Genomic DNA, 72,089 nt, shown 5'->3' on the forward strand with positions numbered 1-72,089 from the left:
GATTAGCTCAGGTAATATTAATTATGGACAAATTATTTGATAGAATAGCATGTCATATCACTTAATCCGGCATAGCCAAAGACACGACACCGTGGTTAGATTCACAAGAAGTTAATCTTTAAACCAATGTAAAATATGTTTTGTTTTCTGAATTTTTATAATGAGTATTTCTGTATTTGAATTTGGCGCTCTGCAATCTCACTGGATGTTGGCCAGATGGGACGCTAGCGTCCCACATACCCTAGAGAGGCTAATGATGGTGTTGGAGTCGTGTTTGGCCACGCAGTTGTGGTGAATGGAGTACAGGAGGGGACTAAGTACACACCGCTGAGGGGCCCCAGTGTTGAGGATCAGCATGGCAGACGTGTTGTTGCCAACCCTTACCAGCTGGGGCTGGCCCATCAGGAAGTCCAGGATCCAGTTGCAGAGGGAGGTGTTTAGTCCCAGGGTCCTTAGCTTAGTGATGAGCTATGTGGTGTAGTCAATGAACAGTATTCTCACATAGGTGTTCCTTATGTCCAGTGAGATTGCGTCATCTGTGGATCAGTTGGGGCGGTATGGGAATTGGAGTGGGTCTAGGGTATCCGGGAGGATGCTTTTATCAGCCTTTCAAAACACTTCATGGCTACCAACGTAAGTGCTATGGGGCTGTAATAATTTAGGCAGGTTACATTTGCTTCCTTGGCCACAGGGATTATGGTGGTCTGCTTGAAACATGTAGATTTTACAGACTCTGTCAGGGAGAGATTGAAAATGTCAGTGAAGACATTTGCCAGTTGGTCCGCATGTTTTGAGTACACGTCCTGGTAATCCGGCTTTGTGCTTGTTGACTTTTTAATTTTTTTTTAAGGTCTTGCTCACATCGGCTAGAGCATTATCAGTCATCCACAACAGCTGATGCTCTCGTGCATGCTTTGGTGTTGCTTGTCACTGGACAGCTCACGTCTGGGTTTCCCTTTGTAGTCCGTAATAGTTTTCAAGCCCTGCCACATGAAAAGGACTCAATTTTAATACTGTCTTGACGCTTTGCTTGTTTGATGGTTCGTCTGAGGGCATAGTGGGATTTCTTATAAGCGTCCGGATTAGTGTCCGGCTCCTTGAAAGTGGCAGCTTTTGCCTTTAGCTCGATGCGGATGTTACCTGTAATCCATGGCTTCTGGTTGGAATATGTACGTAGAGTCACTGTGGGGACGATGTCATTGATGCATTTATTGATGAAGTCGATGACTGAGGTGGTACTCAACCAACTCGATAAGGCCATAAGCAAACAAGAAAAGTGGCACTCCTATGCAGGCATACTTAAATCAGTTACCAGCATGTCACATATGCAACCAGAGGGGGAAAAAACAACCATCTTTTCTCCACACATGCATACATACAAAGCTCTCCCCTGCAAATCGGACTATAATTCTATCCTCCTGATTCCTGCTTACAAGCGAAAACTAAAGTAGGAAGTACCAGTGACACTGAATACGTAAGTGGTCAGATGACGCAGATGCAACCGGACTGTTTTGCTAGCTTAGACTGGAGTAAGTTGCGGAATTCATCCAATGGCGTTGAGGTACTCCTTATGACCTTATCGAGTTGGTTGAGTGCGGTCTTAGTGCCAGCATCGGGCTGTGGTGGTAAATAGACGGCTACGAATAATATAGATAGTGTCGTCTACAGCTTACCATAATGTACTCTACTTCAAGCGAGCAATACCCTGAGACTTCTTTAATATTAGACATCGCGCACCAGCTGTTATTGACAAACCCCCACCCCTCGGTTTACCAGACGTAGCTTCTCTGTTCTGCCGGTGCATGGAAAATCGCGCCAGCTCTATATTATCTGTGTTGTCGTTCAGCAACGACTCGGTGAAACATAAGATATTACAGTTTTTAATGCCCCCTTGGTAGGATAATTGTAATACATTTTATTTTCCAATGATTGCTTGTTAGCCATTTAGAACGGATGGCAGTGGGAGTTTACTCGCTCTCCTACGGATTCTTAGGCAAATGATGGATTTGGACCTGTTCCCGGGAAGGCAGTATATCCTTCTCGTTGGATTTGTTAAAGGAAAAAGCATATTCCAGTTTGTGGTGAGTAATCGCTGTTCTGATGTCCAGAGGTTATTTACGGTCATAAGAGACGGTAGCAGCAACATTATGTTCAAAATAAGTTACAAATAACGCAAAAAAAACAACCAACAAAATAGTAGTTGGTTAGGAGCATGTAAAACATCAGCCAACCTATTCGGCACCATCTTAAAACCAGCATATCAAGATTCGGATATGGACCTCTGCCAAGAGAAGCATATCTGGAATCAATATAGCTTAATCTATTGAATGTGCTGAGAACACATGCAATGTATTTGTCACCATGCAACATCCTATTTTCTCCATATCTCAGGATATTGAACAAGTCCATATCCTGCCATAGGAAATGTCCATGTGTGATATTCGGAGTAATCCCAATATCATGTGTGTAAAGGAGAAAGGAGGTGTGGTGGGGAGGAGGAGAGGGAATCGGAGGCTAAAAGTGGAGTCTGAGTCTTGTGACCATTTCAGTGTTATGACAATATCATGTGACTTGTTCACTGATACAAAGCGTTCGTGTGGAAAGTTAAGATCGCTGGTCTAATCCCTTACTGTGTAGATTTCCAGACTAATTCTGGGTCTTCTCTCTTCTTGAGAGAAGGCATGTACATAGTCAATGGTAGGCTTCGACGGGGCCTCCTATGGTAGGTACACCTATAGCTCATCTACTTTATCACTGACCTCAACCCAGAGTCTCTTAGTGGTGTCAGTGGACTGACTGAATTGAATGCTCTATCAGAACATAGCAAAATCACACTACTACTTGAACAGAGCTCTGCTCAATCATGCAGCATCAACGCCAAATGAACTGAATAATATTAAGAAATGCTATAGATGGAAGAAAAGTAATGTGGAAATCTACCAAACAACATTCAATCCATTCAAGACCATTTCCTGAGCAAAATATTTCACTGTAATAGGCAAGGTAGAAACTTGGCAGTAGAAAACCTAAACAGTATATTTGACCTCTCAGCTTCCATATCAAATCTAAAAATCTCAAATAGAAAACTGAAGAAAATTAACAATGATGAAGAATGGAAAAACCTAAGAAAGCAATTGAGAAACCTATCCAACCAAAAACAGGGAGCCAGAACCTGAGCCTACTTCTTAACTATGGTCAATCAATAAAACAATACAGAAATACAGTACGGAACAGAAGGAACCGCACGTCAGAAATCAGCTCAATGTAAATGAAGAATTCATAGACTTTAACCACTTCTGGGAAAATTGGAAAACATTTATCTATCCAAAATGGAGGTGTATGGATAAACCTCTTCTCCAGTCTTTGTGGCTCTATAACCAAAGAACAGCAAAAACATATACATGATCAAATACAAATCTTAGAATCAACTACAGTTGAAGTCAGAAGTTTATATACACCTTTGCCAAATACATTTAACTTTTTATGGCTGCAGGGGCAGTCTTGAGTAGCTTGGATGAGAAGTGCCCATATCAAATGGCCTGCTCCTCAGTCATAGTTGCTAATATTTGCATATTAGTATTGGATAGAAAACACTCTGAAGTTTCTAAAACTGTTTGAATGATGTCTGTGAGCATAACATAACTCATATTGGCAGGCATAATCCTGAGTTGAAATCAAAACAGGAATTCAGAAATCTGAGCTTGTATGTATTCACCAGAGTCCCCAATGAAATCCCCTTGATATGAATGATGTTGCACTCCCTAGGGGTTCCACTAGATGTCAACCATAAATATAAATTAATATGAGGCTTGTATGTTGTGGGAGTGAATGAGAGCAGAATATATCAGATGTCCATCAAGCAGCCATTTTGTGATTGCATTTTTTCTTCATGGTAGTCACTTGCGTTCCATTGCTCACGGAGACAAGAAGGAATACTCCGGGTGGAACTTTTATTGAAGCTATATGTTAACATCCTCATGATTGATTCTGTACTTAGTTTGAAATATTTATTTGACCGGTAATAACACTTTTTTAGAGGTTTTTGTCCAATATAACGCTGAACAGAAGGTATTTGGACATAAATAATGGACATTTTCGAACAAAATAAACATTTCTTGTGGACCTGGGATTCCTGGAGTGCTTTCTGATATAGATCATCAAAGGTAAGGGAATATTTAACATGTCATTTCTTGTTTATGTTGACGCCATCTTTGCGGCTGTGGTGTTTTTACTTTTGAGTGCGGTCTCAGATTATTGCATGCGTTTCTTTTTCCGTAAAGTATTTTTGAAATCTGACACAGCGGTTGCATTAAGGAGAGGTATAGCTATAATTCCATGTGTATAACTATATTATCATCTACATTTATGATGAGTATTTCTGTTGAATGATGTGGCTATGCAAAATTACTTGATGTTTTTGGAACTAGTGAATCTAACACGCCAATGTAAACTCTGATTGTTTTATATAAATATTAACTTTATCAAACAACATGCATGTATATGGTAACATGAAGTCCTATGAGTGTCATCTGATGAAGAGAAATTCAACGTTAGTGATTAATTAATCTTTATTTCTGGTTTTTGTGAATGCTATATTTTGCTGGAAAATGGCTGTGCTTATTGTGGTTTGGAGACCTAACATGATCGTTTGTAGTGCTTTCGCTGAAAAGCCTATATGAAATCGGACACTTTGTTGGGCTTAACAATGAGAATAGCTTTAAAATGATATAAAACACATGTATGTTTTAGGAATTGTAATTATGAGATTTCTGTGGTTTGAATTTGGCGCCCTCTATTTTCACTGGTAGTTGTCATATCGATCACGGTATCGGGATTGCAGCCATAACAGGTTAAACTCAGTTTTTCACAATTCCTGACATTTAATCCTAGTAAACATTACCTGTCTTAGGTCAGTTAGGATCACCACTTTTATTTTAAGATGTGAAATGTCAGAATAATTTATTTTATTTCTTTAATCACATTCCCAGTAGGTCAGAAGTTTACATGCACTCAAATAGTATTTGGTAGCATTGCCTTTAAATTGTTTAATTTGGGTCAAATGTTTCAGGTAGCCTTCCACAAGCTTCCCATAATAAGTTGGGAATTTTGGCCCATTCCTCCTGACCGAGCTGGTGTAACTGAGTCAGGTCTGTAGGTCTCCTTGCTTGCACATGCTTTTTCAGTTCTGTCCACAGATTTTCTATATGGTTGAGGTCAGGGCTTTGTGATGCCCACTCCAATACCTTGACTTTGTTGTCCTTAAGCCATTTTGCCACAATTTAGGAAGTATGCTTGGGGGTCATTGTCCATTTGGAAGACCCATTTGCGACCAAGCTTTAACTTCCTGACTGATGTCATGAGATGTTGCTTCAATATATCCATATAATTTTCCTCCCTCATGATGCCATCAATTCTGCGCAGTGCACCAGTCCCTCCTGCAGCAAAGCACCCCCACAACATGATGCTGCCACCCACGTGATCACGGTTGGGATGGGCTTCTTTGGCTTGCAATCCTCCCCCTTTTTCCTCCAAACATAATGGCCAAACAGTCACTATGGCCAAACAGTTTTATTTTTGTTTCATCAGACCAGAGGACATTTCTCCAAAAAGTATGGTCTTTATCCCCAAGTGTAGTTGCAAACCGTAGTCTGGCTTTTTTATGGTGGTTTTGGAACAGAGGCTTCATCCTTGCTGAGCGGCCTTTCAGGTTGTCTATATAGGACTCGTTTTACTGTGGATATAGATACTTTTGTACCCGTTTCCTCCAGCATCTTCACAGGGTCTTTTTGCTGTTCTGGGATTGATTTGCTCCTTTCGCACCAAAGTACGTTCATCTCTAGGTGACAATGTGTCTCCTTGCTGAGCGGTATAACGTCTGCGTGGTCTCATGGTGTTTAAATTTGCGTACTATTGTTTGTACAAATGAACGTGGTACCTTCAGGCGTTTGGAAATTGCTCCCAAGGATGAACCAGACTTGTGGAGGTCTACTTTTTTTGTGGCAGTCTACGTCAAAAGATTTTTGAGGTCTTGGCTGATTTCTTTTGAATTTCCGATGATGTCAAGCAAAGAGGCACTGAGTTTGAAGGTAGGCCTTGAAATACATCCACAGGTACACCTCCAATTGACTCAGGCTAATTGACATCATTTATCAGAAGCTTCTGATATGACAATTTTCTGGAATTTTCCAAGCGGTTTATAGGCACAGTCAACTCTGTGTGTGTGTGTAAACTTCTGACCCACTGGAATTGTGATACAGTGAAATAATCTGTCTGTAAACAATTGTTGGAAATATTACTTGTCATGCACGAAGTAGATGTCCTTAACCGACTTGCCAAAACTATAGTTTGTTAACTTCTTATGGCTACCATCCCGTTAACGGGATAATGTCATCAACAACCGCTGAATTGCGTAGCGCCACATTCAAATAATATTACTAGAAATATTTTTATTCATGAAATCACAAGTGCAATATAGCAAAACACAGCTTAGCCTTTTGTTAATCCACCTGTCGTGTCAGATTTTGAAAAGATGCTTTACAGCGAAAGCAATCCAAGCGTTTGTGTAAATGTATCGATCGCTCGACAAAACATTATGTACACCTAGCATCAAGTAGCTTGGTCACAAATCAGAAAAGCAATCAAATTAATCGTTACCCTTTGATCTTCGGATGTTTTCACTCATGAGACTCCCAGTTACACAAATGTTCCAAAAATATTATTTTTCATATCCAAAATACCTCTATTTGTTTGGCGCGTTATGTTCAGAAATCCACAGGAAAGAGCGGCCACAACACAGACAAATTCCAAATGGTATGTATCCGTAATGTCCACATTTTTAATAATCAATCCCCAGGTTGTTTTTAAAATGATATAATCGATAATATATCAATCGCAACTGTCTTTTTCAGTCGGAGAGGGAATGGCCATGGCTGCCCAAACTCTGTTACGCAAACAAAAGGCTGCTGGGACCCGGACATACAATGACGCGATGTTATCTTTCTCGCTCATTTTACAAAATAAAAGCCTGAAACTGTCTAAAGACTGACACCTTGAGGAAGCGATAGGAAAAGGAATCTGGTTGATATCCATTTAAATGGAGCAAAGGCGGCTATGGAACATGAAGTTTTCAAAATAGAAGCCACTTCCTGTTTTGATTTTCCTCAGGGTTTCGCCTGCAATATCAGTTCTGTTATACTCACAGACAATATTTTGACTGTTTTGGAAACTTTAGTGTTTTCTATCCAATAATAATATGCATATATTCGCAACTGAGACTGGGGAGCAGACTGTTTTATAGTTTGGGCAACTTATTCATCCAAGCTACTCAATACTGCCCCCCCAGCCATAAGAAGTTAAGAAATGTGTGGAGTGGTTGAAACACTTCGGTTGGTGTCATTAAAACTAGTTTATGTAAACTTCTGATTTCAACTGTATTAGGCTCCCAGAACCCACTGGATTCTGCAATTACATTGAATGAACTACAGGACAAAAATGCAAACCCTCCAATCCAAAAATGCCTGTGGTGTTGATGGGATCCTAAATTTAAATGATAAAATAGACAGACTACAAATTCCACTTGGCTATATTTAAACTCTTAATATCCTCAGCTCTGGCATATTCCTCTATCTGGAACCAAGGACTGATCACCCAATCCACGAAAGTGGAGACAAATTTGACCCCAATAACTACCATGGGATATACGTCAACAGCAACCTTGGAAAAATCCCCTGCATTATCATTAACAGCTGACTCGTACATTTCCTCAGTGAAAACAACCTCGGCCAACAGCTCCGCCCCCCCCGCAGCTCCTCGCCCAAGCCTCTCCAGGTTCTCCTTTACCCAAATCCAGATAGCAGATGTTCTGAAAGAGCTGCAAAACCTGGACCCGTACAAATCAGCTGGGCTTGACAATCTGGACCCTCTATTTCTGAAACTATCTGCCACCATTGTCGCAACCCCTATTACCAGCCTGTTCAACCTCTCTTTCATATCGTCTGAGATCCCCAAGGATTGGAAAGCTGCCGCAGTCATCCCCCCTCTTCAAAGGGGGAGACACCCTGGACCCAAACTGTTACAGACCTATATCCATCCTGCCCTGCCTATCTAAGGTCTTCGAAAGCCAAGTCAACAAACAGGTCACTGACCATCTCGAATCCCACCGTACCTTCTCCGCTGTGCAGTCTGGTTTCCGAGCCGGTCAAGGGTGCACCTCAGCCACACTCAAGGTACTCAACGATATCATAACCGCCATCGATAAAAGACAGTACTGTGCAGCCGTCTTCATCGACCTTGCCAAGGCTTTCGACTCTGTCAATCACCATATTCTTATCGGCAGACTCAGGAGCCTCGGTTTTTCGGATGACTGCCTTGCCTGGTTCACCAATTACTTTGCAGACAGAGTTCAGTGTGTCAAATCGGAGGGCATGCTGTCCGGTCCTCTGGCAGTCTCTATGGGGGTGCCACAGGGTTCAATTCTCGGGCCGACTCTTTTCTCTGTGTATATCAATGATGTTGCTCTTGCTGCGGGCGATTCCCTGATCCACCTCTACGCAGACGACACCATTCTATATACTTTCGGCCCGTCTTTGGACACTGTGCTATCTAACCTCCAAACAAGCTTCAATGCCATACAACACTCCTTCCGTGGCCTCCAACTGCTCTTAAACGCTAGTAAAACCAAATGCATGCTTTTCAACCGGTCGCTGCCTGCACCTGCATGCCCGACTAGCATCACCACCCTGGATGGTTCCGACCTAGAATATGTGGACGTCTATAAGTACCTAGGTGTCTGGCTAGACTGCAAACTCTCCTTCCAGACTCATATCAAACATCTCCAATCGAAAATCAAATCAAGAGTCGGCTTTCTATTCCGCAACAAAGCCTCCTTCACTCAAGCCGCCAAGCTTACCCTAGTAAAACTGACTATCCTACCGATCCTCGACTTCGGCGATGTCATCTACAAAATGGCTTCCAACACTCTACTCAGCAAACTGGATGCAGTCTATCACAGTGCCATCCGTTTTGTCACTAAAGCACCTTATACTACCCACCACTGCGACTTGTATGCTCTAGTCGGCTGGCCCTCGCTACATATTCGTCGCCAGACCCACTGGCTCCAGGTCATCTACAAGTCTATGCTAGGTAAAGCTCCGCCTTATCTCAGCTCACTGGTCACGATGGCAACACCCATCCGTAGCACGCGCTCCAGCAGGTGTATCTCACTGATCATCCCTAAAGCCAACACCTCATTTGGCCGCCTTTCGTTCCAGTACTCTGCTGCCTGTGACTGGAACGAATTGCAAAAATCGCTGAAGTTGGAGACTTTTATCTCCCTCACCAACTTCAAACATCAGCTATCTGAGCAGCTAACCGATCGCTGCAGCTGTACATAGTCTATTGGTAAATAGCCCACCCTTTTCACCTACCTCATCCCCTTACTGTTTTTATTTATTTACTTTTCTGCTCTTCTGCACACCAATATCTCTACCTGTACATGACCATCTGATCTTTTATCACTCCAGTGTTAATCTGCAAAATTGTAATTATTTGCCTACCTCCTCATGCCTTTTGCACACATTGTATATAGACCCCCCCTTCGTTTTCTACTGTGTTATTGACTTGTTAATTGTTTACTCCATGTGTAACTCTTTGTTGTATGCTCACACTGCTATGCTTTATCTTGGCCAGGTCGCAGTTGCAAATGAGAACTTGTTCTCAACTAGCCTACCTGGTTAAATAAAGGTGAAATAAAAAAATAAAAATGTACTGAGCAAATGTCAAATTGGCTTTTTACCAAATTACTGTACAACAGACCACGTATTCACCTTGCACACCATAATTGACAAACAAACCAAAGGCAAAGTTTTCTTATGCTTTGTTGATTTCAAAAAAGCTTTCGACTCAATTTGGCATTAGGGCCTGCTATACAAATTGATGGAACGTGGTGTTGGGGGGGGTAAAAACATAAGACATTATAAAATCCATGTACACAATTTATTTTATTTAGCTAGGCCAGTCAGTTAAGTACAAATTCTTATTTACAATGACTGCCTAGCCCGGACGACGTGGGGTCAATTGTGCACCCTCATATGGGACTCCCAATCACAGTCGGTTGTGATACAGCCTTGAATCAAACCAGGGTCTGTAGTGACGTCTCTAGAACTGAAATGGAGTGCCTTAGACCACTGTGCCACTCGGGAGCCCACAAACAACAAGTATGCGGTTAAAATTGTCATTTTTTCCCCATAGGGACAGGGGGTGAGACAGGGATGCAACTTAACACCCACCCTCTTCAATATATATAGATATATACGCCAATTCGTTGATATATATATATATATATATATATATATATATATATATATATATATATATATATATATATATCAACGAATTGGCGAGGGAACTAGAACAATCTGCAACACCCGGCCTTACCGTATTAGAATCTGAAGTCAAATGTCTACTATTTGCTGATGGTCCTGTCTCCAACCAAGGACGGTGTACAGCAGCACCTAGATCTTCTGTGCAGATCTTGTCAGACCTGGGCCCTGACAGTAAATCTCAGTAAGAGAAAAACAGCAGTGTTCCAAAAAAGGTCCAGTTGCCAGGACCACGAATACCAATTACATCTAGACACCATTGTCCTAAGAGCACACAAATGATACATACGTAAACATTTACCAGATTGACCTTCTCCTGTAACATACAGGATATATATGTAACACAGGTAAGCTCCTTACTACACAGCTACCTTCCACCAAGCTGTGAAATATCTGAGCGACAATGCAAGAAGGGGTTTCTATGCCATCAAAAGAAACATCAAATTCGACATACCGTTTAGAATCTGGCTAAAAATACCTGAATCAGTTATGGAACCCATTGCCCTTTATGGTTGAGGTCTGGGGTCTGCTCATCAAATTCACAAAATGGGACAAACGCCAAATTGAGACTGCAATTTTCAGCAAAAATATCCTCTGCGTTCAATGTAGAACACCAAATAATGCATTCAGAGCAGAATTAGGCCGTTACCCGCTAATGATAAAAATCCAGAAAAAAAGCGGTTAAATTCTACAATCACCTAAAAGAAAGCGATTCCCAAACCTTCCATAACCTACAGAGAAATTAACCTGGAGAAGAGCCCCCTAAGCAAGCTGGTCCTGGGGCTCTGTTCACAAACAGAGGACAGCAACACAATTAGACCCAACCAAATCATGAGAGAACCGAAAGGTAATTACTTGACACATTGGAAAGAATTTACAAAAAAACTGCGCAAACTAGAATGCTATTTGGCCCTAAACGGAGTACAGTGGCAGAATGCCTAACCACTGTGACTGACCCAAAATTTAGGAAATCCTTTGTGTACAGACTCCGTGAGCATAGCCTTGTTATTGAGAGAGGCTGCTGAAGACAGACCTGGCTCTCAAGGGAAGACAGCCTATGTGCACACTGCCCACAAAATGAGGTGGAAATTGAGTTGCACTTCCTAAAATCCTGCCAAATGTATGACCATATTAGAAAAACACACTTCCCTCAGATTACACAGACCTACAAAGAATTTGAAAACAACTCCAGCTCAAATAACCTCTCATATCTATTGGGTGAAATACCACAGTGTGCAATCACAGCAGGATGTGACCTGTTGTCACAAGAAAAGGGCAACCAGTGAAGAACAAACACCATTGTAAATACAACCTATATTTGTTTGTTTTCTAACTATTTGCACATCATTACAACACTGTATATAGATAGACATTTACATTTGAATTGTCTTTTATTCTTTTGGAACTTTTGTGTAATGTTTACTGTAAAACAAAATGTTATCTATTTCACTTGCTTTGGCAATGTAAACATATGCTTCCCATGCCAAGAGAGACCCTTAAATTGAGAGGGAGATTTCCCTCCTCCTTTTTGGGTGTTTTAATAGCACAAAGTTCATTTAATTTAGTTTTTACATGATAATCTTAGTGAGTGATGTGTTCTATTTTTATTTTTTAATTAAAAATCTTTTTAAAAATTGTATTGACATGTGGGCCTACATTTAGTGTCATGGCCTCTCTCCTGTGTTATCATGTTTGTCTGTGTACCTACCTCTCTACTATATCAAATCTAATTTTATTTGTCACATACACATGGTTAGCAGATGTTAATGCGAGTGTAGAGAAATGCTTGTGCTTCTAGTTCCGACAATGCAGTAATAACCAATGAGTAATCTAGCTAACAATTCCGAAACTACTACCTTATACACACAAGTGTAAAGGGATAAAGAATATGTACATAAAGATATATGAATGAGTGATGGTACAGAGCAGCATAGGCAAGATGCAGTAGATGGTATTGAGTACAGTATATACATGTGAGATGAGTATGTAAACAAAGTGGCATAGTTAGTGGCTAGTGATACATGTATTACATAAAGATGCAGTAGATGATATAGAGTACAGTATATACGTATACATATGAGATGAATAATGTAGGGTATGTAAACATTATATTAGGTAGCATTGTTTAAAGTGGCTAGTGATATATTTTACATTTCCCATCAATTCCCATTATTAAAGTGGCTGGAGTTGAGTCAGTGTGTTGGCAGCAGCCACTCAATGTTAGTGGTGGCTGTTTAACAGTCTGATGGCCTTGAGATAGAAGCTGTTTTTCAGTCTCTCGGTCCCAGCTTTGATGCACCTGTACTGACCTCGCCTTCTGGATGATAGCGGGGTGAACAGGCAGTGGCTCGGGTGGTTGTTGTCCTGGAGGGCAGGTAGTTTGCCCCCGGTGATGCGTTGTGCAGACCTCACTACCCTCTGGAGAGCCTTACGGTTGTGGGCGGAGCAGTTGCCGTACCAGGCGGTGATACAGCCCGACAGGATGCTCTCGATTGTGCATCTGTAGAAGTTTGAGTGCTTTTGGTGACAAGCCGAATTTCTTCAGCCTCCTATATAGAAACCAGGCAGCGAATAATCCTAATCATAACCCATGTCAAGTATTTACATTGGGGTTACCAATGATGAAAGGACCAAAGTGGGGGCTGGATGTACCTAGATAAAACATTTTTATATATATATATATAAAAAAAAATGTTTTATGGCAATGACTTCACAGAACTGACCTGCCATTGTGGGAAGAAGTAGATTTTGTTGGGTTCTTCCTCCTGTATCTTGAATCACAACTTTAATTGATGATTATCCATAATGGTAGCATCCACGATTGTGACTCAAATTACACAACATTATTCAACATTCAGTTCCTATTGAGCAAAGCACAAACTGGAAATGCATCCAACAAGTTTGTAGAGTCACAAGCTTGATGTAGTCATTGCATGCTATGAATATGGGACCAAATACTAAGGTTTTGACTTTAAATTTGTCCAAATACTTCTCTTCAAATGGGGGGAGAACTAAGTACTAATTTTCAAATGACTACCATCTCTTTTAAAGTAAAGATGCAGCAAATGTGACTACATGGTTACCTCAATGTATTTTCTCGTTTGTGACCTTGATCCATATTAGTTCATTTGAATGCTAATTTAGGACCCAGTAACCTGACTGGTTCCAGCATTCCTGAGTGACAAGGGGTTACTAGAAGTTGCTCTGGGTCTGAATGCTATTCTGAACTCATTACAGGACCTGAAACATCTTTTGATTGAGACTGGGTTAAGCCAGGATCTGATGTACATTAATCTTACATACACTTTAGTACTTTCTTGCCATTTTAAAATTATGGCCTCTTACAATAACAAATGTATAATTCAGTTGTACAGATTATGAAATTGTCTTCACATGCTTTGGTTTAGACTAGGATTCTATTCACATATTTCAAAACGTTTGAATATCTTATGTTGTACAATGGTTGTAGAAAACCGTGTGTGAAAATGTAAATTTGTGACTTCTAATCATGTACTCATCTCTCCGTTTCTTTCTCTCTAGCTGTGTGGTCTGACTCTAATAGTTCTGGGAGTCTTGGTTCAGGTGGCTGTCCACAACACCGTAGTGATCAATAATGTCTCAGCCTCGTCAGCCCCCATTGTCCTCATTGTGGTGGGGGTCGTTGTCTTCTTCATCGCCTTTTTCGGCTGCTGTGGAGCCTGGAAGGAGAGCTACTGCATGGTCACCATGGTATGTTCACGTGTAACATGACACGCATGATATAACCTCTATGCAGTAGAACTGCTGCATAGTGGTCACCATGATATTCCAAACAAAGTGTTGTATACACGTTTGATCTTGTGTCCACATAGGGCTGTGGCGGTCATTCAATTATGTCGGCTGGTGGTTTATCAAGCAAATAACTGCCGGTCTCACAGTAATTGACTGTTAACTAACATAAACACATTTAGCATCTCCTGGCTTCTCCACACAGCCTGCAGACCATAGGAACATCTACATTTTTTAAGTCTAATAAATCCATGTAATATAGCCTACACCTTCACAATAAATCCATTTATTTCAGACGGGTCTAAACTTTATATGAAGAAAATGTAGTCTATTTCAGAAGAACAGAATAGCGTACTCTGATTTGTCCTTATGTTAGGCCCTGATCTGGCTATGCCATTTGGCTGTGGGCTACACTAGTTAATTTAGCAGATGAGATTTGCTTATAATTCTGTGGCATTTTATAGTATGAAGAATATAATTGAACATAGCTGAATAAAATAGGAAGCATACTTTCTCCAAACGATTTGAGGGGTTAACAAAGCGACAGGTCCTCGTATGCTTAATTTAGAGATTTATTTCACTTTAGTTGTGATAAAAACGCTGGGCTATATGTTTTAGATTTTCAAATCATTGTCAGGCTGCATGATGTGACTGATTTGAAAAAAGGTGCATGAAAAGTTGCTCTGCTTAGTTTTTTTGTGTGCAGGCTGTACACATTTCATCACTCTCATTGACAGTTTTGACAAGCACTTGATAATGCCTCAAATTTCACGGCGGCATCCCCTTTGTGAGGATGTAACGACCCGCCGCCTTTTGCGGCCTGTGGCTGTTGTACCCTTGGGCTGAATATAATCATAATTCCCTTCTCCCGTCTGCGTGTTCCGAAGCACCTCACTCGCATGGTTCTCTCAGATTTTTCAATACTTATTAGCCAATGCCCGTCACGTGATCGGGTCTTTCTCACAGGCTACAAGTGATACAAACCTTGACGCAGTCAACTCTTTCTCACGCAATTGCATAGCCTATAGAGATGTTGCGCAACATGAGCTCATGGGCTTTCATGATTTTCAAATACCTTTGCATTAATGTCCGAGTGATTAGGGACAGCAGGGTAGCCTAGTGGTTAGAGTGTTGAGCCAGTAACCCGAAAGGTTGCTAGATCGAATCCCCGAGCTGACAAGGTAAAAATCTGTCATTCTGCCCCTGAACAAGGCAGTTGACCTACCAGGGAAAAGTGGGTTGTCACTGTAAATAAGAATTTGTTCTTAACTGTCTTGCCTCGTTAAATAATAAAATTAGAGGGACCGTAGAGTGCTAAAGTACCAAGCAGTACATTTGCTTGGAAAAGCCTAATTACCTTGACTAAACCGTCACATGGAATTTGACTGCCATCATGACTTGTGAACGCCGGTGTGGCGGTAATACGGTCACCGTAACAACCCTATGTCCACATACGTTTGATCTTGTTTTGGAAAAGTAGTCTGAACCAACTGGTTTGACAATGCATCTAGGCAACATTTAGTCTAGTGAATATAATTTGTTCCATAAAGACGATAAAATGGATTTTGTACATGAAAAGTACATGACGTGGACACCCCTTCAAACTAGTGGATTCTGCTACTTCAGCCACACCCCTTGCTGACGGGTGTAAAAAAATCGAGGACACCGCCATGCAATCTCCATAGACAAACATTGGCAGTAGAATGGCCCTACTCAAGAGCTCAGTGACTTTCAATGTGACACCTTTTTATAGGACGCCACCTTTCCATCAAGTCAGTTTGTCAAATTTCTGCCCTGGCCAACTGTTAGTTCATGTCCTCGGTTACAGCTGTCCTCCATTGCAACACTCACTACAGAGTTCCAAACTGCCTCTGGAAGCAATGTCAGCACAATAACTGGAAGCCATTTAATGTGTTTCCATGACCGAGCAGCTGCACACAAGCCTAAGATGACCATGCACAATGCCAAGCATCGGCTGGAGAGGTGTAAAGCTCAAAGCCATTGGACTCCGGAGCAGTGGAATCGTGTTCTCTGGAGTGATAAATCACACTTCACCATCTGGCAGTCCGACAGACAAATCTGGGTTTGGCGGAAGGCAGGAAAACGCTACAATGCATAGTGCCAAATGTAAAATTTTGTGGAGGAGGAATAATGGTCTGGGGCTGTTTCATGGTTCGGGCTAGGCCCCTTAGTTCCAGTGAAGGGAAATCAACGATACAGCATAAAATGACATCCTAGACAATTCTGTGCTTCTAACCTTTTGGCAACAGTTCGGGGAATGCCCGTTCCTGTTTCAGCATGACAATACCCCCGTGCACAAAGAGCGGTCCGTACAGAAATGGTTTGTTGAGATTTGGTGTGGAATAATTTGACTGGCCTGAACAGAGCACTGACCTCAACACCATCGAACGAACACCTTTGGGATGAATTGGAACACCGACTGCAAGCCAGGCCTAATCGCTCAACATCCGTGCCCGACGCTCTTGTGGTTGAATGCTGCAGGGCCTTGCTTCCAATGTTCCAACATCTAGTGGAAAGCCTTACCAGACGAGTGGAGGATATCGCAGCAAAGGGAGGACCAACTCCATTAATGCCCATGATTTTGGAATGTTCAAGAGCATGAGTCTACATACTTTTGGCCATGTAATATATTTTACAATAGCTCAATCTAAATCCTTATGCATTTTTTGCTTATTTGTTTAAATCCTTTAATCTTCCAAAAATAGCTAATATTTTTCATTTGTATGTTTTCTCCCAAGTTCTCTCTCCTTCTGGGTCTGATCATTATCACGGAGATTGGTGCGGCCATCGCTGGATATGTCTTCAGAGGCAACGTGAGTATACTCGTATTTCAGGCAGCTTTTTTATTTTTTACATGTCTAATAATCTATACTGTAACGTATGTACAGTCTACACCTATCAACTTAATTTTGTAATTACACAAGTTAACCATGTTTTTATTTATTTAGCTGACAGTCATTGTCCATGAGAGTCTCAATGACATGGTCACCAAATACAGCAACGGCACCGACGAATTCCAGAAGGCCCTGGATAACCTGCAGATTGATGTTGGTATCAACCATTAAGTATTGGTAGATGCTAGATCTATATACTTTGGAACAAAAGAAACAATTGACATACACTAGCTAGTTTTCCATCCAATTGGAGATTGGTTTTCATACGAATATTCAAAAATCTGCATAATGACAATGTACACACTTTTATACCAAATTGACTTGTTGCAGATAAAAGGCTGTGCGTGAGGACGTAGTGCACATAAATACATTTTGCGGTTAAATTCCCCAAAGTAAAAAGGTTAAATGGGTTTCCATCACATTTTCAACTCTACTGATATTTTCTTCACAATTTTTGTGCCCAATCTGGTATTGGCACCTGTGCTCTAGCCAACAGCTGGCATGTAGTGCGGTTATAGCCTACATGAGATTATTACGCACAAGTTTATTTGTTTGTCAAATGACAGCCAAGCATCAACGATCACCAGAATAAGACCCTCAATATTTATTGGAAAGGAGCATCAAGCTCATCACATTGCACATTCACTAGCCTGTGAAGTTCATCATAATTAATTTCATCTGTAGCTGAATAAACTGCATGCTTTCCCAACGAGTCATAGTTGGAGGACCACAAATGCCATCGCATGACTCCAAGTTTACTTCGAATTGATGGTTATATAAATATTTCCGCATTAAAGCATTTCCACTGACATTTCATGCTAATTCATTTTACCGTTTTTGTCGAAGTTTGGAAAGTTTACCGACAAATGTTATGTTTCCATCAGGACTGTCATTACATTTTTGTTGAGCCAACGTACTTTACTCACATAAAAAGTTGGATGGAAACCTGCTTACTGACACTTGGGACGCCACCTTCAGGGGAGTTGCAACATACTACTGCAAATCTAGACATTTTACTGCACTCGATCCTGCATCTTACATTTGTCGTAATGTGAAGAGTTTGCATTCTGTGTGTCTTTATTTGCTTAATTTGGCACCTTGTGTAACATGACTATCTTGTTAGTGTCTACTATGCCACGATGTTTATCTTGTCTTTATCTTCTGTTGACATTGAGGAATATCCTGGCCTGATCCGGTCTGTTTCCCCCGTTGAACTTACTAACCTTACTACCTAATTTTGCTGTTGTCTCTTCCTCTATCTGGCTTTCCCTGTGTACCTTTCATGTTTAAACTCATTCTCAACCTTCTTGCTGTTCTTCATCCAGCTGAAATGCTGTGGAGTGATCAATGCCACTGATTGGAGAGGCAACTTTGGGCCTGGCACAAACTCTGTGCCAGACTCCTGCTGTGTCAATGACACCGCTGGCTGTGGTCAGGGGGCCATGGAGGATTCAAGTAAGGTGCACCAGATGGTAAGGTTCAACCCAGTGGTTGATTTGTTTGTTTTTTGCGTGAAATGAAAACACCAATTCATCCAAGCAAAAAGACCTCCAGAACAGTGTATTGGAGTCGGGAAATACATTTCTCTGATTGCTATCTAGGGGTGTCAGACTGTTGTGGAGGAGCTGTTGAAGAAGAACATCATGTGGGTCATTGTAGCGGCACTGGTGATCGCTTTCTTGCAGGTAGGAACAAACAAAACATATACATTTGCACAAATCCTGGGCTCAGAAGACTCATAGATTGTAGATGCTAGTTCAACACACACACAGTGCCTTTGGAACATATTCAGACCCCATGACTTTTTCAACATTTTGTTAGGGTACAGCCTTATTCCTCAATCTACACACAATACCCCATAATGACAAAGCAAAAACTTATTTTTTCATGTTTTAAATATATAGCAAATACAAAATTGATCCCATTTACATAAGTATTCAGACCCTTTACTCAGTACTTTGTTGAAGCACCTTTGGCAGTGATTACAGTCTTGGATGTGACTGTACAAGCTTGGCACACGTGTATTTGGGCAGTTTCTCCCATTCTTCTCTGCTGATCCTCTCAAGCTCTGTCAGGTTGGATGGGGAGTGTTGCTGCACAACAATTTTCTTGTCTCTAGTAGATGTTTGATTGGGTTCAAGTCCGTGCTCTGGCTGGGCCACTCAAGGACATTCAGAGACTTGTCCCAAAGCCACTCCTACGTTTTGGCTGTGTGCTTAGGGTAAGTTGTCCTGTTAGGTGACCCTTTGCCCCAAGTCTGCTCTGGAGCAGGTTTTCATCAAGGATCTCTCTGTACTTTGCTCTGTTCATCTTTCCCTCGATCCTGACTAGTCTCCCAGTCCCTGCTGCTGAAAAACATCCCCACAGCGTGATGATCCACCACCATGCTTCACCGTAGGGATGGTGCCAGGTTTCCTCCAGACGTGACGCTTTGCATTCAGGCCAAAGAGTTCAATCTTGGTTTCATTAGACCAGATAATCTTGTTTCTCATGGTCAGTCTTTTTAGGGGCCTTTTGGCAAACTTCAAGTGGGCTGTCATGTGCCTTTTCAGTGAGGAGTCTCTTCCGTCTGGCCCCTCTATCATAAAGACTTGATTGGTGGAGTGCTGCAGAGATGGTTGTCCTTCTGGTAGGTTCTCCCATCTCCACAGAAGAACTCAAAAGCTCTGTCAGAGTGACCATCGGGTTCTTGGTCACCTCCCTGACCAAGGCCTTTCTCCTCCGATTGCGCAGTTTCGCCGGGCGGCCAGGTCTAGGAAGAGTTGGTGGTTCCAAACTTCTTCCATTTAAGAATGATGGATGCCACTGTTCTTGGGACCCATGCCGCAGAATTATTTTGGTACCCGTCCCCAGATCTGTGCCTCGACACAAACCAGTCTCTGAACTCTATGGACAATTCCAAGGCTGCAACACATAGCTGCAGCCTTGGCAGCAGCTAATGGGGATCCATAATAAATATAATCAAGTTGTAAAAACATCTCAAAGTTGATCAATGGAAACAGGATGAAATTTTGAGTTTCATAGCAAAGGGTCTGAATACATATGTAAATATGGTATGTTTTTTGTTTTGAGTAAATTTGCAAACATTTCTATACCCGTTTTAACTTTGTCATTCTGGTGTATTGTCGATTTGCTGAGGAAATGGTTATATTTAAATTCATTTTCGAAAAAGGCTAATGTAACAAAGTGGGAAAAGTCAAGGTGTCTGAATACTTTCCGAAGGCACTTTATTTATTTAATATATATTATACTAACTGATTTTGTGTGTTTTCAGATCATGGGCATCATATTCGCCTGTATGTTGATGAGGGGCATTCGCAGTGGCTACGAAGTCATGTGATCATTCTGCCAATGAGGGGAGTGGCTCAGTCCGCTGCTCTCTTATGTCAAATTATGTTCCAATATTTGTGATTGAGAGTAACATCTCTCATTTCTTTACAAATGTCTTATTCTCAATGTAAACACATAACAGGTGACTTTGCATTGAGGCCAAAATGTAACTTGCCAAGAATATCAATGTTGAGTCATTTTGAGAAAATTATGTATTTAAATAGAGCAGCATTCTGAAATTGGAGTTTGCACTTGTTTTTGTTGACTCACATTTTTAACTTTGATTTTATCAACATTTTTCTACTCAATATTTTTTCCTGATAAATACATTCTAGTCTAATGTTCTTGCTGATTCACATTAAAGATTTCACTTAATGTTTCACCTTTGTTGATTGACTCCAATGTGCTCTAGTGTTGTCGAAGTGGAACATTCTTTGTGGCTCCTCACTGAGTCTACACTGAACAAAAATAAACGCAACATGTAAAGTGTTTTCATGAGCTGAAATAAAAGATCCCAGTAATGTTTCTTTGGCACAAAAAGCTAATTTCTCAATGTTGTGCATACATTTGTTTACATCCCTGTTAGTGAGCATTTCTCCTTCACAAAATAATCAATTCAACTGACAGGTGTGGCATTTCAAGAAGCTGATTAAACAGCATGGTCATTACATGTGCGTGCACCTTGTGCTGGAGACCATAAGGCCACTTTTTAAAATGTGCAGTTTTGTCAGTTTTGACTTGTGGGCAAATGCTCACCTTAGGTGGCCACCTGGAGAAATGTGATCTTCAGATTCCCGGTTTCAACTGTACTGGGAAAATTGCAGACAATATGTATGGGCGACTGGTTTGCGGATAACATTGTGAACAGAGTGCCCCATGGTGGTATGGGCAGGCATAAGCTACAGACAACACAATTGCATTTTATCCATGGCAATTTGAATGCAGAGACACCGATCCTCAGTGTCATTCATCCGCTGCCGTCACCATGTTTCAACAATGCACAGCCTCATGTTGCAAGGATCTGTACACAATTCCTGGAGGCTGAACATGTCCCAGTTCTTCCTTGGCCTGCATACTCACCAGACATGTCACCCATTTGAGATGTTCTGGATCAACGTGTACGACAGTGTGTTCCAGTTCCCGCCAATATTCAGCATACAGCCATTGATGAAGAGTGGGACAACATTGCACAGGCCACAATCAACAGCCAGATCAACTATATGCAAAGGAGATGCTGCATGAGGCAAATGGTCACACCAGACAGTAATTGATTTCTGATCCACGCCCAAACCTCTGAGGTATGTGACCAAGCAAATCCATAGATAGTGACTGATTTCCTTATGAACTGTAACTCAGTGAAATTGTTGCATTGATATTTAAGTATGTTCAGTAAATTTGCATTCAAGGACAAGGCTGTAGGTTTATTTAAATAATTGGTGATGACAATGCTTGTAAACATGCAATGTGCAGGTCAACTGGTTCTTACTGTAAATAAGAGCATTTCTCTACATTGACAAGTACTTTAGGTGGTACATTTTATTTCAGAAACATGACCTTAATACACCAGATAATGGATTCCAAAGCCCCAAAGGAGTTGAACAAGTAGATCAAATGCATTTTGTAAAAAATACAAAACAGTTTGCATATTTATCTGAGAATCTTATTGGCAACTTCAAAATGACTGACTGGCAATCTCATACATTTTTAAATGGATTGCACCCATCCACCAGCAAGGCACATTGATTGAGGGCATTTACCATTTACTGTAGCTGTGCAGTTTGTCACTGGTTGGTGAATAAAGTTCTAACAATTTTTCCAAAATGAAATGCATTTCCTATCAACTAAACAATGCTTGAACAAGTAAAGTGCCATCATAGCTGAAACATTTTTAAATGTGTCTAATGGCCTGTTGAATTGCAGTGATTATTCGCCAGTATCACCTTATTACAGCATTGGCAAGCAACATTAGGTGCTAATGTAAAGCAACATTCTATAAAACATTGCACTTACTACTCTACTATCAGTAGTTGCTCTTTGCTTTTCCCCAATGTCAAAAGCATCCTTATTACAACCCACTGTACAGGGTTGGGTAGGTTACTTTCTAAATGTAATCTGTTCGTTACTGGTTACCTGTCCAATTGTAATCAGATTACTCCCCTCAAACTATTTTGGTATTTTTTTTCTTCATTAGTCCACTGATACAGTTAATGTTTTTCATGTCAGCAGTCAAATTAAAGATTTGACTTAAGCGCTTCATCTTGCTAATTTGACTGCAGACATGCAAAACATTTTGGAACTGTATCAACATTGGACTAATGAAAAAAGTAAAATGGGTTTCCATCGCATTTAACTCTGACAGTTTTCTCAAACAAAATGTTGGGGTATAGCGTGCACGTGACAGAAGATTTGATTTGGAGCCTGAAATTATCGACCAGTTTGAGACGTTGCAATGTTATCACATTTCTGTCACAATCACCACAGAAATGAAATGTATCAAGTAATCACTTTGCCCTAAAAGTGAGATGAGTTGTAAAGCTTGGTGTTTATTCCATTGCGTTGGTAGACTGCAGATGTTGACGGCCTATAGGAAAGTTGCCCTGCCCAGCATGGTGAGAGATGGCTGAATTAATGGAAGTGGCAGATCACTCCTTGTTCCTTCCTGTTAATGTTGGTAGGGCTTTGGGTAGTTGGTAGAGATTTAAGACCATGATATGCACAAGCAGAGAGACCTCTGACTCTGGGACATAGTCATGAGGACAATAAGCCATATTTACATCGGTCTCCCCACAAAGAAAGAAAAACACTGTCGGGAGAGAGACACAGAGAGAGAGAATGGATCCCTTTCAGACGAGAGGAGAACTGGAGCCACAAAGCCATTCCAGGCACTGGTTGATGCTGAGACTGCCAGAGTCAAGCCCCTTGACAGCAGGCCTGACAAGACCAGGGTTGAGTTATCAATTTAACTAGTGGCAAATTACTAGTATTTGATCCATTTGGGTTTTTGCTGACAGGGTGCATTCTGAAAGTATTCAGACCCTTTGACTAGGGCTTGGAACCGTAATACCAGTGACCGTTTAGTGACGATAATTAGGCTTCTCCAAGCTCTGATGCTGCTGATGGTCATTAGTACCCTAACAAACTTGCTAACTGCCTGGTACTCAGCACTCTATTGTCCCTGGAATCACTTGACATCAATGCAAAATTAATCGAAAATCTAAAACACTTAGAGCTCATGTTGCGCAACATTTCTATAGGCTATGCAATTGCTGAGAAAACAGAGTGATGGCCTCTACTAAAAAGAGGATCCCATCAGCTTTTTATAGGCTAGACATACTATTTATTTCTCAACTTCTCTAATATTAAGCACATTGCTTATCTTTACAACAGGTGTATAGCTTACCTACCTGGCTGGCATGAAAATGAACCATGGGAAAAGCTTCCTCCTGCATAGATGACAGGTATTTTTTTTCCCATGCCCCTGTTTCGAGACGGGTGCATGATAATGGTCCATTCTAATATCAAAACAATTTCACATTATTTAGTATATGTAAAGACAAGATTAAATCAAGAACAGTCTGATGGGTGACAATATTAGCCTACACTTGTGATTGACGCTCAGCATAAGAAACAATGCCTTTTTGCAACTTTAAAAAAAATCAGTCACACATTTCATATAACCTAGCCCATAGGCCTGGCCTATATGTTTTGATAAGGTTATCAAAACTAAAGTGGCCAAAATTACTTTAAAATTAGGCACATTTAATCTGCTTTACGCGGGGCATAGAGCCTGACTGGCATACATAAGCAGTGGGTGAGTTTCTAGTTTGGGGAAGATTATTTTCACCATAAATGTACCTTTTTTATAATAAAAGCATTACATGCATAATTGCATTTATGGTGTTTTCCAATGGAACATTCAGCTTATAGCCTAGTGCCATGTGTGCATTGCTGTGCTTATAAAGTGAAGAAATAGCCTCAGTTTAAACGTTCTGATCTGTTGCGTCAGCCACATTGCTTAAAAAGTTTGATGCTAGTGGTTGTATTAATTTGGGATTGATCGCATCCCACAACTGTCCCAGACGGTTTGGAATATTTATCTCGCACAGATATGAATAGATAGACTTTTGTACTATGGAGGATAGATTCATATTGGCTAGTGCTTTTGCTGTTCGTTAGGCCTACTTATCTTGTTGGCTGACAAAGTAAATGTGGACAGTTCTTCCAATATCTTCACTACGCTCCTTGGAATTGGATAAGGATGCGTGCAGTGGCGTCCCCGATCTGTCTGTCTTCACCTGTAGCCTGTGAGAGAGGCCTGATCACGTGATGGAGAGCCATGTGAGTGAGCGGCGCTTCGAGGCGCGCACCACTCCGGAATAAGAGCACAAAGCAGCACTCTGGGCCAAGGGCACAACGGCCACTGGCTGCAAAAGGCATGGATTTTTGGGGGGTGCATTACGGCCACACAAAGGGGATGCCTCCATCATTTAAGGCATTATCAAGTGCTTGTCAAATTGGGAATGAGAGACGTATGACGTGTGTGTATAGTCTGCTCTAAAAAGAAAGCAGAGCTCATGCAATTCAAGCGACTTTTTTCAAATCATCATTAGTCACATCATGCAGCCTTACAATGTATTAAAAATCAAAACCTATAGCCCAACGTTTGTATAACTAAAGTTACATTAACTCTAAATTAAGCATCTAGGAATACCTGTTTTTGTTAATTGAAATTTCCACCACACCATTCAACATAATAGCCACACTCCCTCAAATCGTTTGGAGAAAATATCCTTTATTTTATTCTGCTTTGTTCAATTGTATTCTTCATAATATAAAATGCTACGGAATTCTAAGCAAATCTTGTCTGCTAAGTGAACTAGTGTAGCCCACAGTCATTTGGTATAGCCAGATCAGGACCAAACATAAAGACAACTCCGAGTATGCTATTCTGAAATGGACTACATTCTTTATATCATGCTACTTTAGACCTGTAAAATAAATGACAGATTTATTGTGAAGGTGTAGGCTATATTACATGGATTTATTAGACTTTTTAAATATAGATGTTCCAAAGGTCTGCATCAGAGGCTTGTAGGCTCTGTGTGGAAGCCAGGACATGCTAAATGTGTTTGATAATTACTGTGAGACCGACAGACTGACTTGAACCTCACAGGTGACATTGTGACCGCCACCCTTGACTTTTTCCACATTTTATTACGTTACAGCCGTATTCTAAAATTGTTTACATGTTTTTTTCCCCCCTTCAATCTACACACAATACCCCATAATTACCTTTTTCATTTGTGCTTTTCTACAGATCCTCAAGCTCTGTCAGGTTGAACGGGGAGCGTTGCTGCACAGCTATTTTCAGGTCCCTCCAGAGATGTTCGATCGGGTTCAAGTCCAGGCTCTGGCTGGGCCACTCAAGGACATCCATAGACTTGTCCCAAAGCCACTTCTGCATTGTCTTGGCTGTGTGCTTAGGGTCGTTGTCCTGTTGGAAGGTGAACCTTTGCCCCAGTCTGAGGTCCTGAGTGCTCTGGAGCAGGTTTTCATCAAGGATCACGCTGTACTTTGCGCCATTCATCTTTCCTTCGAGCTTGACTGGTCTCTGTCCATGCCGCTGAAAAACATCCCCACAGCATGATGCTGCCACCACCATGCTTCACCGTAGGGATGGTGCCAGGTTTCCTCCAGATGTGACGCTTGGCATTCAGGCCAAAGAGTTCAATCTTGGTTTCATCAGACCAGAGACTCTTGTTTCTTATGGTCTGAGAGTCCTTTAGGTGCCTTTTGCCTAACTCCAAGCGAGCTGCCATGTGCCTTTTACTCTGGAGTGGCTTCCGGCTGGCCACTACCATAAAGGCCTGATTTGGTGAAGTGCTCCAGAGATAGTTGCCCTTCTGGAAGGTTCTCCCATCTCCACAGAGGAACTCTGGAGCTCTGTCAGTGGCCATCAGGTTATTGGTCACCTCCCTGACCAAGGCCCTTCTCCCCCGATTGGTCAGTTTGGCCTGGGCGGCCAGCTCTAGGAAGAGTCTTGGTTGTTCCAAACTTCTTCCATTTAAGAATGATGGCGGTCACTGTGTTCTTGGGGACCTTCGCTGCAGACATTTTTTGGTTCCCTTCCACCAATTCCTTCAACTTCATTGCTTGGTTTTTGCTCTGTCAACTGTGGGACCTTTTTATATAGACAGAGATGTGCCTTTCCAAATAATGTCCAATCAATTGAATTTACCACAGGTAGACTCCAATCAAGTTGTAGAAACATCAAGGATGATCAATGGAAACAGGATGTACCTGATCTCAAATTGGAGTCTCATAGCATAGGGTCTGAATACTTAATAAAACACCTTATTTACATGTTTTAATAAATATGCAAAAATGTATACAAACCTGTTTTGCTTTGTAATTATGGTGTATTGTGTGTAGATTTGATGAAAAATGAATAATCCTTTTTAGAATAAGGCTGTAACATAACAAAATGTGGAAAAAGGGAAGGGGTCTCAATACTATCTGAATGCACTGTATGAATCCGATTACATGTAGATCTTAAGAATGAGGTCCAGTGATGTGCACTGACCTGTCTCAGCTCTGAGTCATCCAACTGGTGCAGGCCATGTCTGCTGAGAGCACAGTCCAGCTGTAGTAGCTCTATGCCGTGGCTGTTCAGTCGAGTGGCAATCCTGGGAGTTGGGAAGCGGGGAGTCAGGAAGAACAGGGGACAGAGTTGCCTCTGGAGACAAAGAGGCTTACAGTGAGCTCAAAGTATTGGGACAGTGTTATATTATTTGTTGTTTTGGCTCTGTACTCCAGCACTTTTTGGATTTGAAATGATACAATGACTGAGATTAAAGTGCAGACTGTTAGCTTTAACTAGAGGGTATTTTCATCCACATGAGTGAATTGTTTAGAAATTCCAGCACTTTTTGTACATAGTCCCCCCCCCCATTTATTGGTACCAACAGTATTGTGACAAATTCACTTGTAGTAAAAAGTGAAATGTAGAAGTGTTTAGAAACATTCTATTCTTATTTACAGTGACTTTTAAATGACTTACCATGATGTAGTCCTTGTGTGCTATGAATATGGGACCAAATACTAAATGTTTTACTACTTTAAACACAGAAGTGAATTTTCCCCAATAATTTTGGTCTCCTACAATGGGGGGACTTAGTATGTTCCAAAAGGGTTGTAATTTCTAAAACGTTTCACCCGGTATGGATGAAAATACCTTCAAATTAAATCTGACAGTCGAAACTTTAACCTCAGTCATTGTATTATTTCAAATCCAAAGTATTAGAGTATAGAGCCCCAACAACAAAAGTGTCACTGTCCTAATACTTTGAGCTCACTGTATGTTGTGTATTTCTGACGAGGCAAATCCAGTAGGGTCTGATATCCATTCCGTAATCCCATGACTCGTTTTTCAGGAAATTTCTGAATAAAAGGAAGCACTGACCATCTGATCTGCGTTCATTCTCTTGATACCCAGGGGAGGTCCAGAAAACAAGTATCGAATTGCCTGGATGTCAGATATGTACCCCAATTTGCACCTAAAAACACAAGGACCGGTCAGACATCAGTGTCTAGAGGCCCTTATTAGCTGCATTACAGTCACCCATGGAAAAACATATCCATATTTGCCCAACAATATGTTGGACAGTGAACACATTGGAACATGGGAGTAACACACACACACACATATATATATATATATATATATATATATATATATATATATATATATATATACATACACACTGCTCAAAAAAATTAAGGGGAAACTAAAATAACACATTCTAGATCTGAATGAATGAAATATTCTTATTAAATACTTTTTTCTTTACATAGTTGAATGTGCTGACAACAAAATCACACAAAAATGATCAATGGAAATCAAATTTATCAACCCATGGAGGTCTGGATTTGGAGTCACACTCAAAATTAAAGTGGAAAACCACACTACAGGCTAATCCAACTTTGATGTAATGTCCTTAAAACAAGTCAAAATGAGGCTCAGTAGTGTGTGTGGACTCCACGTGCCTGTATGACCTCCCTACAACGCTTGGGCATGCTCCTGATGAGGTGGCGGATGGTCTCCTGAGGGATCTCCTCCCAGACCTGGACTAAAGCATCTGCCAACTCCTGGACAGTCTGTGGTGCAAAGTGGCATTGGTGGATGGAGCGAGACATGATGTCCCAGATGCGCTCAATTGGATTCATGTCTGGGGAACGGGCGGGCCAGTCCATAGCATCAATGCCTTCCTCTTGCAGGAACTGCTGACACACTCCAGCCACATGAGGTCTAGCATTGTCTTGCATTAGGAGGAACTCATGGCCAACCGCACCAGCATATGGTCTCACAAGGGGTCTAAGGATCTCATCTCGGGAACCTAATGGCAGTCAGGCTACCTCTGGCGAGCACATGGAGGGCTGTGCGGCCCCCCAAAGAAATGCCACCCCACACCATGACTGACCCACCGCCAAACCGGTCATGCTGGAGGATGTTGCAGGCAGCAGAACGTTCTCCACGGCGTCTCCAGACTCTGTCACGTCTGTCACGTGCTCAGTGTGAACCTCCTCCACGTCTCCTGATGTACTGGCCTGTCTCCTGGTAGCGCCTCCATGCTCTGGACACTACGCTGACAGACACAGCAAACCTTCTTGCCACAGCTCAGGATGTGCCATCCTGGATGAGCTGCACTACCTGAGCCACTTGTGTGGGTTGTAGACTCCGTCTCATGCTACCACTAGAGTGAAAGCACCGCCAGACGTGACCAAAACATCAGCAAGGAAGCATAGGAACTGAGAAGTGGACTGTGGTCACCACCTGCAGAACCACTCCTTTATTGGGGGTGTCTTGCTAATTGCCTATAATTTCTACCTGTTGTCTATTCCATTTGCACAACAGCATGTGAAATTTATTGTCAATCAGTGTTGCTTCCTAAGTGGACAGTTTGATTTCACAGAAGTGTGATTGACTTGGAGTTATTTTGTGTTGTTTAAGTGTTCCCTTTATTTTTTTGAGCAGTGTATATATATATATGCAAGGGAGTGGTTTAATTGTTCTGTGTCATTCACCCACCTTGTGGCAGAGGTCTAGTAGGCGGCTGTCTTTGACATGTGAACCTGCACTCTCAAAGCCCCTTCACCACTGCCCAGTGGTGTTGGACCCTGTGGGAATGGTTCACTTCCTGAAACTCTGTCTGCTGCTGGCGGGTCCAGAAGTGGCGGATCAGGAGCTGGCGGGGGAAAAGGTACCTGGTCGTAAAAAGGAGAGTGAAGCAGAGAGGAGAAACATGACACATGAACAAAGAGGGTTTCAATACATTGTAGGGGGGGCACAATGTATTATCATTGAGGGCATATATGCACAATTATTTGACCTTTTTAACTGCCATTTAATTGATCATTAAGATATTTTCTAACTGAATATGAGTCAAGAGGAGGATGCTGATGACTTAAGTGAACTCATATTAGGACAAACACCAGATAGTTGGCAAATGGAGGAATAGAAATTAACAGCAGCGAATGGCTTTAATCATGTCTCTGCGAAACTGAGAAAAACAAACATCGAAAAAGTTACCATTTACATGCTAAGGAGAACTTTTCAGACAATACTATTAATACTACTACTACTACTAGGCAGATTATAAAGAAAGACTGCTAACCATATAAGAACTTGTTATTCAAGTGTATGCCCTAGCCTCCACCGACCTGCCCGAGTTTCTCCATATCACGATAGGTTAAGTCCTGGACTTTGACACTGTTGGTGAGCATCCTTGTTTTTAGCACCTTCACCTCTTTGGTATCTTGGAAAAAGAGCCGAAATCCTGAAGAATGGTAATACAAAAGATGGCTTCATTGTAATGGCAGCACAGAAGCTGCCAGAAGCCAAATTAACTAGGCTACCTCTTTGTGTTTCTTTTGCCTTCAAATGTGAAATCTTATTGGTTGACCGAATCCAAATAATTTTGCTACAGTATGGTAGATCTGTATAAATAGAGATGCCAAACAAAGGCTTGATGACGAAACACAATTTATGTACCCACTTATGAGAGTTTAACATGGTGCTGTGGCAAGCTGAGTTTTTACCTTTCGTAAAAGTGCTATAGAGAACATAAAAGCGAGGAACGTCTTTGGAGGAAGTGCTCATATTTGGCATTGACCCTTTGAAGCCTGGACACAACTTGCTGGCCATTCCCTAGCCTGGATTTGGAGGATGAGCAGTGTCTATACAGCCGCAGTCTAAAAGACACAAAAAAAATGGTAATTAAAGTACATTACATAACCAAACGTATGTGGACAACGGCTTGTCGAACATCTCATTCCAAAATGATGGGCATTAATATGGAGTTGGTCCCTCCTTTGCTGCTATAACAGCCTCCTCTTCTGTGAAGGCTTTCCACTAGATGTTGGAACCTTGCTGTGGGGACTTGCTTCCCTTCAGCCACAAGAGCATTAGTGAGGTCGTGCAATTAGGCCTGGTTCGCAATCGGTGTTCCAATTTATCCCAAAGGTGTTTGATAGGGTGAGGTCAAGGCTCTGTGCAGGCAGGCCAGTCAAGTTATTCCACACCGATCTCGTCAAACCATTTCTGAATGGACCCCGCTTTGTGCACAGGGGCAATGTCATGCTGAAACAGGAAAGGGCCTTCCCCAAACTGTTGCCACAAAGTTGGAAGCACAGAATAGTCTAGAACAGGGGTTCTTAAACCTTTTCAGCCTGGGACCCAAATTAGAAATGTGTTTTCCTGGCACCCAAGCATAGGAAAATATGGCACCCAAGCTTAGGAAAATGACTATATGTAAATATCAGTACAGTTCATTGCCCTTACACCGAAAACAAATGCAATATAGACAAAAACAAATAATGAAATTTCTATTCATGTTTAATTTCCCCATTAAAAACACTTACACACCTGTCTCGGTTGGAACTGTTGCTGTTAAAATACAAGCAATTTCCATTCTGAACAGGAATAAACTGATTGATCACATCACACAGATGAATAACAGAACACACACACACACTTTTTGATAGGGTTGTACTAACAGTACAGTACTGTAGAAATTATTGTTGAAAGAGCTGGAACTGTTGCTGTAAAAATACAATACATATGTTTTTATTCTGAACTGAAATAAACTGATTGATCACATCACACAGATGTAGAACAAAACACACACACAGTCCTAATGTGAGGTGTGTGGCTGGTTGAAGTTTTCAACAAGCATGTCTATCCTGGGATCAGTTTTTGACAGTGCAACACTGAGGTGATGCTCAGCCTTGAAACGGTTTCTGTACTTGAGAACCCTGACTTTCATAGGTATGTGGTGCCAAACTGGATCTGAACATCTACTGCTTTCTCAGTCAGGCAGGAGACCGCTTCCTGCTGCAGATGAGCAACCCAGAACTGTGTTGGTCTCAAAAAACATCTTGCTTCAATCAGTTTATTCCAGTTCAGAATAAAAAGTAGTATTTTTTTTATTTTTAAAACAGCAACAGTTCAAACCTAGACTAGTTTAACCATTTCTACAGTAAAATGTACAGCAGGCCTCATTTTCCATCTGTACAGTTACCGGGGATTGCATCAGTTGCTAACTAGGTTGCTTTGGCTAATGCTAGCTATTAGCTGTGTACAAGGCCTGGGGACTGATGGAAAGAGAAACTCATATCTACTACTATGAGAGATAGCGCTCCCTTATTTCTGTTTATCATCACCTGTTATAAAATGACAATGCCTTGTTAGCTGACTTTGTTTTCCACTGTCAAAGCACTGTTAACTGAAGCATTCTGCCCTGTTCTGAAAGTATTCCCTGGGTTTAGCAATATGCTGTGGATATTAGGTCAGGACGTGTCGTTTTTATTAATTTGTTCGTTTTGAGATACTCATTACTAAACTCTTCCCCACCCACATTGTGGTCGCTCCTCGTTATTTCTCAAAGTTTGTATGAAAGAGAGAAACTCATCGTTGCGTTTCATTACAATCGAGCTCAGTCAGAATTCGTGGCTAACATAACTCCATTTGATTTATATTAAAATATATATATTTTTTAAATCCATTTGATGAGTGATGGAGAGTGGGAATGACAAGTCAGAGGCTGAAAGCGCATCATCTGCAGCTGAACGACAGCGCTGCAACGAGTGTGTCGCGGAGTGATCTTCAAGAAAACTGCAGAAAATGGATCCGGTAAACCTCGAAGCACAAGGGCATCTCCCACTCGCGCAGCTGCCAAACTGAGCTGAGACCGCTGCTAAGCAGAGAGCGCAGATGCCAAATCATTCCAGTAATTAATTAGGTAATTAAATGTATTCTGACACGTCGCGACAGACTTTGGGTCGCGACCGATACTTTAAGGTCTAGAATGTTATTGTATGCTGCAGCGTTAAGATTTCCCTTCATTGGAACTAAGGGGCCTAGGCCGAACCATGAAAAACAGACCCTACGCATAGGGGTAGTTCGCGTTCTCCTGGCATCCTCCAAACCCAGATTCGTCTGTCAACTATCATATAGTCACTTTAACAATGTTTACATACTGCTTTACTAATTTCATATGTATATACTGTATTTTAGTCAATGCCACTCCGACATTGCTCCTCGTAATATTTCTTAACTCCATTCTTTTACTTTAGATTTGTATGTATTGTTGTGAAGTGTTAGATATTACTGCACGATTGGCGCTAGGAACACAAGCATTTTACTACACCTGCAATAACATCTGCTAAATATGTGTATGTGACCAATAAAATGTGATTTGATGAAGCTTGATTCATCACTCCAGATAACCTGTTTCCACTGCTCCAGAGTCCAATGGCAGCGAACTTTACACCACTCCAGCCAGCCGACACTTGGCATTGCGCACTGTGATCTTAGGCTTTTGTGTGGACACTCGGCCATGAAACCCATTTCATGAAGCTCCTGACAAATAGTTATTGTGCTGACGTTGCTTCCAGAGGCAGTTTGGAACTCTGTAGTGAGTGTTGCAACCGAGAACAGATGATTTTTACGTGCTTCAGCACTCTGCGGTCCCGTTCTGTGAGCTTGTGTGGACTACCACATGGAGGGTGAGCCGTTGTTGCTCCTAGACATTTTCACTTCACAATAACAGCACTTGCACAGTTGACAGGAGCAGCTCTAACAGGGCAGACATTTGACGGACTGACTTGTTGGAAAGGTAGCATCCACCCCTCATCACTGTCAAACGCTCCCTAAAACACTTCAGCGAGCAGGCCTTTCTAATCGACCTGGCCCGGCTATCCTGGAATGATATTGACCTCATTCCGTCAGTAGAGGATGCCTGGTGCTTTCCTCACCATCTTAAATAAGCATGCCCCGTTCAAAAATGTTTAAACCAGGAACAGATATAGCCCATGGTTCACTCCAGACCTGACTGCCCTTGACCAGCACAAAAACATCCTGTGGCGTGCTGCATTAGTATCGAGAATAGCCCCCGCGATATGCAACTTTTCAGGGAAGTTAGGAACCAATATACACAGGCAGTTTGGAAAACAAAGGCTAGCTTTTTCAAAAAGAAATGTGCATCCCTTAGCACAAACTCCAGGAAGTTCTGGGACACTAAAGTCCATGGAGAATAAGAGCACCTCCTCCCAGCTGCCCACTGCAATGAGGCTAGGAAACACAGTCACCACCGATAAATCCACAATAATTGAGAATTTCAATAATAATTTTTCTACGGCTGGCCATGCTTTCCACCTGGCTACCACTACCTCGGTCATCAGCCCTGCACCCCCCACTGCAACTTGCCCAAGCCTCCCCATTTCTCCTTCACCCAAATCCAGATAGCTGATGTTCTGAAAGAGCTGCAAAATCTGGACCCCTACAAATCAGCAGGGCTAGACAATCTGGACCTTCTCTTCTTAAAATTATCCGCCGAAATTGTTGCAACCCCTATTACTAGCTTGTTCAACCTCTCATATCATCTGAGATCCACAAAGATTGGAAAGCTGCCGTGGTCATCCCCCTCTTCAAAGGGGGAGACACTAGACCCAAACTGCTACAGACCTACATCTAGCCTACCCTGCCTTTCTAAGGTCTTCGAAAGCCAAGTTAACAAACAGATCACCGATCATTTCAAATCCCACCGTACCTTCTCCGCTATGCAATCTGGTTTCTGAGCTGGTCATGTTTGCACCTCAGCCACGTTCAAGGTCCTAAACGACATCATAACCGCCGTCGATGAGACAATACGGTGCAGCTGTATTCATCGACTTGGCCAAGGCTTTCGACTCTGTCAATCACCACATTCTTATCGGCAGACTCAACAGCCTTGGTTTCTCAAATGACTGCCTCGCCTGGTTCACCAACTACTTCTCTGACAGAGTTCAGTGTGTCAAATTGGAGAGCCTGTTGTTCGGTCCTCTGGCAGTCTATGGGGGTGCCACAGGGTTCAATTCTCGGGCCGACTCTTTTCTCTGTATACATCAATGATGTCGCTCTTACTGCTAGTGATTCTCTGATCCACCTCTACGCAGACGACACCATTCTGTATACTTCTGGCCCTTTGGACACTGTGTTAATTAACTAACCTCCAGACAAGCTTCAATGCCATACAACTCTCCTTCCGTGGCATCCAACTGCTCTTAAATGCAAGTTAAACTAAATGTATGCTCTTCAACCGATCGCTGCCCACACCTGCCTGCCCGTCCAGCATCACTACTCTGGACGGTTCTGACTTAGAATATGTGGACAACTACAAATACCTAAGTGTCTGGTTAGTCTTTAAACTCTTCTTCCAGACTCACATTAAGCATCTCCAATCCAAAATTAAATCTAGAATCGGCTTCCTATTTCGCAACAAAGCATCCTTCACTCATGCTGCCAAACATACCCTAGTAAAACTGACTATCCTATCGATCCTTGACTTCGGCGATGTCATTTACAAAATAGCCTCCAACACTCTACTCAGCAAATTGGATGCAGTCTATCACAGTGCCATCCGTTTTGTCACTAAAGCCCCATACACTACCCACCACTGCGACCTGTATGCTCTTGCCTGCTGGCTCTCGCCTCATATCCGTCACCAAACCCACTGGCTCCAGGTCATCTATACGTCGTTGCTAGGTAAAGCCCCGCCTTATCTCAGCTCACTGGTCATCATAGCAGCACCCACCCGCAGCACGCGCTCCAGCAGGTATATTTCACTGGTCATCCCCAAAGCAAATTCCTCTTTTGGCTGCCTTTCCTTCCAGTACTCTGCTACCAATGACTGGAACGAACTGCAAAAATCACTGAAGCTGGAGACTCAGATCTCCCTCACTAGCTTTAAGCACCAGCTGTCAGAGCAGCTCACAGATCACTGCACCTGTACATAGCCAATCTGTAAATAGCCCATCCAACTACCTCATCACCATATTTATTTTGCTCCTTTGCACCCCAGTACCGCTACTTGCACACTCATCTATCACCCCAGTGTTTAATTTGCCATACTGTAATAATTTCGCCACTATGGCCTATTTATTGCCTCACCCCCCTTATCCTACCTCATTTTCACACACTGTATTTATTGTATTATTGACTGTATGTTTGTTTATTCCATGTGTAACTCTGTGTTGTTGTTTGTGTCGCACTGCTTTGCTTTATCTTGGCCAGGTCGCAGTTGTAAATGAGAACTTGTTCTCAACTAGCCTACCTGGTTAAATAAGAGGTGAAATAAAAATAAAATGATCAGAGAGTATTTATAGTGCATGGGACAAAACTTAACCACACATTCAAGTCCATTATAAAGTAGTATTGTCTATGACAACTCAAGACAGAAAAGTAGCCTATAATACTAGTCTGGTCAAACAACTGTTTGTGCAGTATTTTTTACCAACTGCTCCCATGATGGTTGTTGTGCCAAACATCTAGAAATGGCAAGTCAGCTGTGACAGCACTTGGACAGATCTGGAACCAGGCTAGTGCTTACTTGCCCTATGTTGTTGTCAGTATCTTTGGTTGGGCGTTACCAAAGATTTGCCAAGATAGGACTGTTAAGAGAAGTGCCACAAAACAGTGGCTCGACAATGACTACACAACATTAAGATACATTTATATAAAGTTTTGAATGAGTTGTCAATACCTTGCTCGAGAGGTGGCCTTGAAAGAGGAGCATATAACTGTAACCCCATTAGGTCGGATTCCGTAAAATGTCACAGCCAACCCACGGCACACCCAAACACAGAACAGCCCCATTTTTAGGAAGCGCAAACTACCCGTTGCGCTCTTCAGCAATTGGCTGTATGATTACCGTAATGTACCTACTACAATGCTACTTGTTCAGCAGACTGCAATTTGTTGCTACTTTTTTTCACAGTGTTGAGATAATTGATGATGAACATAGAGGAAAAGGCAGACCTTTTGTACTGAAGATACCCCGCTGTTATGTGGATGCTTTACATTTTGCATATTGTGATACACAGATGCATGTACCGTTGACAACGTTTCTCAGAAAATCTGTTCTGAGATCATTTTCTTGTTTCAACTAATCGATCTTTATCATCATAGATGTGTGCTATTGGCTCTGCAAATGAGTACTTTGTCAAACATATTCAGGGCACAATTTGTCAAATGAAAAGTTTTACCTTGAATTGTTGATATTTCATTAGAATGCCATTTTACTGATCAAGAATCACCAGAGCCAGATATATATATATATATATATATATTTTTTTTTTTTTTACATATACTGTATGTGGACACCCCTTCAAGTTATTGGATTCGGTTGGATTCGGATATTTCAGCCACACCCATTGCTGACACGTGTATAAAATTGAGCACACAGCCAACAAGTGAGTTCGTCAAATTTCTGCCCTGCTAGAGCTATCCACCCAGTCAACTGTAAGTGTTGTTATTGTGTAATGGAATCATTTAGGAGCAACAACGGCTCATCCGCAACATGGTAGGCCACACAAGCTCACAGAACGGGACCACTGAGTGCTAAAGTGCGTAAAAATCATCTGTCCTCGGTTGCAATACTCCAAACTGCCTCTGGAAGCAACGTCAGCAAAATAACTGTTAGTCGGGAGCTTCATGAAATAGCTTTCCATGGCTGAGCAGCCGCACACAAACCTAAGATCACCATGCGCAATGCCAAGCGTCGGCTGGAGGGGTGTAAAGCTCGCTGCATTGGCCTCTGGAACAGTGGAAACGGGTTCTCTGGAGTGATGAATCACGATTCACTATCTGGCAGTCCGACTGACGACTCTGGGTTTGGCGGAGTCCAGGAGAACGCTCCCTGCCCCAATGCATAGTGGCAACTGTAAAGTTTGGTGTAGTTGGAATAATGGTCTGGGGCTGTTTTTCATTTGGTTTGGGCTAGGCCCCTTAGTTCCAGTGAAAGGAAATCTTAACGCTACAGCATACAATGGCATTCTAGATGATTCTGTGCTTCTAACTTTGTGGCCACAATTTTGGGAATGTCCTTTCCTGTTTCAGCATGACAATGCCCTTGTGCACAGAGCGAGGTCCATACAGAAATGGTTTATCAAGATTCCATCGAACACCTTTGGGATGAATTGGAACGCTGACCGCGAGCTAGGCCTAATCATCCAACATCAGTGCTCGAGCTCACTAATGCTTGTGGCTGAATGGAAGCAAGTCGTTGCAGCAATGTTCCAACATCAAGTGGAAAGCCTTCCCAGAAGAGTGGAGGCGGTTATAGCAGCAAAGGTGGGACAATGACTTTGGAATGAGATGTTCGACGAGCAGGTGTCCACATACATTTAGTCATGTAGTGCATATACTGAACCAAAATATAAACGCAACATGTAAAGTATTGGTCCCATGTTTCATGAGCTGAAATAAAAGATCCCAGAAATGTTCCACACACTAAAAAGCTTATTTCTCTCATTCGTTTACATATTTTTTTGTCAGCATTGATCCTTTGCCAAGATAATCCAGGTGTGGCATATCAAGAAGCTGATTAAATGGCATGGTCATTACACAGGTTCACCTTGTGCTGGGTACAATAAAAGGTGCTCACTTCCCAAAATATACACATTTCTCGTCACATTTTTTATTTATTTTATTTTACCTTTATTTAACCAGGTAGGCAAGTTGAGAACAAGTTCTCATTTACAATTGCGACCTGGCCAAGATAAAGCAAAGCAGTTCGACAGATAAAACGACACAGAGTTACACATGGAGTAAAAACAAACATACAGTCAATAATGCAGTATAAACAAGTCTATATACAATGTGAGCAAATGAGGTGAGAAGGGAGGTAAAGGCAAAAAAGGCCATGATGGCAAAGTAAATACAATATAGCAAGTAAAATACTGGAATGGTAGTTTTGCAATGGAAGAATGTGCAAAGTAGAAATAAAAAATAATGGGGTGCAAAGGAGCAAAATAAATAAATTAATTAAAATTAAATACAGTTGGGAAAGAGGTAGTTGTTTGGGCTAAATTATAGGTGGGCTATGTACAGGTGCAGTAATCTGTGAGCTGCTCTGACAGTTGGTGCTTAAAGCTAGTGAGGGAGATAAGTGTTTCCAGTTTCAGAGATTTTTGTAGTTCGTTCCAGTCATTGGCAGCAGAGAACTGGAAGGAGAGGCAGCCAAAGAAAGCGGTTTTGGGGGTGACTAGAGAGATATACCTGCTGGAGCGTGTGCTACAGGTGGGAGATGCTATGGTGACCAGCGAGCTGAGATAAGGGGGGACTTTACCTAGCAGGGTCTTGTAGATGACATGGAGCCAGTGGGTTTGGCGACGAGTATGAAGCGAGGGCCAGCCAACGAGAGCGTACAGGTCGCAATGGTGGGTAGTATATGGGGCTTTGGTGATAAAACGGATTGCACTGTGATAGACTGCATCCAATTTGTTGAGTAGGGTATTGGAGGCTATTTTGTAAATGACATCGCCAAAGTCGAGGATTGGTAGGATGGTCAGTTTTACAAGGGTATGTTTGGCAGCATGAGTGAAGGATGCTTTGTTGCGAAATAGGAAGCCAATTCTAGATTTAACTTTGGATTGGAGATGTTTGATATGGGTCTGGAAGGAGAGTTTACAGTCTAACCAGACACCTAAGTATTTGTAGTTGTCCACGTATTCTAAGTCAGAGCCGTCCAGAGTAGTGATGTTGGACAGGCGGGTAGGTGCAGGTAGCGATCGGTTGAAGAGCATGCATTTAGTTTTACTTGTATTTAAGAGCAATTGGAGGCCACGGAAGGAGAGTTGTATGGCATTGAAGCTTGCCTGGAGGGTTGTTAACACAGTGTCCAAAGAAGGGCCGGAAGTATACAGAATGGTGTCGTCTGCGTAGAGGTGGATCAGGGACTCACCAGCAGCAAGAGCGACCTCATTGATGTATACAGAGAAGAGAGTCGGTCCAAGAATTGAACCCTGTGGCACCCCCATAGAGACTGCCAGAGGTCCGGACAGCAGACCCTCCGATTTGACACACTGAACTCTATCAGAGAAGTAGTTGGTGAACCAGGCGAGGCAATCATTTGAGAAACCAAGGCTGTCGAGTCTGCCGATGAGGATATGGTGATTGACAGAGTCGAAAGCCTTGGCCAGATCAATGAATACGGCTGCACAGTAATGTTTCTTATCGATGGCGGTTAAGATATCGTTTAGGACCTTGAGCGTGGCTGAGGTGCACCCATGACCAGCTCTGAAACCGGATTGCATAGCAGAGAAGGTATGGTGAGATTCGAAATGGTCGGTAATCTGTTTGTTGACTTGGCTTTCGAAGTCCTTAGAAAGGCACGGTAGGATAGATATAGGTCTGTAGCAGTTTGGGTCAAGAGTGTCCCCCCCTTTGAAGAGGGGGATGACCGCAGCTGCTTTCCAATCTTTGGGAATCTCAGACGACACGAAAGAGAGGTTGAACAGGCTAGTAATAGGGGTGGCAACAATTTCGGCAGATAATTTTAGAAAGAAAGGGTCCAGATTGTCTAGCCCGGCTGATTTGTAGGGGTCCAGAATTTGCAGCTCTTTCAGAACATCAGCTGAATGGATTTGGGAGAAGGAGAAATGGGGAAGGCTTGGGCGAGTTGCTGTTGGGGGTGCAGTGCTGTTGTCCGGGGTAGGAGTAGCCAGGTGGAAAGCATGGCCAGCCGTAGAAAAATGCTTATTGAAATTCTCAGTTATGGTGGATTTATCAGTGGTGACAGTGTTTCCTATCTTCAGTGCAGTGGGCAGCTGGGAGGAGGTGTTCTTATTCTCCATGGACTTTACAGTGTCCCAGAACTTTTTTGAGTTAGTGTTGCAGGAAGCAAATTTCTGCTTGAAAAAGCTAGCCTTGGCTTTTCTAACTGCCTGTGTATAATGATTTCTAGCTTCCCTGAACAGCTGCATATCACGGGGGCTGTTCGATGCTAATGCAGAACGCCATAGGATGTTTTTGTGTTGGTTAAGGGCAGTCAGGTCTGGGGAGAACCAAGGGCTATATCTGTTCCTGGTTCTAAATTTCTTAAATGGGGCATGTTTATTTAAGATGGTTAGGAAGGCATTTAAAAAAAATATCCAGGCATCCTCTACTGACGGGATGAGATCAATATCCTTCCAGGATACCCCGGCCAGGTCGATTAGAAAGGCCTGCTCGCAGAAGTGTTTCAGGGAGCGTTTTACAGTGATGAGTGGAGGTCGTTTGACCGCTGACCCATTACGGATGCAGGCAATGAGGCAGTGATCGCTGAGATCTTGGTTGAAGACAGCAGAGGTGTATTTAGAGGGGAAGTTGGTTAGGATGATATCTATGAGGGTGCCCGTGTTTAAGGTTTTGGGGAGGTACCTGGTAGGTTCATTGATTATTTGTGTGAGATTGAGGGCATCAAGTTTAGATTGTAGGATGGCTGGGGTGTTAAGCATGTTCCAGTTTAGGTCGCCTAGCAGCACGAACTCTGAAGATAGATGGGGGGCAATCAGTTCACATATGGTGTCCAGAGCACAGCTGGGGGCAGTGGGTGGTCTATAGCAGGCGGCAACGGTGAGAGACTTGTTTTTAGAGAGGTTAGAAAAGTAGAAGTTCAAATTGTTTGGGTACAGACCTGGATAGTAGGACAGAACTCTGCAGGCTATCTTTGCAGTAGATTGCAACACCGCCCCCTTTGGCAGTTCTATCTTGTCTGAAAATGTTGTAGTTTGGAATTAAAATGTCTGAGTTTTTGGTGGTCTTCCTAAGCCAGGATTCAGACACAGCTAGAACATCCGGGTTGGCAGAGTGTGCTAAAGCAGTGAATAGAACAAACTTAGGGAGGAGGCTTCTAATGTTAACATGCATGAAACCAAGGCTATTACGGTTACAGAAGTCGTCAAAAGAGAGCGCCTGGGGAATAGGAGTGGAGCTAGGCACTGCAGGGCCTGGATTCACCTCTACATCGCCAGAGGAACATAGGAGGAGTAGAATAAGGGTACGGCTAAAAGCTATGAGAATTGGTCGTCTAGAACGTCTGGAACATAGAGTAAAAGGAGGTTTCTGGGGGCGATAAAATAGCATCAAGGTATAATGTACAGACAAATGTATGGTAGGATGTGAATACAGTGGAGGTAAACCTAGGTATTGAGTGATGAAGAGAGAGATATTGTCTCTAGAAACATCGTTGAAACCAGGAGATGTCATTGCATGTGTGGGTGGTGGAACTAATAGGTTGGATAAGGTATAGTGAGCAGGACTAGAGGCTCTACAGTGAAATAAGCCAATAAACACTAACCAGAACAGAAATGGACAAGACATATTGACATTAAGGAGAGGCATGCTTAGTCGAGTGATCAAAAGGGTCCGGTGAGTGGAGAGGTTGGTTGGTGATTTAGACAGCTAGCCAGGGCATCGGTAGCAAGCTAGCATAGGATGGAGGTCTGTTGTTAGCCACCTCCTGCGCTCCGTCAGTAGATTAGTGGGGTTCCGTGTGGTAGAGGGGATCAATCCAAATCACACAACAACAATAAAAATAAAAACAATAGATATAGTTATAGAGGCCCAAGAAGAAAACATAATAATAAAAAAAATATATATATAAAAAAATAAATAACAATAATAATAAAGAAAATGGAAATAATTGAAAAAAATTATAATAATAAAAAATAAAAAAATTGTCCGAATGTCTATTCAGATAGCAGCCGGTAAAACAGCTAACGGTTAGCAGGCCGCAGATGGGCGTTCAGGTAACGTCGCGACGGAGGAGCCAGCCGAATAACTCCTTCGGGTAGATAACGTCGGCAGTCCAGTTGTGAAGGCCCGGTGGGGCTCCGCGAAGGCAGCAAAACCGGTCCGGATAGGCGACTGCAGCCCAGGTGCGATTGATGGAACTCAGGAGTGATTGACGGAGCTTGCTAGCTCCGGAACAATTGATGTTTGCTCCGGAATCGACGAAGGCCGATAGTCACACGGATAGCAGCTAGCTAGCTGTGAGATCCGGGCATGAATGTCCAGAGAGCAGTCGAAATCCAGGGACATTGAGAGAAAAATTGGTCCGGTATGCTCCGCTCCGAGCCGCGCTGCGCCGTACAGAACTGGCGATAGACTTTCGAGCCAAAGGATAGCCGATGACCACAAACCGTGGTTAGCTGAACACCAACGACTTGCCAGTAAAGGAGCCAACTAGCTTCTGAACTAGCTTCTGGATTAGCTTCTGGCTAGTTTCAGGCCAGCCTCCTGGAGTTTCTGGCTAGCTTCTTGGAGGATTACAGATCTGAGGTAAATAATACTTTTTTATAAATATACATTGGTGAGGCGGGTTGCAGGAGAGTGTTTTGAAGATGAGTTGATGGAAAATAAAAATAAAATGTATGTGAAAAAGTTGTAAATATATATATATACAGGACACGACAAGACGAGGACAAAAGACGTCTGAACTGCTATGCCACCTTGGAGACATGACCATTCCGCAAATGCAAAATCATGTGTGGAAACAATTTAATTCACTTTTGTGCACAATAAATCATAATTAATCACAGAGGTACATATGGTCATAAAGGATTACATGCAGTGCATTCGGAAAGTATTCAGACCCTACATTGTTATGTTAAAGCCTTATTCTAAAATGTATTTAAAAAAATAATCCTTTATCTACACACAATACTCCATAATGACAAAGCAAAAACAGGTTGACATTTTTGCAAATGTATTAAAAATAAAACATACCTTATTTACATACAGCGCCATGCGAAAGTATTCGGCCCCCTTGAACTTTGCGACCTTTTGCCACATTTCAGGCTTCAAACATAAAGATATAAAACTGTATTTTTTTGTGAAGAATCAACAACAAGTGGGACACAATGTTGAAGTGGAACGACATTTATTGGATATTTCAAACTTTTTTAACAAATCAAAAACTGAAAAATTGGGCGTGCAAAATTATTCAGCCCCTTTACTTTCAGTGCAGCAAACTCTCTCCAGAAGTTCAGTGAGGATCTCTGAATGATCCAATGTTGACCTAAATGACTAATGATGATAAATACAATCCACCTGTGTGTAATCAAGTCTCCGTATAAATGCACCTGCACTGTGATAGTCTCAGAGGTCCGTTAAAAGCGCAGAGAGCATCATGAAGAACAAGGAACACACCAGGCAGGTCCGAGATACAGTTGTGAATAAGTTTAAAGCCGGATTTGGATACAAAAAGATTTCCCAAGCTTTAAACATCCCAAGGAGCACTGTGCAAGCGATAATATTGAAATGGAAGGAGTATCAGACCACTGCAAATCTACCAAGACCTGGCCGTCCCTCTAAACTTTCAGCTCATACAAGGAGAAGACTGATCAGAGATGCAGCCAAGAGAACCATGATCACTCTGGATGAACTGCAGAGATCTACAGCTGAGGTGGGAGACTCTGTCCATAGGACAACAATCAGTCGTATATTGCACAAATCTGGCCTTTATGGAAGAGTGGCAAGAAGAAAGCCATTTCTTAAAGATATCCATAAAAAGTGTTGTTTAAAGTTTGCCACAAGCCACCTGGGAGACACACCAAACATGTGGAAGAAGGTGCTCTGGTCAGATGAAACCAAAATTGAACTTTTTGGCAACAATGCAAAACGTTATGTTTGGCGTAAAAGCAACACAGCTCATCAGCCTGAACACACCATCCCCACTGTCAAACATGGTGGTGGCAGCATCATGGTTTGGGCCTGCTTTTCTTCAGCAGGGACAGGGAAGATGGTTAAAATTGATGGGAAGATGGATGGAGCCAAATACAGGACCATTCTGGAAGAAAACCTGATGGAGTCTGTAAAAGACCTGAGACTGGGACGGAGATTTGTCTTCCAACAAAACAATGATCCAAAACATAAAGCAAAATCTACAATGGAATGGATCAAAAATAAACATATCCAGGTGTTAGAATGGCCAAGTCAAAGTCCAGACCTGAATCCAATCGAGAATCGATACCATCTACTGTATCTTGCCTATGCTGCCCTGTACCATCACTCATTCATATATCCTTATGTACATATTCTTTATCCCCTTACACTGTGTATAAGACAGTAGTTTTGGAATTGTTAGTTAGATTACTTGTTGGTTATTACTGCATTGTCGGAACTAGAAGCACAAGCATTTCGCTACACTCGCATTAACATCTGCTAACCATGTGTATGTGTGACAAATACATTTTGATTTGATTTGAATCTGTGGAAAGAACTGAAAACTGCTGTTCACAAATGCTCTCCATCCAACCTCACTGAGCTTGAGCTGTTTTGCAAGGAGGAATGGGAAAAAATGTCAGTCTCTCGATGTGCAAAACTGATAGAGACATACCCCAAGCGACTTACAGCTGTAATCGCAGCAAAAGGTGGCACTACAAAGTATTAACTTAAGGGGGCTGAATAATTTTGCACACCCAGTTTTTCAGTTTTGGATTTGTTAAAAAAGTTTGAAATATCCAATAAATGTTGTTCCACTTCATGATTGTGTCCCACTTGTTGTTGATTCTTCACAAAAAAATACAATTTTATATCTTTATGTTTGAAGCCTGAAATGTGGCAAAAGGTCGCAAAGTTCAAGGGGGCCGAATACTTTCGCAAGGCACTGTAAGTATTCAGACAATTTGATGAAAACCTGCTCCAGAGCACTCAGGACCTCAGACTGGGGCAAAGGTTCACCTTCCAACAGGACAACAACCCTAAACACATAGCCAAGACAATGCAGGAGTGGCTTCGGGACATGTCTCTGAATGTCCTTGAGTGGCCCGGACTTAAAAATCTCTGGAGAGACTAGAAAATAGCTGTGCTCCCCATCCAACCTGACAGAGCTTGAGAGAAGAATGGGAGAAACTCCCCAAATACATGTGTGCCAATTTTGTAGCGTCATACCCAAGAAGACTCGACGCTGTAATCGCTGCCAAAAATGCTTCAACAAAGTACTGACTAAAGGGTCTGAATACTTAAATAAACGTAAAATCACATTTACCAATTTTTTGGGTTGCAAAAATGTCTAAACCTGTTTTTGCTTTGTCATTATGGGGTATAGTGTGTAGACTGATAAGGGTGAAAAAAATGATTTAATCCATTTTAGAACAGGGCTGTAAACAAAATGTGGAAAAAGTCAAGGGGTCTGAATAGTTTCCAAATCCACTGTACATACAAATGGGACCTCCACATCCGGCTTATTCACCTGCTGGATTGTCCGAGACCAGCCTCCCGGACAGCTGATGAAACTGTGGTTCGTGCTCATTGTCCTCACCAGGGTCTTGACTTGACTGCAGTTCCGCATCATAACTGACTTCAGTGTGCAAATGCTCACCATCGATGGCCACTGGCACGTTGGAGAAGTGTGCGCTTCACTGATGAATCCCGGTTTCATCTGTACCGGGCAGATGGCAGACAGCGTGTATGGCGTCATGTGGGCGAGTGGTTTGCTAATGTCAACATTGTGAACAGAGTGCGCCATGATGGCGGTGGGGTTATGGTATAGGCAGACATAAGCTACAGACAACGAATACAATTTCATTTTATCGATGGCAATTTGAATGCACAAAGATACCATGACGAGATCCTGGAGGCCCATTGTCATGCCAGTTATCCGCCGCCATCACCTCATGTTTCATAATGATAATGCACAGCCCCATGTTGCAAGGATCTGTACAGAATTCCTGAAAACTGAAAATATCCCAGTTCTTCCATGGCCTGCATACTCACCAGACATGTCACACATTGAGCATGTTTGACATGTACTACCCGCCGGTTCCAGTTCCCGCCAATATTCAACAACTTCGCCATTGAAGAGGAGTGGGACAACGTTACACTGGCCACAATCAACACAGCCTGATCAACTATGGGAAGGAGATGTGTTTGCACTGCATGAAGCACATGGTGGTCACACCAAGTACTGACTGGTTCTCTGATCCACGTCCCTACCTGTTAAGAATTTGTTCTTAAATGACTTGCCTAGTTAAATAAAAGGTTAAATAAAACATTTTGCATATCTGTATTCCCAATGAAATACATAGATGAAGTCAAATGAATTTATTTAATTTCCTTATGAACTGTAACTAAGTAAAATCTTTTAAATTGTTGCGTTTATATTTTTGTTCAGTGTATATTCGCTGAGCGTCACATATGTTGTGGCAACGTGATTGACAGCCAATGACATGGCTGATTGACATTGTAGGACACACCCACTGGATCAAACCATGTTTTGCCGTATTTAAAAGTTGAAGTCAATTTCCACTACAACTGTCTACACGCGCTCTTCCAAGTTCAGTTTACTATAAAGGTGAATATTTGCTAAATCTGGTTATTTTTAAAGACGTTTTTTTTAAAGGTTTATTGCCAAGAGAAAGGCAAAGTTTAAGCTATCATTATTATGCAGAATCATTATTTAAACGTTCCTAGCTAGTGAGCTGGCCATGCCACATGTTATTAGCTAGTATCAGGAAAATAAACGTACAAATTAGAAACGCAAACTGTAGGCAGCGGTTGAACGCATGATCAAGCTACCTAACGTTACCTGAAAGATAATTTAAATCTTCACGTGCTACGAGCTTGTTGAGTAAATTAGCTCGGTAACCTGTCTTCAGCGACCACCAGGCCACACTTCGAGGAAAGATGTCTACCATCCGATTTGGATCAACTTGTAGTCCTTCGAAGACTACTCTAGCTGAGACATTGCCACGCTGGAACGATGAGGAAGGGGAGAAGGCTGGTAAGAGTAAAATATATTGCCTTTTTGTATTTCAATCAATTACTATTTTTGATTGTTGGCTCCTAGGGACTTCTCATACTTTAATTAACTTTCTCTGTCTGCAGTGACCTAATTGTCCCGCACGGATGTGATCAACTGACTGACAGAGGCTTGAATATGCACTAGCACCAAAGATTTGTATAACTAAACCAAGAGACCACAGGTTGTTGTTTCCAATGGGACAAATTAGTCATGGTGGGCAGAGCCAAGCACGCGCTAGCAATATCCCATTGGCGCGTTTTAGTATGCATATTTCTGTTAGGGAACGCCTACTGTGAATAGCGCGTTTACATTAACTCAATTTGCGTCTGTGCTCCTAAACAGCTTGCTTTTAAAAATTTTAAAAACTTTTGCAAATGGTAATGTCTATAAAACTTAGTCCACTCTGTTTAACAGATTATAGTTTTTTGGAACATAACTTTATTGAGATCAAATGTTTAATTGATGAGAATTTGCAGAATGTTGGCCAAAATCCACTGCCTGCCAGTGGGCTTCCTCTGAGTGAGTGGAACCACCACTGGATGCTTCATGTTTATACATCCAGTGAAATATGTCTCATTGTACAATCCGCCAAGGTTAACTATCCCTTTTTGATTGGATCCATTTGGGCAGAGTGCGAATTACGCAATGACATCCGGGGGGTCTCTATTTATGAATTCAATAATAGACGTCATTTAAACAGAAAATATTAAATTTTTAAAGTGGCATGAACACAGCCAGTCATGATATTTTCATTTGATTGTCAAATAAATCACTTCAAAAAGTAGGCTACCTGTGCATGTTCGTCCATTCCATCATCCAAACTGCTTGTATAGCCAGCCTACTCACGCCATTTGAAGAATGGAAATAGACCTCTCTTACAAAACACCGAAAAGTGTGCCCAATGACATTCAGCCATTGCCATTGATTAGGCCTACATTAATTGATGTCTTGCAGACAGTTGTAAAGGTCGTAGTTGTAAATGAGAACTTTTTCTCAACTGGCCTACCTGGTTAAATAAAGGTTAAATAAAAATTAAGTTGCATTTGCATCTCATTCAAGGTGGCTGAGCCCTGGCTCCCCTGTAATTCGCACCCTGCATTTGGGTAAACCATAATTCTATCCTGATTCCTGTTTATAAGCAAAAATTAAAGCAGGAAGCACCAGTGACTCGCTCAATTACAGGACTGTTTTGCTAGCACTGACTGGAATATGTTCCGGGAATCCTCCGATGGCGTTGAGGAGTACACATCAGTCATCGGCTTCATCAATAAGTGCATCGGCGACGTCGTCCCCACAGTGACCGTACGTACACACCCCAACCAGAAGCCATGGATTACAGGCAACATCCGCACTGAGCTAAAGGCTACAGCTGCCGCTTTCAAGGAGCGGGACTCTAACCCAGAAGCTTATGAGAAATTCCGCTATGCCCTCCGACGAACCATCAAACAGGCAAAGCGTCAATACAGGACTAAGATCGAATTGTACTACATCGGCTCTGACGCTCGTTCAGATGTGGCAAGGCTTGCAAACCATTAGACTACAAAGAGAAGCACAGTCGAGAGCGCCCAGTGACACCAACTGGCAAGTGTCTTCACTGACATTTTCAACCTCTCCCTGTCCAAGTCTAATACCAACAAACAGACCACCGTAGTCCCTGTGCCCAAGAACACCACTAAGGTAACCTGTCTAAATGACTACCGTCTGTAGCCATGAAGTGCTTTGAAAGGCTGGTCATGGCTCACATAAACAACATTATCCCAGAAACCCTAGACCCACTCCAATTTGCATACCGCTCCAACAGATTCACAGATGATGCAATTTCTATTGCACTCCACACTGCCCTTTCCCACCTGGACAAAAGGAACACCTATGTGAGAATGCTATTCATTGACTACAGCTCAGCATTCAACACCATAGTGCCCTCAAAAGCTCATCAATAAGCTAAGGACCCTGGGACTGAACACCTCCCTCTGCAACTGGATCCTGGACTTCCTAATGGGCCGCCCCCAGGTGGTAAGGGTAGGTAACGACACATCCGCCACACTGATCCTCAACACAGGGGCCCCTCAGGGGTGCGTGCTCAGTTCCCCTCCTGTACTCCTGTTCACTCATGACGGCACGGCCAGGCATGACTCCAACACCGTCATTACGTTTGCTGATGACACAACAGTGGTAGGTCTGATCACTGACAAGACCGCCTATATGGAGGTGGTCAGAGACCTGGCTGTGTGGTGCCAGGACAACAACCTCTTTCAATGTGATCAAGACAAAGGAGATGATTGTGGACGACAGGAAATAGAGAACCGCGCACTCCCCCATTCTCATCGACAGGGCTATAGTCGTGCAGGTTGAGTGTCCACTTGACCAACAAACTAACATAGTCCAAGACCGTTGTGAAGAGGGCACAACAAAACCTATTCCCCCTCAGGGGACTGAAAAGATTTGGCATGGGTCCTCGGATCCTCAAGATTTTACAGCTGCACCATCAAGAGCATCCTGAGTGGTTGCATCACTGCCTGGTATTGCAACTGCTCGGCCTCCGACCGTAAGGCAAAACAGAGGGTATTGCAAACGGCCCAGTACAACACTGGGGCCAAGCTTCCTGCCATCCAGGACCTCTATACCAGGAGATGTCAGAGGAAGGCCCTAAAAATTGCCTAAGACTCCAGCCACCCTAGTCGGACTGTTCTCTCTGCTACCGCACGCCAAGTCTTTGTCCAAGAGGCTTCTTAACAGCTTCTACCCCCCCAAGCCATAAGACTCCTGAATATCTAATCAAATGGCTACCGAGACTATTTGCATTGCCCCCACCCCCTCTTACACCCCTATTACTCTCTGTTGTTATCATCTATGCATAGTCACTTTAATAACTCTACCTACATGTACATATTCCCTCAACTAACTGTAGCTCCTGCACATTGACTCTGTACCGGTACCCCCCCTGTATATAGTCTCTCTATTGTTATTTCACTGCTGCTCTTTAATTACTTGTTGCTTTTATTTGTTTTTTTACCCATATTTTTTTCAACTGCATTGTTTAGGGGCTCGTAAGTAAGCATTTCACTGTAAGGTCTACACCTGTTGTATTCGGCGCATGTGACTAATAACGTTTGATTTTGATTTGACACCTTGCCTACATTAGTCTGCTTTTAGCTCATTCTAACTAAGTAATTTCCTTGGTGTTAACTTGGCTCCATGGCATTATTTTCTCTGTTGTCAATAGATCCAGAAGATGCCTGTGATCCAAATAAACTCCTTCAGTGTCCATACGACAAGAACCATCAGATCCGTGCCTGCCGCTTTCCATACCATCTGATCAAGTGCAGCAAAGTTAGTAGCTACAGGAAGGAATGTTGTTGAAGGCGCAATATGACGTTGTGCCATGTCATCTTAAATGTTGATAATATAGTCAGTTAGTACATGGGAAAACAAGTTATTCAGCTGTCCTCTTGTCCTTTCCTGTAGAACCACCCTAAACTGGCCAGTGAATTAAAAACGTGCCCTTTCAACGCCCGCCACCTGATGCCCAAGCATGAGCTTTCACACCACATTGCTAACTGTGTTGACAGAATATCTGTGAATGCAGAAGACTGTAAGCGTTTTTTGTTTTACCCTTTCTGTATTTGCATTATTTAATGATAAGCCTATTTGCACCCTTTAGTGAGTCTAACCAGGTTCTGTGATTTCCAGTGGGCAGCGCTGAGGTGCAGAGCAAATGGCAGGTACCTGTTAGCACCTGGACGAACACCAACTGTGATGAGGACTGGGATAAAGGTACTCTCTCACAAACTGCTGATTATGCATGTGTACTCAATGCAAAGATGCCATGTATGCATTTATTTGTTTCACAACTTCTGCACACTCCGTGGACTGATGCAGTGAATGCAACTTTTCAGATTTTTATGCTGGAGATTTTCCATTGATTTCCATCGGCAGCATTTTATTTAAATGCAGCCTTTTCTTTTTGTAGAAGCTGATATTTCTTCGGTGCCTTTCGTATGGGGAGTGTCCACAAACCTGATCAGTCAGAACAGGTCAGCTAACCACACAAAGTTTGCAGTGGAGTTCATTGCTACTAGATATATTTGAAACCGAGCTGGTTAATATTTTCAAATTTAAAACAGTTTTAAGTGTAGTCTTTTCTTTTTTTAGGACTGAGCCATGCACTACAAATAATCTTACTCCTGGACTCCGAGCTCCAAGAACTCTGCCCTGGAAAATGTGTAAGTCATGTTTGATCTGTTTTATGTTACAGCATTCTGTATTTCTTATGGTTTGGAGCCATACTGTCTTTTCTTGCTGTACTGTCTCACTTAAAAGCTTGTGGTCAGGTGTTCACTTGTCACTCTTAGGCTCATTGTATTTCTCATTATTTTTGTTCAGGACTGACAAAGGGCAGAATGAATGACAAAAGTTGGAAGTCATGAGGCTATCTTGCAGTTAAGTTTTATATCATAGATGCATGTTTTATTATCTCACTTTGACTTGATTATGGACACATTTGAGAAATCCCATTGACTTTTGTTTGACTATAAATGCATGCTTTGTAACCTAATCTTAGACATGGTGATTGGGGTTTGTGTCCCCTTTTTTGTTATTAAAAGGCTTTTTTGCAGAAGTGTTTCCCTATACTAACTCTGCATGCAGGCTGTTAATGTACTGTATGTTCCTGATGCCCTACTGCAGATGAATATATTCTCACTGTATTGCACATATCAGATATCGTCAAGATGCTCATTATGCTGACTGTAAAGTTGATTTAGCCTCATAATGAATCTTGCTTTGATCTTTTGCCAGTGTGTTGTATATTATTGGGGTTTGGCCTGTAATTACACAAAAAATGGAGGTAATGTTCTGTCCTCGTGAAGGTTTAAATGTCTACAATTTGCATGTTGGGCACAAGAGAACTGAAAGGTTGAAAATGGATTGGGCATTTAAGCAGATTGGACTAGAGTTGGACATTTAATACTATCCGATAGGCAAAATCCAGATCATTTTGGAAAAACTGGGCCCAATTTATCTCTTGTTAAACCGTCAATAGACAATAAATTCATCCACGCAGCTGTTCTTAATTGCAACCGTTAAGGTCATCTCCATAGATGGATTAGCTGACAATGTCACAAACTATGCACGTTCATCAAATGGGGCAGAAGTCTGTGTTTTGTGATTCTGGATGGAAACAATGACAAAAAGCTACCATTAGGGGAATCGTATTGTATGTGGTTCGTTTCAGCTTGTATCTTGTTACAATGTCTTGTTTTGACCGACGCCACCTATATGCTAATATGGCTGAAATTCGCTAGCTAACCGACAACTGTGACAATGTATTTGTGACAAGTGCTCGTTGTGCAAAGTTTGTTTTTAATAAACATTAGAGACAAAATATAGTTTGTTAATAATTTAAGCCAACCCTGTCTGTTTTGCTCCATAGTTGCGCATGTGTTGGTTTTGCTGTTAAACAACCAACCTGTCTATTTGGATTAGTCAACGTTCTACTTCTGTGGTAAACAAAGGGTGCGTACAGCCACCTGGAGTGTGTTTGAACAAGTATAAAGCCAAGTTTGGTAACTCAAACTGCAGATAGTAGAGGTATAGAGACTAAATTCAAATGGACATAATTCACATTAGCAACGGGAATGTCACGAGCCGGAGGGGTTTTGGCTCAAATGTACCATACATGGTGTGTTCGTAAATTCACTGGAGTGCCAGAGTGCGCTCAAAGGCGTTTGTAAATTCAGAGCGTTCAGTTCACACTGGACGCTCTGGCGGAGGAGTAGGGTTGATCCGAGCATTCTGACATTACAACCACAGTCGATTTACCAAGCTAACTGGCTAAAGTTGGCTATCTAATTTACTTCGAGACAAATGACAGAACCTCAATCTGACAATTTACTAACACAGCTGGTTATGCTCTTTTCATGTTATCTGGAGTGTTGGTAAATAAATATTTGCTGCTGGCAACACATTTAATTGTTTTAACGCCGACGTTTACTGACACGGTCATAACAGGGACAGGGAAACTATTCAGCTAGCTATGCAAGCAACTTTTCATGCATCTATCATACTAGACTCTTGAATAATGCAACATTTGAAAACATTTGTTTATTTTCTCAGCCATAAACATTAATTTAGCAAGACAAAGCATAAATCATAGTCCAGATGCGATAGTCTGGCATCCCATTGTGACATAGCTGTGCAGCTCCTTCAACTGTTTACCATTGGGGAATTATTATTTTTAAATGTGCCAATGCATTCGCAGCAGGGTCTGGTCTGCTTAGTTCATTGACTATATATGAACCACAAAAAAAACAGTGTGGGATGTCTCACTTCCTATTTCATCTTGGTTATGTTTGGAATGTTTGCTCACAGAATTCATTGGCTTATCCCTCTTGATGACCTGGCTGGAATTATGTGGTCCTTCCTAAACCCATAAGAAGTCCCACCCAGTTGACTATGTTAATAGAAGTCCTCAATGCAATGTCCATGCCAAAACTGGTTATTTCCAAGTAGTGATCTCTGGTGTCAACTTAGTCCTGCTTGCTGCCATAGTCTTTGAAGATATATGTTTGCCCTCTGGTGGGTATTACCATCAGAACAACTTAGTCCTACTTTGAGCGGACCATGGGAGATTTGTTCTATTTGACATTCATTCCATACACCTGAAATAAAAGGTTTAATTGTTTACCAAGACACATCTACTGTGGCAATTTACCCAACACGTTGTATGAATGGACATTGAATGTTGGTGTAGCCTCCTGTTATTTGTTTCCAATTTTATGTAATCCATTAAATACAACTGTTTAAAATATAATTGTCTGGTATGGTCCTTTATCAAGATGATCGGGGGTAAAATATCCCTGCACTGTCCATATTTGAAATGTGTAACTAATATAACTATATAGTAGGGGTACGCAACTCTTACCGTACGAGGGCCGGAGCCTGCTGGTTTTCTGTTCTACCTGATAATTAATTGCACCCACCTGGTGGCATAGGTCTAAATCAGTTCCTGATCTAAAGGGGAACGGTGAATGGCTTCTCAGTCCAGAGTTGAGTTTGAATTTCTATATAGTATGTATTTAGCGACAGGGCTTTTAGAAGTCACAGTAGGGCTCAACACAGCCTTTTCTTTTAAGTGAGCTATTTGCATGAATGTTATTTTAGACAGGGTATGAGGTAATGATAATGTAATTTGTTTTTAAACTTGTGTAAAAGCGGTTTACTGATCTCCCACACATGGGTTTTATTGATATTCCTGCATGGATGGTGACACATTCTATAGCATTGGTATGTGCCATTAATACAGGTAACGAGTGGAGGACAGAGGAGCCTCTTAAAGAAGTTACAGGTCTGTGAGAGCCAGAAATCTTGCTTGTTTGTAGGTGACCAAATGCTTATTTTCCACCATAATTTACAAATACATTCATTAAAAATCCTACAATGTGATTTTCTGGATTTTTTTCTTCTCATTTTGTCTGTCATAGTTGAAGTGTACCTATGATGAAAATTACAGGCCTCTCTCATCTTTGTAAGTGGGAGAACTTGCACAATTGGTGGCTGACTAAATACTTTTTTGCCCCACTGTAAGTATTTTTAAAGGAGACGTGAGTGTTTGCCCTCTTCTACCTTTCTTGGGCTGCCTTTGCATCTCTTCAAGGCCACCTGATGGCACTGTTAATCCATTTGTAGCTGGAAAGTCTACTTAGGTTTACACACAATTCACTGTAGAGACAGTTATTGAATCATACTTGACTATGTATGCCACAAATACATTTAGCATTTTAAAGATGTAATCTTTCATACATGTGTTGCTATACATCAAGACCTACTATAGATTGGTTTTCCCCTTGCTATTAATTACTCATGGAATCAATTTCAGCAACTAGCCTAAAGAGATTATAGGGGGACTAGAATTTGGATAAACCTGTCCAGGCTGCTTCCTTAAGGACTTTGGGGATACTATGTTATCTCCCATGGGCAGTTTTTACTTCATATCTCAAATGTCCATGTTCCTCAAGCGTCCATGTGAGCAAGCATGAGTAGTATCGGTTACGGTTACAGAGCCCCAAGGCCACAAGTGGGGTGTTAATCCTGGAAGGGACTTGCCCTGCCAACACACACTCAGTCGCTTCTAAGTGACATTATTGATTTCATATGATGACTGGCTATTTTTAAAGTGGAGGCTAATATTGGAGGTGTTCAGAGGACTGTCTGTCTCCTTGTGTGTTGCCATCTGGGTTGAGAGAATATGAGTCCCCCTAGGAACATGGTGTACCCTTGGAGGAATCTAATCAAGTCATGACTTTCTACTCCCTTTTACAGTTGGATCCAATGCATTTGTGTGATTCTCGTAGTGAAATACCCGTTTCGTTGCATTGTTTGAGCTGCTAAAATTATTATGTAGGCCTATGTCCTACAATATGTGGACAAGAAACTGCAATAAACGTTCCTTATTGCCTGGAAACTACTTGATGGTCATTGGTTTAGACACATGGGTTAGGATGCCCTTGGCCTACACATACATTGCATTCAGAAAGTATTCAGACCCCCCTTTTTCCACATTTTGTTACGTTACAGCCTTATTCTAAAATGGATTAAATAAAAAATGTTCATCAATCTACACACAATACCCCATAATGACAAAGTGAGAACAGGTTTTTAGATATTTTTGCAAATGTATTAAAAATAAAAAAAGGATACCTAATTTATGTAAGAATTCAGGCTGTATCACATCCAGCCATGATTGGGAGTCCCATAGGGTGGTGGCGCACAATTGGCTCAGCGTCTTCCGGGGTAGGCCATCATTGTAAATAAGAATTTGTTCAATTATTTGCCTTGTTTATATAAAAATATATATAAATTCAGACCCTTTACTATAAGACTTGAAATTGGGCTCAGGTGCATCCTGTTTCCATTGATAATCCTTGATGTTTCTACAACTTGATTGGAGTCCACCTGTGGTAAAATCAATTGATTGAACATGATTTGGAAAGGCACACACCTGTCTAATGTGCCACTGTTGACAGTGCATGCCAGAGCAAAAACCAAGCCATGAGGTTGAAGGAATTGTTCGTAGAGCTCCGAGACAGGATTGTGTCGGCACATATCTGGGAGTGGCACCAAAAAAAATGTCTGCGGCATTGAAGGTCCTCAAGAACACAGTGACCTCCATCATTCTGAAATGGAAGAAGTTTGGAGGCACCAAGACTCTTCCTAGAGCTGTCCGCCCAGCCAAACTGAGCAATTGGGGGAGAAGGGCCTTGGTCAGGGAGGTGACCAAGAACCCGATGGTCACTCTGACAGAGCTCCAGAGTTCCTCTGTAGAAATGGGAGAAGGTTCCAGAAGGACAACAACCTCTGCAGCACTCCACCAATCAGGCCTTTATGGTAGAGAGGCCAGACGGAAGCCACTCTTCACTAAAAGGCACATGACAACCCGCCTGGTGGTGGCATCTTCATGCTGTGGCGATGTTTTTTCAACGGCAGGGACTGGGAGACTAGTCAGGATCGAGGAACTGAGCAAAGTACAGAGAGCTCCTTGATGAAAACCTGCTCCAGAGCGCTCATGATCTCCAACTGGGGCAAAGGTTCACCTTCCAACAGAACCATGACCCTAAGCACACAGCCAAGAAAATGCTGGAGTGGCTTCAGGACTTTGAGTGCCTAGCCAGAGCCCGGACTTGAAAATGATCTAACATCTCTGGAGACACCTGAAAATAGCTGTGAAGCGACGCTCCCCATCCAACCTGACAGAACTTGAGAGGACCTGCAGAGAAGATTGGGAGAAACTCCCCAAATACAGGTGTGCCAAGCTTATAGCCTCATACCCAAGAAGATTCACGTTTGTAATTTGCTGCCAAAGGTGCTTCAACAAAGTACTTATGTAAATGTGATATTTCAGTTTTTGTGCAGTTTGTTTATGTCTAAGAGCTGATCTGTGATTCTCAACCAACCATTCTAGAACGGGGTGGCTAACCCTCCTTGGACCTGGGCCCAGATTCACAAAACCTTAATTTCTTATTTCTTAACTGCCATTTTTTCCTCAACTATAGATTTATGTAAGAAAGTAAAGCAAAGTTGCTATTCCTCAAAGTTTATTGGAAAGGTTCTGCGTTATTTCTTATGTTTCACCTTAAGCAAAAAGTTTTGGGATTTGTTCTTAATTATAAGATAGCTAAACCCTTGTCTTAAACTCAGGGCAGTGAGGGAATATGCTCATGAAATCAATTGAACTTGTTTAATACACTCACAAACTGACTTGCCTAGTTAAATAAAGGTAAAATTTAAAAAATGTAAGTAATAAAAATGTTTTAGAACAGTAATCTCAGTAAGAAATATGCTAACATGATTGCCGGTTGCCTAGGAACAAACATCTTAAGAAGATTCTAACAAGATATTTGAGAAGTTTGTAGGAAAATCATTAAATCTTAAGATATTGTTGAGGAATTGCACTAATGAACTATCTTATGAACTTTATTATATATTTTTTAAGAAGCTTCTTAAGTTTTTGCATAAGAAGTGAGAGAGAATAGAGTAGATGTCACGGGTCAAAATTTTGATTGATGACCCTATGTGAACTCTATGTGAACCCTATGTAGTGATGACGTGTGCATGTCTTCTGGTCAGGCAAGCCTGGTTAGGTGGGGGCTATGGGGTGAGTAAGGGTCCATTTGACAGGCCGTTAATGATTGATGACCCAAGCCTGATAGACAAGCCTGGTTAGGTGGGGGCTATGGGGTGAGTAAGGGTCCCTTTGACAGGCCGTTAATGATTGATGACCCAAGCCTGATTTATGACCCTATGTAATGATTTATGACCCTATGTCCTGTAGAAGGGTGCATGCCCTGGGTTGAGTAAGGGACCATGTGTCAGGTCAACCTGTTACTGTTTCTCACGGTTTGGGTTGGTTAAGGCCCCTTATAAAGCCGCTGAACAATACCTGTTTAAGACTGTACATGATAACCCCCCTGAATATTAAACAAAAATGACACCTATGCCAATTTTAGGGATGTTATGCTCGGCTTGTCATGAACCCAGTGACCAAAGCCTTGAAGAAGTTCTGTGTGAAGCTCCAGAATGTTTTAAAGGATTTTTGGGTACGAGTGAGGGCCACATGTCTTACATATTCCACCCGGAGGATTCTACGGTAAAGATATTCACAGACCGTGGACCCAAACCCCTTTATCCTGCAAAACCTGGGAGTTTTCCCCCGGCTCTGGGGATGAGAGAATGGCTAAACATCAGGCTGGCTCTTTGTAAAATTGAACAGGTCCTAAGTGTTACAAATGTGCCAGGACATGCGTTGGAAGAACAGGTCTGCGGCCGCAGTGATCTCAAGGCTCTAAGAATTGCTTCAATGGACTATAGCCCTGACAACAAAGTGACAATTTTAGCCTGTGACCTTTATGATAAGGCTAATGCTACAAAGTCTGTCAATTCTCCGGTAGCTTCCAGAGCCCGCAAACATGTAAACTTTTTTATTCCTGTGTTTAGTTTTAAATGGGTGGATTATCCAATTTTCATAACACTTATGAATAAGCTGGACATTCTCTTCCAAAATGGGGAACAGTTAAAGCGCTGGGCGAGGCTTTCCTTGAGACAGAGTCAAGACCAAAAGGCCCGACGGCGGATCTACCCCTGGAGTGAAAACTTACCATGTGTTGATGGACATAGCAAGAGAGCCTTGCCTTTTGAGGGTGAACTCGACACGGACAATGGCGGTTGGTTGCATAAGCTCCCAGGATCTGTAAGAAAGGCATCGTAAAATACCTTAAGAATGTAACGATATAAAATGTATGTACTAAATATTTTGAATGAAATAAATGGTTTTAAAATCAGAATCTCACCACGTTATGAACTCTCGCGTTTGTTCACTCTTAGCGCAGTCTGTCCCTGAGAAAAATCTTGCGGAAAAAGCCATGTGCGCGCGCATGTGCGTGAGGGAGTTTTCTGTAGTGGCTGTGTGTGTGTGTGTGTGTGTGTGTGTGTTTCAAAAACAGAAAAAGGGGGGCGGGTTGTTTGTTAAAAAAATACCCATGCATGCCTGGTGGGTCGTTTGAAACCAAGGTTTACACTAGCCTGCAAAACAGATGCCTACCCCCCAACAATAATATTGTGTCTTACGACTCCTAATCTTAAAGGCCTTTCATAAAACTATTTTTTTTAGGTGGGCTAAAAAGTCATTCATCCCAGCGATGTCGAGAACAACACACCCCCATGCATCTAGGTGCTAGCACCCCGGAGATTTTAGAAGCTCCAAAAGGATCCTAATGTTTAGACACACCCAATACCATGTGTTTGAAATGTGTCAAATATACCATGGGCGGGGGTATAGCCCGAAAAAAACGACAAACCCCAAATGCTATGTAAAAAAATCATTCAGGGGTTTTTCTCTAGGTCGTAGGGTACAAAAGCGCTAGAAACCATGGGCAATGTTAGCAGCGTTTTAGTTCCGATGCAAACAGCACCTCCAGAAACTCCAAGAATCGTTATCGGACTGAAGCGTTAAAAAAGATAATCGGGGAAAACAGTCTAATGGATCTATCGCAAGGTGAGTTCTTGAAATAAATCTTTATTAGATTTGATTGTTGTGGGGAATTGTTTGAAAAGCGTGGGATGTTATAGAAATATTAAACAATCATTAGGATCAGTATGCTTACCGTATAACAAGGCAATATTAGCTAAAGTGATTATAGCTTTAATATTGTCGAATGTTTTATAGATTCTGAAGCATTCACGCAGAGACTCCGAGGTATAACTGAGCTCGAATCATCCCATGGGGCTCCGAAACAAAGTGCCTACAAACAAACGCCTGCCCTGAATTGTCAACGTAAGTAAGCTCCAAGAATTCCATACATAAAAATATTTATACCTTAAAAACAAAAAGTGTGGGCATCTTATATTAAAAGTTATTTTATATGTTTACAGAGGACCTAAAGCCTAGAAGGTTAAACGATGCCCTATGGAGCCTGAACGGTTTCTGCGAAGCATATGACTACGAGACAATTCTGCCCTACTCCCAGGATGTATTTACACAAAAGCAGCGAACAGAGACTTTAAACGGCAGGTCAACTCCCCTTGGCCAGGACAACGTTGTCCCCCATATTTCTAAACACCAAAGGATAATTAGTGCTCAGATCCACAGTTCCGCTTCACCCGAACAATTCTACTTGGCCGATATTCACGAGACGTCGTTCCAAGGACTAGGTATGAATCAATTATATATTATTATTTATATATATTATTATTTTAATATTTATATATTTTTTTTATGCCGGAATATGTTAAAACAAGGCCTAATGCTGTTTTTTTGTTTGTTTGTTTTTTCAGGCTCCCCATCTACCGGACCTGCAGATGTTGTAATACAGGTTGAACAAAGACAACAGCCCCTGGTTTCAGAGCTTCTTCAGAACAGCCCTCGTCAAAAAAGCCGAGGTATTTAATTAATGTATTGTTAATATATAGGCTTATATCTGAAATGTATTTGGCATTTTTAACATATTTTAGGGTTAATAACCTATTTGTGTATGTATTATTTTTATTTCAGACTCCTCACCGGCTTATGAACACAACGCACAAACATCGGAGGATGCCCAGACAAGCATCCCCGAGGAGGCTCCAAAGACACCAGCGAAACCTGATGATGTCAAAGATTTAAATGACATTTCTGAGGTAGACGATTTGATGTTCTGTGAAGCTGCCAACCTTCTTGAATCGGCCAATTCTGTGGGGGAAACAGCAGATTCTGAAATAGACCAAGAACGTTTTTTCAAAGCGTTTACCCTGGGTTTAAAATCACGAAAGGCTCTACTCCAGAGGCGCATGTGTATTCTACTCGAGCATCAATACAATCAGGATGTGTCATTCTGGCGTAGCGAGCTACCCCGTATGTTAAAAAACATTAGGGCTAAAACAAGCAAATACCGCCGTTAAAAAACACACATGTAAACACACACACACACACACACACATCCTTAATTAGACAGATGGCGCCCCCTATAGACCAAAGTGAGACAATTGAAACACTCTTAGCCAGGATCCCTACAGAGCTCCAAGATATAGTTAACCATATGAATGATTCGGGGGTAATTGACATAATGACAATAGATGAAAATCTATTATCCCAGATTCCCTCCGAACTCATAGACATTATTACACGTATGAATGAGTCAGGGCCTTCCGAGGAAAACATGTTAACACAGATTCCCGAAACCATCATATCTCTAATTACCCAGCTTAACGCGAGCCCTAGGTTTAATTCGGCCCCACAGACACCTCTAAGACAGCCTTTAACAACATTGTCCGAAGAGTCTGAAAGGCAATATGATGTTTTTGAACAGTTGGACAAATGTCTAGCAAATCTGGAGGGGGGCGGTCTTGAGATCAGTGTACAGAACGAGAGCGCTAGGTTTAATTCGGCACCCCAGACACCTATAAATCAGCCTTTAACACCAATGTCCGAAGAGTCTGAAACCCAATACGATGTTTTTGAACAGTTGGACAATTGCCTAGTAAATCTGGAGGGGGGAGGTCTTGATCGAAGTGTACATGTTTTGCGTCGAAATAAATTCAACAATATTGAGGTTCGCCAGTTTTTCAATTTCGCATGGGGGGGTCAGATTCGGGAATATGCTGTGTTTTACGTAATGCTTATGGACACTTTGAATGAACTGTTAGCGAGGATTAGAGATTATAGCGAACCTAGGGATCTCTTACAGTTGGAAATTTGTGGAGACAGTCTACAGAGCAAGGTATCGCTTATTTTACAGAATGGTGAAGCAGAGCTTGAACAATTTGTTAAACTGCTAGAACGCCTTGTACAGTCAAATTTAAACGTGCTAGCAGATAGGACCCTCGAACTTGTAGTACAATTAGTACGCCAACCACAAGGGGGCGGGGGTCAGAGACGAAAGCTCGAGAGTTTAATGCAGTCCGAAATCATAAGCAATAAAAGGGCCTATCTCATAAACGTTCACAATCCAGGTAATAAGCTATGTTTTGCCATAGGTTTGGCCCACTTACTCAGCCCAGGATGTACGGATCAAGCCGCGTTACATAAAGCTCGAGAGCTACAAACTGCGGTGGGTCTCGGTATACAGGATGCTGTGGCTTTCTCAGACATAGTCAAATTTGAAAACTTTCTGAACATCAAGATTGTGGTTTTGTACCACAGTAGGGCTAATGACGCTCTCCTCAAGTTCCAAAATATACCCGAACCACATCCTAAGACTATGTACTTTTATGTGCAAAATGAGCATTACTATGCCGTAACTAACATCACAGCCTTTTTAGGCGCGCCATATGTCTGTCCAGCCTGTCATACCGGCTACACACGCATGGGGGGGCACTCGTGCCGTTACAACTGTTCAGTATGTCTGGATAAACATTGCCCTATGCAGCCGCTAAACTTGACCCCCTGTGCGGATTGTCACCGCACATGTCGTTCGGCCTACTGTTACGAAAAACACAAAACTGAAACATGGCATCCCAAGGCATGTAAATCTGTAAGCAGTTGTGACATTAACAAGAAATGTCCAAAATGTCATTGCAATTACAACCTTAAAATAGATAGCCCTAAACCTCATGTTTGTGGAATTATACACTGCCCAATCTGTAAAGGTCCTTTGAAAAGCAGAGACGCGGAAGCGGTTCAAGAAGTAACACATGAGTGTTACATTCAGCCCTTGGCTGAAGATGAACATACAGAGAAATATGTGTTTTATGATTTTGAGACAACTCAGCAATCAGGGGTTCATTTGCCTATTTTTGTGTCAACCATGACTTTCAAGGGTGAAAAATGGTCGGCCGAGGGACCCGATTGTGCCCGACTCTTTCTAAAACATTTTAGAAAAGCCCAGTACAGAAACTTCACGTTTATAGCTCACAATGCTAGGGCCTATGACTCCTATCTGCTTCTGAACCCTTTGATACAGCAAGGCGTGGCACCCAGTGTCATAGCTCAAGGGAGTAAAATATTATGCTTTGTTGACCCCGCCTTCAAACAGAGATACATTGACAGCTTAAGCTTCTTACCCATGAGATTGGCTCAAATGCCAGAGGCCTTGGGTTTTGAAAACTCTGTCAAAGGCTATTTCCCTCATTTCTTCACATCTGAGGAGAATCTACATTATATAGGATCTTATCCAGCCCCCGAAATGTACGGGTGTGATCAAATGTCTCCCAAAGAGCGTGAGAGATTCATGACATGGTACGAGACCGTAAGACATGGCACTTTTGATTTCCATAAAGAGATGGAATCATACTGTGACAATGACGTTGTTATACTTCGTGAAGGATGCCTCAGATTCAGAGAAGAGGTAATCAAAGATGCGGGCATTGACCCCTGGAGCTGTACAACTATTGCATCAGCGTGCATGAAAACCTATCGTACACACTATCTAACTCCTGAATCTATAGCTATCCCATCGCCAGACAACTACCGACGCCAATTCAAGGCCTACTCTAGTGGTTCCATTCAATGGTTGGAGTACTTGGCCCAGGATAAAGATATTTTTATCCAACATGCTTTGAATCGGGGGGAGAAGGCTTTTGGGCCTTACCATGTAGATGGATACACACAGATTGACGGGGTTGAGACAGTGTATGAGTACAACGGTTGTTTCTTCCACGGTTGTAAATTATGCTTTGTCCCCCACACCTTGTGTGTCCTAACCCAAAAGACTTTTGGGGAAATGTACCAAGAGTTTCAAGACAAACTGAATTCTTTAAAGGCTACTTACGGGTTAAAAGTTGTGGTTTTGTGGGAGCACGAATGGACAGCCCTCAAAAAGGCAGATCCTAGTGTTAAGGCCTTCCTTACCCATTATGACCCTCCAGAGCCCCTGGAACCGCGACAGGCCTTGTTTGGAGGCCGGACCAATGCTTTGACATTGCGTTATGTAGCTCAACCCGACGAGACAATAGGCTATGTAGATTTTACATCCCTATATCCTCATGTAATGAGTTCCTCATTCTATCCTATAGGGCATCCTGAAATTATTCACAGCGACTTTGACGAACCCCAAAATTATTTTGGTTTAATCAAAGCGACTGTCTACCCTCCTAGGGGGCTGTTTATACCTGTGTTGCCTTACAAGGGTCCTAAAGGAAAACTTTTCTTTCCCCTTTGTCGCACATGCTGTGAAAACCACAACCAGGAAAACCCCTGTGATCACACAGATCAAGAAAGAGCCCTGACCGGTGTATGGGTCACTGTAGAATTCTCTAAGGCTTTAGAGAAGGGGTATCGTGTGGCCAAAATCTTTGAAGTGTGGAACTTTTCCAGGAAATCAGACACACTTTTTAAAGAGTACATCAAAACCTTCTTGAGATGCAAGCAGATGGCTTCAGGCTATCCTGCATCGGTCACAGATCAAGAAAGTAAAGACCAGTACATTCAAGACTACCATGACAGAGAAGGCATACTTCTTGACCCTGACAGAATAGAGGTCAACAAAACCAAAAGAAATGTGTCGAAATTGTACTTGAACTCCCTTTGGGGGAAATTAGCGCAGAGATGCAATATGCTAACAACTTCGATCATTAAAGACCCCGAAGAATTTTTGGAATTTGTTTTTTCGGACCAATACGAAATTTCACATTTTTCCTTCTTGAGTCAAGACATTGCCTTGGTGCAATGGAGGCGCCACCAAAAGTGGGTTCTACCCCCGGGTAATGTAAATGTGTTTCTTGCAGCATTTACCACAGCCTATGGCCGCCTTGAACTGTACACCCTCATGGAACAGCTTCAGAGGCGGGTTCTTTACCACGACACAGACTCTGTGGTCTATGTAAGCAAACCGGGGGATTGGACCCCCCCACTTAGCAACTATCTTGGGGGTTTAACGAGTGAACTCGAAGAGGGTGACCATATTACAGAATGGTCCTCATGTGGTCCAAAAAGCTATGCTTTTAGGACTAAAGCCAATCACGTGGTGTTGAAAGCCAAAGGCGTGACTCAAAACTATGAAAATGCACCGCGTGTAAACTTGGAATCAATCACGCGCTTGGTCGAGGGGTTCGTAAAGGACAAGAATAGTGACTTGGAGATTTTGAGCTCCTACAACAAAATAGTGAGGGATAAAAAGGGGTTCCATCTAAGAAACGCACCACTCACTAAAAGATTCAGGGTAGTCTATGACAAGAGACAGCTATTGCCTGACGGTACCACATTGCCCTTTGGCTACTGACTTATGCTACAAGCCCCAGTGTGTCTTAAAGCTTAAGATATTATGACTGCTGTCGAGGGTTTTGACCCCCGGCTACAATTGCCTTTTTCAGCATTAATTGCAGGACCTTCAAACAGTGGCAAAACTTTTTTTGTAAAAAGTATTTTAGAGAATTCTGAACATGTGTTATCTCAAAAGCCTGACAATATTGTATGGTGTTATTCATGTTACCAACCTCTGTATGATGAATTATTGAAGACAATAAAAATCAAGTTTGTTGAAGGAATACCCGATTCTCTGTCTGATGATGAACTTCTCCCCCCACATGTAAATAATCTGCTGGTTTTGGACGATATGCTATTTGCTGGTAGCGAACACCCTGAAATTGCACGAGCTTTTACCCAATATACTCATCATAGAAACCTGTCCGTGCTTTACTTGGTCCAGAATGTGTTTCACCAAGGTAAAAATAGTCGGACCATTAGCTTGAATGCCAACTACATGGTATTGTTTAAAAATCCTAGAGACAAACTGCAAATTAGCACTCTAGCTCAGCAGATGTACCCTGGACGGAAATCATACTTTATGGAGAGCTATGAGGACGCTACCAAAGAGCCATTTTCTTATTTAATCGTGGATTTAAAAGCAAATACTCCAGAACACCTTAGGCTACGTACAGGGCTGTTTCCGGGGGAGAGGCCTGCTGCATACCTTCCTAAAAAGTAAACGCTATGTCTCTGCGTTTAAAAAGAAACCTCCCCCTCTTGAGAAGGCTAGTAGGTTCTACAGCTAAAGAACGGAAGGCCATCTTGGGTCGCTGTTCTTCAGATCTCATATTAGCCCTATGTGAGATTGCTTTGAATCTTCTCAAAGGACGCATTCCACTCACCCTGAACCAATTGAAAAAATTAAGGAGACAAAAGACAACGATCAAACTCTTTGCCAATAAAAGGGCCAGTCTTCAAAAGAAAAGACATAGTATACAACAGTCTGGGGGTTTTCTTCTACCTTTACTCAGTATAGCCGTGCCCTTCATCACCAGCCTTATTGCGGCCAGACGTGGTGGTTGAACACGGGGTGTGATGGCCACTAAAATGTACTTGGTGCCTCAACAAGAGTTGGATAGACTTAAAAAACAAATGCAGGGTCCTGAAGATATCAGACAAACAGCGGAAAATGATTTGGATATGGCCATGAAGGATGTTTTGAACCGAAAAGGATTGAACCCCTATGATAATATTCAAAAATACACAAACCTAATGCAAAGGTATTTGACTCGGGTAAAGCAAGGGGAGAGAGAGACTAACCATTTAACCCTTTCCCTACCGGACCCTTTAACAGATGTCGAACCTAACGATAGCCATGCCCCTGTAAGGCCTGTACCGTCGATCTTACCTAGTGGCGATAATATGTCGGGTGAAGCTCAAATGCCATTTGAAGATAAAGTTATGCATGACCTACTGACACATGTGCCTTTACGTAACAGGAAGAATGTTAAATACATTATGAACAAGATAAAAGACTCAAAGGGGATAGCTGCTTGGAACGACTCTGGAGAGTTTATCCTTCAGGGCTCTGTGGTTAGGGGGTCCCATATGCAGGACTTGCTTAAAAGTACCACGGCTGCCCACAAGGTTGCTGATGACCGAAGGCCTCCCGGCTGGCGTCAGTTTCTTAAGGCCCTGGCAATCCTCAACATCCCCCTCTCCGGTGTACCCAACCATAAGCTTCGTCAACAGATTCAAGCTTTAAAACAAAAGCCTTCAACGAGATACAGCACCCCTAAAGATGCCCCAACGACACCGGCCCCATATGAAAGCGATGATGCTAACTCATTTACTCCCATGAACGTCTCAGGACCTTTTCCTAAACCCGATCTCTCGGCGTGGTTAGACTTTTGAAAATGACTTTTGAATGACTATGATTAAATTCAATAAATTTTTTATTTGAAAAATAAGCAAGTTAACATTTGTGGCATTCTTGAAACATATGACGTGAGCATACGCCTTGATTACGCGTTCTTAAAGGACACACATTTGAACACTTTTGATATTTTCTAACAAAACAAGATACAAGGTTATCATTACTTCTTAAATCATCCTTATAAAGAGACATAACATCTTCAAAAGAAACTCCCCGGGCTCTTTGGCACAGGTAAAATACACAGTGGTGACCGCATGTAGTGGAAAGGTTATCTTGCACTTGTTTGATGTTGTAGTAGATCTTTGTACCGTTTAGGGTCAAAAAATCTTTCATAGATTTAGGGAAATGTGAAAAACCGGGGGGAAAGCCATAGGAATCAAAAAAAGTTTAGATTTTTCGTCCACCTTCCTGTTCTAATGTCATAGCTAGCCAATGTTCACCAGGCATGTGTTTAGGATGGGTATTGACAATAAACATTGCAGGCCTCTCAGACCATATCTCCATAGGTAATTCATCACAAGCCAACACTCCACAAAATTGTTTTCCAATCAAGCGGCTCATGAGCCCGTCCAACTCTTGGGTATTCATGTCTTTGTTCAAAGGTCCTTAATAATAATCCACTAAGACCTGTCTTCGGGCATTCACTTCCAAGATTGAATCAGAGCATGCGTAAACAATCATGCTAACTGTACAGGCTAAAGGTGTACGGAAACGCATTTCCAGCCTGAGGTTACCTTGGGACACCACAGACAGATTTCCTGAGGTGTCATCATCAGGTGATAAATTGAAAGCATACAATGTGTAACCCTCTGCAAAATCATTTCTGTCAATAGGTAAAGAGAGATCTTTTAGATGTCGCCCTGTAGCCAGGAATAGATTGTAAAATTCTCGCACAGATATGTTGTTATTAAATTGTGGTTGGAAAGCCTTCGCCGGAACCTGACGTCCGTCCTGACAGAGCGCTACATACTCTGCATTGAAGTGCTGAAAATTAAAGGGTTTTTTATCTAAACTGCCCGTATTAGAGGCGTGATCAACCAGACCTATAACCACATATCTAGGTAAAGGGCCTAGAAATAGGTTTTCTTGACTGCAGATTCTACTGCCCACAGGTATGCTAAAGGTTTTCATGGTAATTCTTTGGAGAGGGTAAAGGGCATTTCCTTTCATCAAAGCATGTGAGTGACCCAGGCGCACGGCCGGAGATACAGATACTTTTTTAATAAAAAGGGTTGCCCCCAACACTTTCAAACTAAAATCCCCGTCTTGGGGAGACATCAGGCAAAAATCATCCTTGGCCCTGGTTAATTTTAATCTTAAATCAACCGAATTTAAGAGTAACCGTTCTTGAAAGAAAATGTCAGAGTGTATAGGGCCTAGCAAATGAAACTCTCGAGATTCGGCGCAGTAGCGAGCTCGTGCCGCTAGTCCTTTGTTTGCACCGGTGGAAGGGTCTGTCGATTCCATAGAGGCTCCTGCAGTATCCTTGCTAAACAGCCCGGCGCTAAATTGGGTTTTGAGAGTGTCTTCGGAGTAGTTTAGTAAACACTCCATGATGGCTCTATAAGGGTATGTAGCGCTGCTTTGACTGATTAGGCGTTCACCCAAAGTCACATCAACTTGGGAGAAAATGGTGGCCAAGGGGTAATTAATGAGACTCACTTTGGCATCGTCTGCAATATTAGACCCATCTCTTTTGGTCACTTTTAGACGTAAATGCACCAAGGTGTTGTTGAGGTCCAGATAGTTGTCACCATGGCCTGGTATGAAAAATTCGATAGGCCCGTTATCGGTAATAGCAGAGAGAGGGGCTATCTCCACATAACTGGATCTATCTATTGAATGCTGCGTTAACGGTGCCGTGAAAAGATCAAGTTCTGTCTTTATAGCTTCAGAGGACATTCGATGTAAAAGAGCCATGTCACTTATTCTTTTAGAAAATACTTCCTAGTATTCTTTTAGCCTGTTTTGGTACAGACCTCCTCACTTTACCCCGTCTTTGACTTACTGAGGTTCTTTTAACAGTTAACCGACGCTTTTTAGGTGCAGGTCTACGCCTTAAACCAGGGGGTCTCTTTTTTGGCCTTCGAGACAATATCATAAGCCCCGAGCCTTCTTGATGCTCCACCTCTGGTGACGCCCTTCGGGTCATAGCATTGGCTACAACCTCACTTACTATATTTTTAGCCGCTGATTTTAAATGTGGTTTGGCTATGCTGAAGCCTCTCTTCATAAACGGTAAAACCATCCTGAAGAGGTTACGGAATATACCTCCTATCCCCGAACCATACATTGTCGGCGCTCCATGATATCCTGGTAGTCCATTACCCACTTGATCCACATAGTATGAAACATAACGGTTAGGGTCGAGCTGATGGTGCTCCATAACCCTTTTATTTGTATTATGTTTATAAATATAATACAGCTATTATATATGTAGAGAGGTTTTGGTGGGTCTAAAGTGGAGTTTTACAATCGTTTTACCATAAGTAAATTCAATGTTTTCGTTCTGATCCGTTTTAAGCTCAACCAGAATGTTTTCAATATAGTTCTTGCTGACATGTACGTAGTGCGGCTTGTCATAATTGACAGTGACGATGTCCCCATCCTTGCCGTCTATATGAACTGTTCGCAGGAGGGGCACACAGCTGTCTCCGACCCTTTGATAGGTTATGATGTCGGTATAGACAAATATGTTGTAAAAGCCTGCATGTATATCCGCAGGGAATGGGAATAATTTATCGTTCACATACGTCCATTTATTGGGACCCATCCCCAACATGTAGGATAAATTACCGCTGGTCTTTATACCTCCGTTAGCAGGCCCTGAGATTTGTATCCTTTTATGGATTGGATTGTAGAATAGGAATATTTCCATCTTGTTCAGGGTTAGGTGTTCATTCAACTCTGAGACGATCCTGTCGACGGTTCTATAGAAACCTTTTTTAAGCTTAATAAGTTTCGCAGGTTCCGAGAACCTTTTGCAATAAAAATCACGGTCCTTAGCTTTGATATTATACCAACTATGGGGGTATGTAATCTCGCTGAGACCTACTTCCCAAGCCTCTGATAACTCTATAGGCTTTGGAAAATTGGTTGTATACTTCGAACTCTGATTATTACGATATATCTGTGCCGACGCATTACTGGGGAGAGTCAGGTAGAAGCCGCTGTGTTCCATGATGCCCAACTGTGTACACGCGAATGATGCGCTAGTTATCATGACTAGGGGTTTAAATTAACCCCCGTTGCCTCCACCACATCCTGCTCCAATACCCAACTGTTGAACTTTTGAGGCCAGTTTTTCCAGCGGACCAGCAACCATTTTTTACCCTTTTCTCTCTTCTGATCTAGAATCTCCTCCACGTGAAAGACTTTGTCTTTACCCAACTGGACCTTCTGTAATTCCTTCTCATAAAAAGATCCCTCTATAAGATCCCCGTCATAATCTTTTAATTTGTAGACCGGCGGAATGCGTGGCAGACATTCGGTAACGGTAAACAACTCCGAGCTAAAGCCTTGTTCGTATTTTTTGTCGAAAACACCCCTCAACTTTGATATACGCACCAAGTCACCCACTAGGAATTTAAAAGTCATTTTTTTCTTACGGCGAAGTGGGAACAAACCATACATATTTTTAAAGACTTGAAAAGAGTTTTCCGAAGAGACCTCCGAGGGCTTCATACGTATAGTCTTATGGTAGCTGTGGTTGTAACCGTTTACTAAATCCTGAACTATGTCTGTATATCGGTTGGTGTTGTGAGCTGTAAAATAGCGCCACATCCGCTCTTTCAAAGTCCTATTAAAGCGTTCCACAACCGAAGCTTTCAAATCAGAGCCTGTAGCAAAATGTACTATATTATACTTATTCATTAGCTTCTGAAATGTTTGATTAAAAAATTCTTTTCCGCCATCCGTCTGCACTTTCTTGGGGGCGCCTCCTGCCTTCAAGATCGATTCAAAGGCCCTGGTCACCTCTGCCCCGCTCTTATTTTTTAACACCCTTACATAGGCTAATTTAGAGAAAATATCTATAACCGTTAGCATGTAGCGATTTCCATCATTTTTATCGGCAAGGGACTGCATGTCACATAGATCCGCCTGAAATTGGGATAATGGATGCGTAGAAAAAACTCTATTTCTTGGAAAATGTTTTCTTACAGGTTTATGTAGAGTGTAGGCATCTTGCTCTGATAACCATTCATTCACTTTAGCATCGCTTAACAGACTACCTGTTTCTTCGACTATAGCTCTCTGTAAACGCTCTTTACCCCCATAAGACCCGGGGTTAGAGGGATTATAATATATGTTTTTCAACAGCTGCTCAGCCATCCTTCTTGCCTCTCTGAGGTACAATAACTGTAATGAGCCACTTTCATATAACGACAACATTTCAGTTTGTGAATTTTTATTTTAAGAATGCAACAATTATTACGTATACAGACAATTCAGGATTTGTTGCAAGATACAAGTCCCCGTTTTCTCAACAATCACAGCATGCAACAC

At 42.1% G+C, this 72,089-nt stretch overlaps 2 protein-coding genes and 1 pseudogene across 2 annotated transcripts in view; 2 read left to right on the plus strand and 1 right to left on the minus strand.

Moving 5' to 3' along the window:
• LOC109908200 (CD63 antigen) overlaps positions 1-20,917 on the plus strand; it is a 22,921-nt gene extending 2,004 nt beyond the window's left edge. Inside the window, exons 3-8 of the mRNA XM_020506747.2 lie at positions 13,920-14,108; positions 16,907-16,981; positions 17,117-17,215; positions 18,388-18,534; positions 18,664-18,747; positions 20,337-20,917. Coding sequence (XP_020362336.1) covers positions 13,920-14,108; positions 16,907-16,981; positions 17,117-17,215; positions 18,388-18,534; positions 18,664-18,747; positions 20,337-20,402 — 660 coding nt within the window. The 3' untranslated portion in view covers positions 20,403-20,917. The remainder of the gene's footprint in view (positions 1-13,919; positions 14,109-16,906; positions 16,982-17,116; positions 17,216-18,387; positions 18,535-18,663; positions 18,748-20,336) is intronic.
• Positions 20,918-22,384: 1,467 nt separating this feature from the next.
• LOC109907045 (LETM1 domain-containing protein 1-like) lies at positions 22,385-36,584 on the minus strand (annotated as a pseudogene).
• Positions 36,585-46,921: 10,337 nt separating this feature from the next.
• Positions 46,922-53,602, plus strand: gtsf1 (gametocyte specific factor 1). Its single transcript, XM_020506748.2, has 8 exons — positions 46,922-47,046; positions 47,351-47,475; positions 50,720-50,826; positions 50,962-51,088; positions 51,187-51,270; positions 51,467-51,530; positions 51,649-51,719; positions 51,880-53,602. Coding segments are annotated over exons 2-8 (552 nt in total). The 5' UTR covers positions 46,922-47,046; positions 47,351-47,378; the 3' UTR covers positions 51,882-53,602.
• Positions 53,603-72,089: the final 18,487 nt, after the last annotated feature.

Source organism: Oncorhynchus kisutch, linkage group LG17 (assembly GCF_002021735.2).
Source record: "Oncorhynchus kisutch isolate 150728-3 linkage group LG17, Okis_V2, whole genome shotgun sequence".
Classification (NCBI taxonomy): Eukaryota; Metazoa; Chordata; class Actinopteri; order Salmoniformes; family Salmonidae; genus Oncorhynchus; species Oncorhynchus kisutch.

Bases quoted from the DNA above. Each gene is read 5' to 3' on its own strand.
- gtsf1 (XM_020506748.2), top strand. From the start codon at position 47,379: ATGTCTACCATCCGATTTGGATCAACTTGTAGTCCTTCGAAGACTACT. The intron at 50,827-50,961 runs GTTAGTAGCTAC...CCTTTCCTGTAG, and splicing joins ATCTGATCAAGTGCAGCAAA to AACCACCCTAAACTGGCCAG. The intron at 51,271-51,466 runs GTACTCTCTCAC...TTCTTTTTGTAG, and splicing joins TGATGAGGACTGGGATAAAG to AAGCTGATATTTCTTCGGTG.